At 38.2% G+C, this 60,948-nt stretch overlaps 3 protein-coding genes across 3 annotated transcripts in view; 1 reads left to right on the top strand and 2 right to left on the bottom strand.

The window, feature by feature from the left end:
• The first annotated feature begins 548 nt into the window (after positions 1-548).
• Positions 549-7,061, top strand: LOC100773640 (natural killer cells antigen CD94-like). Its single transcript, XM_035448881.1, has 6 exons — positions 549-901; positions 2,331-2,423; positions 2,568-2,630; positions 3,968-4,119; positions 5,095-5,198; positions 6,556-7,061. The coding sequence occupies exons 1-6, from the start codon at positions 895-897 to the stop codon at positions 6,674-6,676; spliced, it is 540 nt and encodes a 179-aa protein (XP_035304772.1). The 5' UTR covers positions 549-894; the 3' UTR covers positions 6,677-7,061.
• Positions 7,062-19,484: 12,423 nt separating this feature from the next.
• LOC100773926 (NKG2-D type II integral membrane protein) lies at positions 19,485-27,982 on the bottom strand. The gene is made up of 7 exons (XM_035448732.1): positions 27,877-27,982; positions 25,235-25,273; positions 23,781-23,873; positions 23,332-23,367; positions 22,508-22,659; positions 21,774-21,877; positions 19,485-19,614 (listed from the first exon to the last, which is right to left on the bottom strand). Exons 1-7 carry the CDS (start codon positions 27,980-27,982, stop codon positions 19,485-19,487), a joined length of 660 nt encoding a protein of 219 aa, XP_035304623.1.
• A 20,333-nt stretch (positions 27,983-48,315) lies between these two features.
• LOC100774220 overlaps positions 48,316-60,948 on the bottom strand; it is a 20,395-nt gene continuing 7,762 nt past the window's right edge. The window contains exons 7-13 of the mRNA XM_035448731.1: positions 55,066-55,161; positions 52,239-52,451; positions 51,812-51,913; positions 51,288-51,352; positions 50,602-50,763; positions 48,742-48,842; positions 48,316-48,433 (exon numbers count right to left, since the gene is read on the bottom strand). Of these exons, the coding sequence (XP_035304622.1) occupies positions 48,316-48,433; positions 48,742-48,842; positions 50,602-50,763; positions 51,288-51,352; positions 51,812-51,913; positions 52,239-52,451; positions 55,066-55,161 (857 nt within the window). The remainder of the gene's footprint in view (positions 48,434-48,741; positions 48,843-50,601; positions 50,764-51,287; positions 51,353-51,811; positions 51,914-52,238; positions 52,452-55,065; positions 55,162-60,948) is intronic.

Here is a 60,948-nt window from a genome sequence, read left to right as displayed (position 1 = left end):
CATTTGACCAGAGTTTATCAAATATCCAAGTGAGATAATTGTAGCAGATAAACTCTGTTTTGAGTGGAGATGAGTAGGAGGGACACCATTGTGTGAAAACAATTTAGTTATCTGTGTACAAAAAGGAAACAGATTCAAATAGAGTTTGTAGTTTAGAAAGAATGAAAGGGAAGGTTAAAAATGTGTGTCCAGGGAGGAAGAAAAGCAGGAGGGGAGGAGGTGGTAGGGTTAATACACCATCTATCAGAACCACAGAAGGAGACATGGATATTTCAACCAGTCTGTGCTAAAGAAGAGAAATGCCAACCTAGGAAGTGCAAATACATGCAGGGGCTTGGCTTGAAATAAATTCCTTGTACATCAAGCTCAAGGAGCCTTAGGCAAATTAGCACTTTTTGGTATCTTCTTTATTAAGCCATAAAAAGAAATATTTTGGCACAATGTGTGCTTTAAAATTTGTTTAACAGAAAGTAAATAAGTATTTGTTATAAGAAAGGTGGAAAATCTGTGTGGGATTTTATAATACTAAAGGAATTTATCTTTGATTTGTACATCTTACCCCTTTTTTTCTAACAGATTTTTAGAGACAGCTTTGATGTTCACACATTGAAAACAAGCTCTCTCCCATCTCCTTTTGCTCTATTGTTTTGTGACAAAGTTACAGAGAGAATTTCCTGTGCTGTGGTTCCAGGGTCATGTTAGAAACTTGAGGCACATTCCTACTGTGCATCTGTGTACCGCCAACGGATGACTCAAGAGCATCACTGCAACACACAATGCCCCTGACTCTTCTAATCCATGTTGTCTTCTTAGCTTCCTGCTCAGCTCTGGGATCTACATCATTCTTAGGCATAAACACATCTCCTCTGAATCATCCTTGGAGCATCACATCTCATGGCAGGTACGTGTGCCCCGTCATAGCAACGATAAAACAGTAACCAGAAATGATGTCTCATGGATTAAGTAACTTCAGGGCTTGGTTTAATACAAATAATACAGAAAGTACATAATCAGCATTGGATACTTTAGACTTTCCATGCTTTAATACTTTCTGCATTCATTGTTTTCTTGATTCCACATTTTGAAACTTGAACATGACATTATGAAGCTAAACCTCTTGTAAGCCTTTTCTAACAGAGTTAGGGAGTAGCTTTTGTTAAATTCAGAATGAAACTGAAACTAAATTGATTAACTCGTCAGCAACATGTCTCTAGCACGGAAATAGAGAACGCCAAATATTAAGGACACAACACTTTATAAATAGATTTGCTGTCTGTATTGTGGTCTTTTCACTGCTGCTTTGTACTGTTGTTGGTGGCAGCACTATATTTTGACAATATTCTAATGTTAAGAGAAAATCGTCTAGACTCTGATGACACCCTATGGAAGGCCTCACCCTCCAGGGGGAGCAGAAAGGATAAGTGATAGGTAGGGTTTTAGTTGGGTGGGGAGTGGTAGGGGAAGAGGGGAGGGAGAGGGAACTGGGATTGACATGTAAAATAATCTTGTTTCTAATTCAAATAAAAAAAATCTGAAAACAAAAAAAGAGAGAGATAATCGTCTACTATTAGAGTGTTTCATCCAATAAGCATGTGACTTTGCAAATGAGCTATGATAATATTGAGACAACAGAAAGTCAAAGGTTACTTTTGTGTCACAATTCAGGGTGCAGTGAACAGAACTCAGACCCTCAATCCATACATCAGTGTAGAACCTCCCACCACACCTGGTCTAGAAGGCTCCTCTCTCTCTTCCTGCAGACCTCTACAAGCTCCGTCTGCATTCAGACCTGGAGAGAACACATTCTGTGACGGTATTCTCCTGACAAAAAAGGAATATGATAAATGGCAGACTCTGGATCTTTTCACTATTCTATTGGATTTCTGTTAGGCATTCACTAGCTTTATAAGAAAATAATGTTGTGATTCATTTTTCATTTTTATCATTTCTCTAATGCAAATTTTTATTCATGATATTCTTGAAAGGAAAAAAAATGTCTATTTAGCAAGTCCACTGTGCACCATGGATGCTTGCTGGTCTGTTCTTACTGTAGAGATAAAGTTTAGTGGTAAAGGGTTCTAATGAGGATATATATATATATATATATATATATATATATAACCTCATCAAAGAAGAAGGCACACCACATCAAAAGATTGCTGTTGGGCAGAGATCTGCAGTTATGTTTTCATTCCCCAGTGTTTCACTGGAGAGACATCTGTGCCATCCCAGGAAAGGTTTGGGTTCTTTCTCTTCTTAAGAACTTCATCTTCTGTGTTCACACTTTAATCTGTTATTTATTAATCTCCATGCTTGCTATTTTTCTGTAGTTTCTAGGATCGCTCTGTGGAGGTTGATGTCTGTGATCTTTGGAATAAAATGTCTTCTGCTGATGGCTACTTTGGGATTTTTGATGAAAAACTGTAAGTGTTTCTAGGCAAACCTATAGAAAAAAAATCAACATCATGATCAACTAATTTATAATGAATATTTAATTTTTCTAATGTATAACATTTTATTTAATAAATATATGTCAAACTAAGCAAATATCTACTCATGTCTTACAGCATTTACTATATGGAGTATTCAACCAATACCTTCTCCAACTTCCATTGTAGAACTTCAGGAAGGTAAGTTCTACTTTTTTCACAAACTTTATGATTGATAGAGGATAGGACAGAGGAGTTCACTCTCGTGTGCTGTAACATGGTTGTACTAAGTAAGAGTCTCACTGTATTGTGCTGTAGTATAAGAAAAATAAAATTATACCGAATTGCGAGTGTTAGCCTACTTAAGAAGTAATTTAAACACTGCTTAAAGAAGATCTTCACTTTTTCCTTATCGTTTTAGAAGTTTTCGTCTGTGGTTGACTGGGCTCACCAGTCTTGTACCTATGCCAAGACAGTGTGTCACAGTGGAAGCATGTGTGGGTACACAGCTTCTCATGTCATGGCTAGAAACCAAAGAGAGGAAGAAGATGAATAGTAGGGTTTCCACTCCCCATTTGAAAGCCTACCCCAGTACCCTGAAAAAGAACTATTATATTCTATGTCTAAAGGGCTTCATGACTGCCAATTTTCGCATGTAAGGGCTTTTGAGAAGACTCCAGGTACAAAGTCTAGCAAAACATCATCTTAAATTTCAGGAAAAATGAAGATACCAGCCTGAAATGGCAGACACATGTTTCTTAAGGAGTGTTCATGAATCATTCATAAACAAAATTAAATGACAATAAACATTATAGACAAATCTTATTTTGTGATTTCCAAAAACCTATGCTTTCATATTCTTTCCTTTCAACTTTTTTGATTCAGAATTCAGTGTAGACATTTCTGTAATTAAAAACCTTATTTACTCTCAAGAGATAGTCCAAAACTCTATTTTAAAATTCTTTTTCAAATGCTCCTCAAGTTTATAACCTTCTGATCATACAGTTAATTTTCTCTTATTTCAACTTAGTGTCGTTTGTGTGATGAAGATTTGAGTGCCTACTATGTGTTTCAATGCTTATTACTAAGGAAGAGCGATTCTGAGGACACACTACCACCCATAAACTGTCCATCAATCTGGAAGCTATTTGGTTTATTTATCCTCATTTTTTGAACACATAAGAATTCTTTCAATGTACTGTATCCTTCTCTGACTTAGGCCTTTCCTTCGAGTTCCTTTCATCTAATTAGTCCTATGCTCATTATAATCCTCAGCTGTGTGTACATCCTCAAAGTCATCCTTCTGACTGCCACTCTCTCCTGTTCGATGCCACATGCTTCTCCACATTCCTTCTCATTTAATTATCACTAAACATAACAAAGGACAGAAAATGATTTCATTTCGAATCTATCTTTAGAAAACCCTTCCCATGGAGCAAAGTGTTTGTAGAAAGAAATGAATAATTAGCCAATAACTTTATGAATGTCAAGTAGCATCAAAGAAGACGAAATCTGTAACGATGTGTTTCATCTTTTAGTTTCCAAATGCTGCGCTTGCTTAGAAAAGTGGATTGGTTATCAGTGTCACTGTTACTTCATTTCCAAAGAAGGAAAGTCTTGGGAAGAAAGCAGAGATTTCTGTGCCTCTAAGAATTCCAGTCTTCTTCAGCTCAAAACCAAAAATGAAATGGCACGTACTTCCTTCTTGTTTCTTCCATTCTTACAGGTGCTCCGAAACTAAACTGACCACATTCATGCAGGTCTTTATTACCAGGTAGCCGAGGATGGTTGCTGAGTTCCTCAGTTTGCGCTACCTTGAAATATTCTTCTTTTTTTTTTGGCTAATGTTATTTTTTTGATTTTTTTAATTTTAATTTTATTTTATTAGTTCAAATTAGGAACAAGCTTGCTTCAGATGTCAATCCCTTCTCCCTCTCCCTCCCCTCCCCCCAACATCCCACCCTTGAAATATTCTTAAACAGTCTACAAAATCCTTCAAGTACATAAAATCACTTAGATTAGGATTGTTGTTATTGTGTGGTTCATATGGGGAATGAACCTAGGAACTGACACACACCAAGCAAACACTCTACCACTGTGCTATATTCTCAAGCATGTTTTAAAACGTTTTTTACTATGTGTTTTGAGACAGAAGGAGGTATCTGAGGCTTGCCTTTATACTCCCTCTGTAGCTCAGTGAGGCTGAACTGCTTCAGTCTCCTGAGTACCAGGGATTACAGGCCTGAACTACCAGGCTCTTCTTGGAAATCACTCAATTCTTATGAAGAAATTCTGAGGCTGTCTGTGTTCTGCTCAGCTTGAAGAGGTTACAGGTGTGAGTGTTATCCACCATGTTGCTGTCATCAGGGCCACCTTTGATCACTGATCTCATGAAGGAGATCAGTGTATCATGGAATCTCATTTTCTTTATGACAATTCTCACCTTTCAAGAAGCAAGATTTTGTAGTGTTTTTCCACATGAGTCAATGTGGCCTGGTAAAGGAGAAATTTAAGACATGTAATTATACCTCCCAGATCAGAAGTACAAAAAGATTTCAAGTTGAGAACCCACAATCTGAATCTTATTCTGAATGCCTTTTAAAATGTAAGTTGATTTCAGAGTACATTCAGAGTTGGTTATCTTGTTCTTTCTGCCTCTAATCAGAGTTTTATGAACTCCAGTCAAAGCCATTTCTGGATTGGAATGCGTTATAATGAGGAACGGCATGCCTGGCTGTGGGAGGATGGCACAGCCCCCTCAAAAGATCTGTAAGTGTCTGGCTATTGAGGATCTTTTTGGGGTGGACATACTTTTTATGAATTTATCCTTGCTACGAGTACTGAAAAATCACTGCCGGAGATTGAGTTCAAATATCTTGTGTGGAGCATGTGAATATATAAAATCCCAAAGGCAAACAGATTGCTCCACCCATAACGTTCAAGCTCATGTTCAAGTAACATCAAGGTGTGTACCTGAGACCAGAAGAGAATTCTCTTTACTGTCTTTCCTTACTGAAGGACAATAGAAAACACCAGATGTATCTATGCCTGCTCAGGTGGTCTCAGATACAGGAATGCCCAGAGAACACAGCAGGTCCATTTTTGTTGTTCTAATGGATTTCACTATTATATTTTTATCATCTTTAAATATTCAGCACTTATTTTCTGAATAAATGTTGTCCTTGGATCACATTCTCATTCATAAGCATTACTAGAGAGTAATACAGTGACAAAATTAATGCTCTTCCCCCCTAGCTAGGGTCAGCTCATAGATTTTTCTTTTATATAGTGTAATCTGATTGCAGTTTTCCTTCTCTCAACTCCTCCCAGATCCTAGATCTATGCCCCACTCAAAATCCTATACAAACCACACTTAAGGGCAGGCCCCATGCCTAGCAGTAACTGACCAACATAAAACAACAAAAAATGAACTCAATGGTAGAGAGTTTTTGTTGTTGTTTTTGTTTCTTTCATAACACTTTGTCAGGGCACTTTTTTCTAACTTTTCAGATATTTTGTTTATGGATTATGTTTTCCAACTTTGTTTTTATGGGTTTTCTGTGTGTGCTAATGTGTATGTCTCATTGTCCATATATTTTTCTTGTGCTTTTTCTTTGTTTCTATTTTCTTTTTTCAAACTCATACACCTTAACCACATAGAAGACCAATATACTATCAAAAACATTTCTGGCCAGGCATGGTGGTACACACCTTTAATTCCAACTAGACAGACTGAGGCAAGTATATGTCTTTGAGTTCAAGTCTGGCGTGGTCTGTGAGTTCTGGCTCAGCTAAAGCTACACACTGAGACATTGTCTCAAAAGACAAAAGATACAACCCAGTCATTTCTGATAGGAGCAAAGAGACAACAAAGAAACAAATAACAAAACCAGAGTCTATCCTCTGGTCTTAGTGCTAGTGTCCAGTGAGGAAGTAACTGAGTTTTATTGTACTTCAAAACTGTGAAAGTTTGCTGGAAGGCAACAAAACAAGACCAAATAAACAAAATCCCAAATCATTTGGTTCATATCTCACTCAAAAGTTATCAAAACACTTTAAGCTAATAAAAATAACTGTAAACATCCTTACTGTTTTTCAAATGTTAACACTTTCTTCTTCATTACAGAGTTCCGGTGTCCTCATATATCAAAACAAGTGGCTGCATTGCTTATAGTCCAAGCCTATTTGTTTCTACTGAATCCTGTGAAAATGAAAACCGTTTTATCTGTAAGCAACTGATTATTTAAATACTTCTTAAGGCAAAGAGTAGACAAGAGAGGTCCAGGGTTACATCAACAATACTTACGTCTCACAGTATTGCTACGTTTCCATGTTGAATTGGTAGACTGTTCCTGTGTGCTACCATTTTCATACGTTTGAACCCTAGTGTTTTATGCTTGATGAATTTTTCACATCTGTGCATGAAATAAGGATGCATAAAGGTAGAGAGTTTTTTATAATAAATATTTTGATTTAATGCATGCTTGATATGAAATATAATTATATTTACATATTCTTATAAAGCTTTCTTGGAAACATTAAATAAAATTTATTCCAGACCAAGTCATATATATTCCATGTGGTTTCAGTTTTTGTATCAGAAATGAATTTAACCTGGAGCTGAGTTTGTGAGATATAATCACTTCATGACAGTAATTCTGTTTCTAAGAATTACACATTATAGTTACCTGTGCTTCTTATGCCTAATGATGTTAGCCAGGTTCTATGTGTGCTCAGAGATGTGCCCAACATTGATATTTAATCTTCAAACACTTCCAAGACCTACAGAATATGGCATTTAAACGTTTTAATGATTTAGAACTCCATTGACATGAGACACAATTGCTCCTCACAGCACCGAGCTATTTCTGCGAGTGTGATGGGCACTGATGACACTCCATTTGGAGTTTGCTTTCTTCTTGGCTTACTGGCCTTTTGGGCAAAGAACTGACCCTACCTCCACTGCTGACTTTGGACGTGCTGTCCTAACTGGGCTAGCAGGAAATAAACTTAAAGCGACTACTGAAGCTTACCAAGTCAGGGTAGGATAGTTTTTCAGTTTTCCTGCTTATAATATAGTCTGTCAGATACTCTAGGCCTTAGCCAAAGTTGGTTGGCCTGACATTACTCATTACTGTGAGACCTTGGGTGACTGTACAGGTAGCCTGTTGTTTCTGTCATTGTTTGCACCTTTAGGAAGTCATACATTTGCAATTCCTGCTTACCCTAGTAATGTTATTTTCCTTCTCAGGCCTTTGATGAGGTTGAAGACTAGATAGTCTCAACTAATATACTTTCTTATTTTAGATAGAGCATATTAGGTACAACACTTATACTTTCCAAAATAGGTCAGCAATCAGAGTGATTTCTGTTATGCCATTACCCTGGGGCTGAGCATTTAGTATGTGTTTATTGCTTAATGTTGCTCTTGCTAGTTATAGGTCTAAATTTCTGTATGTTTTTTACATTTCCTTCTCCTGGACTACACTTGATATTTGTTATCCTTGTACATAGCTTTTGTATCAGGTTTAAAACCCTCTTATTTAGACAAAGGGGAATTGTAGTGTCATCTTGCTTTGCCAGTGAAATGGTGGTGGTGGCCAAACCTCTTGGGCATGGTTTCAGGTTCAGAGGTAACTCCTTATAAAGTAGAGGGGAGGCTGGCTCCTGCTCTCTTGGGTTTCAGTGAGAGCATTGGAAGGGCAGAGGCTGCATCTTCTGGAGCAGGAAGACCACAGTGATTATTTACTCTTTATCTGTGTAAGTGCTACCCTAATAAATACCTAATTATCATTCATCTTGGGTCTGATGGACTCATTTAAACCCCACCTTCTGAGACCCTTGTCCCCTCCCTAATTTTAGAGGAAATGATGTCAGTTTATCCCCACTTACTGTTATTTTGGCTGTAGGTTTGTCATGTATTAAGACATGTATTAAACCTAAGTGTGCTTCTGATATTTCTGATTTAAAAAGGTTTGTACTACAATGGGAAGTTGAAATTAGTCAAAAGGTCTTTTCTGCATCTATACAATTGATAAAAAATAACCAGTAAAAATTATAAACAGTTTGATTTTAGTATGTGTTTGCTGTGAAAGTTGAGCATGTATTATGACAACTTACAAGATCTGTATCAATGCTGCATTGAGAAATTTCCTTCTACATTACATCTGGGTTAATAACTATGGCCAAAGCAACTGAGCAATAAGGACAGTTTATCACTTCTGAGGCTAGACCAGTAGACAGCATTAGACCCTTTTCTCTCTATCTCTCCTCAGTGGATTTAGTTACATCACAGTTAGCAGCTTCTGTTGAGCAGATTGTGCAAGGAAGAGAGACTTAAGGGCTGTCTTCAAGGACTGACATCTGTTTTCATCATCTATGTAATGAGCAAGCCTTCTTTGCAAGAACTCTGTAGCCCAAGTCAAACTCTCAAATAACCATAGCCCAGTCAGAGTCTTGATGACAATTTCATGTCTTGGGCACTTCCAGTAGGGCCAGGAAAATGGTAGATATTAATTCCCTTCACACCTCATTAGAATGTTTCTGGTGATATCAGCAAAATATAACTTGGCTAGAAAAAGGCTATAAAGATAAAACTGAAAAATGAGAGTATCTGTATGTCATCAATCACATCTAACCATTTGGCTAAGCCAGTGATAAATCTAACCCCAACAATCATTGTTGGCATAATGCCTGAATGCCGAACCTTGTCAGCTGTCAGGATGCATTCACCAGATTCAGGAGAGTCAGCCCAGGGGCCTTATGGCGGTACATCACTATGTCATGTACTGTGGTGTGGCTACGCCATGCATTGTGTGGCCTGTGAAAGGTTCTGTATGCACGTGAAAAGGGTCCCCTTTAAAACAAGCTCTGCCTGTCTCTAGCTCTCTGAGGGGACCAGGCTCATTTCTGACAGGAGCCCAGGGTGTACATCACAGTATCAGGGTGATCCATCTCATTCCTCTTGGACATCCATGTCACATACTCGGTCCTAAGGGAATTTGGGGGACCTACCTCTCCTTGTTTCCTTCTTGTCAGGGTAGGGGAACAGCCTTACCTACCTCATCAGACCCCACCACTCAATTGCATTTTCAGGTGTATTCCTCTCACTCACTCATTTTTGGTTGTGCCAACTTGTCCTTGGTAAGGATCTTTTAGCCAAAGTAGGAGCTTTTGTTTCTTTTGCTCCTCCCATTCACCTGGCCCCAGATTCACCAGCAGCTCCTCTCCTATTCCTAGCCACCCACTCTACTGGTTCCAATATGTCATTTCCTCTGCTAGCCTCCCACGTAGACCCCCAATTCTGGGACACCCAAAACCCCTCTGTTGCTAGACACCATTCCCCCATTGTGGTTCAATTACAGAACCCTACCCAGTATTACCCAAGCCGAGTGCCCAATCCCATTCCAGAGGCTTAGGGGATTTAAATCAATTATCTCTGACCTCCTAATTAAAAAAAATCTACTTTGTCCTACATCCTCTCCTTTAATGCCCCTATACTTGTAGTTAAGAAACCTAACGGAACCTACTGCCTAGTTCAAAATCTCTCAAGCTCATTAATTCTTCAGTAGTCCCTCTCTATCTCATGGTGCCTAATCCCTACAACTTTATCTCAACTGTTCCTTTAGGGACCTCTCATTTCTCAGGTCTGGATCTCTTTCTCTATCCCTCACAGTTCTCAGTCTCAAAATATCTTTGCTTTCACCTGGACTGACCCTGACACTCATCTGTCCACACAGCTCACCTGGACTGTCCTACCCGAGGATTCTTGGATAGCCCACATCTATTTTTGCCAGGCACTAGCTTCTGACCTACTCTCCCCAAATCTATACTCATACAGTATGTGGATGATATTTTACTTTGTAGCCCATCTTTAGAAATTAGCCAAACTAACATCTCTGCTTTTCTAAATTTCTTATCCAGCCATGGCTGTAGAGTCTCACCTTCTAAAGTTCAACTGCCCACTCCTCAGGTCGCTTACTTGAGGCTAACCATTACCCAAGTCACAAAGCCATCACTTTAGATAGAAAACACCTAATCTGGTCTTTCACAGTCCCCTCTACTAAGGAAATTTTATCATTCTTAGAAATAGCTGGCTTCTTACGTTCCTTGATTCCCTCTTTTTCTCTCCCAGCTTGCCCCGTATATGAGGCAGTTCTTGGACCCACACATGAACCTCTCCACAATGCCATTACTCAGCCCTTTCAGAAGCTCCAATAGGCTCTCCTCCAGGCTCCAGATCTTCATCTCTGAGACCTAACTCATCCTTTTCCCCTCTATGTGACAGAAAAGAGGGATATGCCTTTGGCATATGTGCTTTAGTAGCTGCTGAGATACCCATTTGTAAATAAAAATAACCTTTGGGTCACCCACAACAATCTCCTACCACAACCTGTCCCATTTCTTAGCTTATAAAAGCTTACAAACTCTACCTCCTTCCCAGGTTCTTTCTGTCCAAGTGGCACTAGTACAAGATGCCATACTTGCTTTCCAATCTTGCCCACCCCTCAATATCTAAAATCTTCTTCCCTGGCCCAACACTGACAACTCCCCATCTCATTCTTTCATTGAACCCTAGAAGAATTACTGCCACATGCTTTATGCATACAGGAGGGCATATGCCTAAGGTCACCTACACCTTGTATACAGATGACAGTTCCTTTTAACACAAGGGAACCTGAAAAGCAGGCTATGTCATAGAGCTATATACTGGGGTGGTAGAAGTACAGGTACTACCTGCTCACACTACTAACCAACAGGCTGAATAAATAGTTCTCACCTGTGCCCTCCAATTGGCACAAGGACAGCCCCTAAACATTTATACAGACTCCAAATATTCTTTTCACATCCTTTTGGCCCATGTTGCTATCTGGAAAGAGTGCAGGCTACTTATAACAAAAGGAAGATCCAGAACTAACTCAGGTCAAATTATGGCATGCTAAAAGCTTCGCATCCCCCCAAAGCTATAGAAGCAGCACTTGGGAGAGTGGCCCCTACACCAAGCCTGGGCAGCACAGTGAAGCTGGCCCTGAAAGTGTAGCTGTGGTATAACTGACTCTGAGGACATGAAAGTGTCCTCTTGCTCAGCACTGCAAGGGGTGAACTTGTTACAAGTCTTTCCGCCAAAAGCCACCCGAATCCTACCACCACGTGGGCAGTCTTGCCAGCTGCCCAAGTTCTGCCCACCGCATGGATGGACAAAATAATACAGAGACATATTAGGTACAAATGCTGCTTGGCCAATGACTAGGATTTCTCATCTGTTAGCTCAGTCTTAATTATCATAAATCTATATATTTTATAAGACATCTTATAAAGTATGCTTTCCCCTGGCACCCTCTCTTGCTGGTGGCTCACATGGCGCCACTGGAGGAGACAAAGGGGAAAAGGGACACTTCCTGTTTCTCCTTGCTTAAATATGAGTCTCCTTGCTATGTCACTTCCTGCCTGGATCACCACTTGTCTACTACATTTCCCAGAATCCTCTTTGACTCCTAGACCTGTCTAACTTGCTGTCTCATTGGCCAAACAGTATTTTATTTATCATCCAGTAAGACAAACACATACACAAAAGCACTTCCCCCATCATGAACTAGCAGGAGAGCTTGCCTTGGTGGTGAGGACAAGGGAGAGCTGGTGGAATGACCAACTCTGCAACTACTCAAGCTCAGAACCAGGATTATGACTTGACCCACCCTAACATCTTCCTTGATGGAGAATATGAAGGGACCAGTCCTGAAGACACAAAGCTGCAGAATCTCCATGACACAGGGCAACAACAGGATATCCAAGAGGAGTTCCAGTGAGGACCCAGCCTTGACAGTGTAGCAGAAACTGGAGGCCTCAAAATAGACCAATGACTCTTTGCAATGAACACTTGCAAGTTAAGATTTAAGAATAAAAGGGTTTACTGAATGACTCACTGTGTCACATAAGATTCCATAAAATTGATTTTTCCATTTTTAATTTTTTCTCTTAAATTTATTTTATTTTGGTTTTTTTGCGGGGGGAGGTTGCAAGGGCAGAGGGTGGATCTGAAGGAAGAGTGAAATAAATGGAATTGAGATGCATGACCTGAAAGACACAAAGAATAAATAAAAAGAAAGTTAAAAAATAGCCACAGAGATTAAGCAGACTGAAAATGTACATCTATGACAAAGAACAGCATCTACTAAGTGTGCAGAGATGTCTGCAAATATTAAAATAGACAGACCAAAAGAAGAGGCTGAAAAGGATCCAAGTAGTCTGGACTTCAAATGCAACAAAGTTGCATAGACTGTGTACATAACTAAATAAAGAAACTTTAACATTGTTGGCTTTTCCAATCCATGAACATATGTTCTCAATCCTTTATTTATTTATGTTGTTAATTTCTCATCAATCACCTCTAGTTTTGGCAGAGATGACTTACTTTCATTAGACGCTTTCTTGTGCATTTGTCAGTTTTTGAGATAATGGGAAATAGACTTCATGTATTTTTATTCCCTAAATATTTGCCAATATGAAATTAAAGTGAGATTGCTAATACCACTTGATATTCATTGAAGCTTTTATTTAACAAAGTGAGAAATTTTTAATAATATGAATCTAAAATAGAATAAAACCAACAATGGTTTTGTGTGTGTGTGTGTGTGTTGTAATCGTTTCTAACAAATTACTATCTACATGATAGTTGTGGTAGTTTGAATGTAATTGGCCTGCATAAGCTCATAGGGAATGGTGCGTTTAGGAGGTGTGGCTTTGTTGAAGCAGGTATGGCCTTGTTGAAGGAAGTGTGTCAATGTGGAGGTGGGCTTTGAGGTCTCATATATGCTCAAGCCACTTCCAGTGAGACAGTCTACTTCCTGTTTCCTACTGATCAAAACGTAGGTAGCACCAGGTCCGCCTACATGCTTCCATGCTCCCGGCCATTACGATGATGGACTGAACCCCTGAAAGTGTAAGTGAGCCATCCCAATTAAATCTTTTCCTTTATAAGTGTTGCCATTCTCATGGTGTCTCACCACAGCAATAGAAACCCTAACAAGGACATGTTTACCATCAAATCGCTATACATGTTCATCTTCTTAGTTCTGCCAAGTAATCTTATCTTTATCACAGCAACTGCTTACTTGCTGGTCTTTCATTTTCTTAGACTCTTCAAAAAAAGTCTAATTGGTGCTTCACAATACTAACTTCATACAGTGCTCAGACAGCCTCAAAATTACGGAGATCCTCCAGCCGTAGTCTTCTGAAGTGCTAGCATTCCAGGCATAAGCCACATTGTCCAACTCTGAACAAGTATTTTTAAAAGTCTTACATAGCTGGTGCCACTACTTAGAGCAACAGCACATCACTGAGCCACTCATGTCTCTGCTTCTGTCCACACAGCCCAGCAGAGCTCTATCTTGTGTATGATATAAATTTTGGTTACATTGGATAGACAAAGGGAAATAGGAACCAATTTATAACTTTGTTTACCATCATAATTTCATAAGTGACTTAAACAAAACTAAGACTTGACATAAGACACATGGATGTCATTGAAATGAATACAAAGTGAGTTCAGGCATTGTTTCTAACCAAGCTTTTTCTGACAAGCAGGTTAACATGTTATTAGAAACTAAAGAATACAAGCTCAAGAAATTCAAGTTCAGGAGCCATCAATATGGCTCGGTTCATAAAAACTCTTGCTACCAAGCCTGGGTTCAGTCTCTGGAATCCATATGCTGCAAGGAAGTAATTGACTTCCACAGGTTGTCTCTGTCATTCACATGCTGGCTGTGGCATATGTGCCCCTGAGAACACAATAAATAAAGAGAAGGAGGAGGAGGAGGAGGAGAAGGAGGAGGAGGAGGAGGAGGAGGAGGAGGAGGAGAAGAAGAAGAAGAAGAAGAAGAAGAAGAAGAAGAAGAAGAAGAAGAAGAAGAAGAAGAAGATAGATACAAAAGGAGAGGTTATGTACTGTCAGGTTTTGGAGCAAATGCTTGTTGCCTGGTCTAATGATGAATTGCTAGTATCACCGAAGCTAGTCTTTTGTCTGCAGTATTGAATTTTGGAAAGAGTTCATGGAGCAAGTCATTCATCCATGCCTTTACTGTGTACATTTCTGTTTCATGCTTCTTATACATCTCACACATCTACCGGATTGTCTCTTCTGGTCATGCTGATTGTCACCCTTTCTGCTTCAGCCGTTAAAGCATTAATAGTTGCTTTTCAGTTCCTGGTGTAGAATGTATCTGGCTAATTTTCAACTGATTTTCAAGGCTTTTTATTTGGGGGCGATCTGAGTTAGTGGGTGTTGCCCATTCCTTGGGTGGGTAGGCTCCCTGCCCCCATCTCTGTGGTATCTGCCTGGTATCAGTGAGATCTCACATGTGAAGCAATTTCCTGTTTGCCAGCAGAGGTCTTCAACTTTGTACATTGTGGAGTCAGGTCACAAGGTGGTTTCCTGCTTCACTTCTAGAATCAAATGTCATTAACTATTTTCAGAGTGGAGCATGGGCAGCCAGGGATCCTGTCTTTTCCCCTGAGAGCAGCTGAGCTCCTCTTCCCATGCCTAGAACAAATGGGGTAGCTTGGGGTGCTAGGCCCCAAAATGGTGTAGAGTAGTCAGCATGTTTAAATACTTTGCTGCTGGCTGCTTGTCTTTACCTTGTTCCTAGAGTCAGGATAATACATGGGATTGTGTCTGGTCTCAAAGAGAAACAAAACTCCCTCATTTACTCAGGAAAATCTCAAAAGAGGAAAACACAGGAATTCTCAGACACTAACTGGCTAAATATGTTTTTCTTCTGATGACATCTTGTTTCTCTTTCTTGGTTCTAATCTCTCCTGGACTGCTGTTTGTTTTATAAAGCAGGGTCTCACTATGTATCCTTGGCTGGTCTTGAACTCACTATTTAACCAGGCTGGCCTCAAACTCATAGGAACTGCTTGCCGGGATTAAAGGCATACATCACCATGCCTGCCATCTCCTGGACTTTTTTTTCCCTACAATTACTTTGTATCTTAAGAACAACAGGCCTGATAGGTGAAATTTTAAGATGAAGAAGAGACACTAAGAAACAGACATTTTCTTTATTTGTCCCCTAGCACCACATGGAGGATTCTGGGATAAAGGCTCAAAGTATTATCAATAAAGCCAGATCAAGACAACCAGGATGGATACCACAGAACCCCACTGACCCTTACTTTGTTTCTCTTTCCTGCTGGTATAAGCACCCTGGAGAAAGAGGTTAACTCCCTAGACTTCTGTTTTCCTGAGTGTGCTAATGCTTCAATAAAGCCCTTTGCTGTGTTGCCACTACTGGTCTGACAGCCTTTCTAGAACCAGTGCTGGGCTCTGTCCATCAGAATGCTGGATCTAGGGCTTTTGCTGTCACTCTAGAAGCAGAGTGTCCTCTCTAGAGTCCTCCAGCATCCCCGGTTCTTGGCAGACCCCCACCCCTCTATGACAGACAGCGGACATGTCTGATCAGGGTCAACTCTGATTTTCCAATCTTTCCATGCAGCCGGTGGGAACTGAAGAGAAAGGAGTGTCAAGTGAATGCTGTCTTTCTGGATCTGGGGCCACAGGGAGCCTTGACATTTCAGGGCAGCTTCTGCACATAGCATTGGAAAGTGGGTTAAGTTTTAAACTGCTCTAATTATTGGGGAATATTCCTTTACACTGTGTGAAGATGTGTCATTGTGACTGGTTTAATAAAGAACTGAATGGCCATTAGCTAGGTAGGAAGATGTTAGGCAGGACTTCTGAGGACAGAGAAGTCTCTGGAAAGAGAAAGGCGGAGTTTCCAGCAAGACAGAGAGGAAGGAGGATGGGGTACGCAGAGTAATGGTAACTGTTAGGGTCCAAGAGATGTCCTTAAGAAAAGACTAGCAGCCAACTAAGCAATAAGCAAGGGCATATATATTGTTTCTAACAAGTTGGGGTAGCAAATAGTGACCCCCAAAGAATGTTACAGGCTCCTTTTAAGTGGAGTTAGAGGGATTCTGGGAGGAGGGATCAATCTGGGGATGTTGATAGAGGAAAAATTAATCTGGGGGCTGATTTGTGAAAGCTGATTGGTGGGAGGCCTAGTGGTTAGGGGTAGGGAAAGCTATCTTTAGCTAGCAAAAGGCTGGGGGCACCTGCTGATCCAGCAAAGGGGTTCTGAGCCAGGAGAAGGCTTATTGGTTGCCCCTCAGTTGTGATTTTCCTGAGAGCTGCTTGCTCCGCTCTGACCAGTTGCAGGGAACTGAAACTAAGGTCTGGTGTCTGTCAGGACTGCTAGGAGAGCCTGTCTTGACTGTAGTCTGCCCCACCCTGTCCTCTCAATAACCACATAAAAGAAGGTATATCAAAAAATATTCCTCAATTTAGTTATAAGAACTAGTTAGGAACAAGCCTAAGCTAAGCTTTCATAATTAATAGTAAGTCTCCAGGTCATTACTGGGAGCCAACGGTCCTTCTGAAAAAGACCGAGTACATCTAATGGCAACTGCTTTCATGCCTGTGAGTCACTTGTCTGGAGAGCTTATCTACTTAAACATAACCACAAGGTCTTAAGTTGGCTTTCCCCTAGCCACAGTAGAATCTGTTTACATTTCAAACAACTTCCTGACCAAGTATAATGTTCTTTGCATGAAACTGGAGATGGTCACTATAGAAATATCCAGTCATTTTCTGAGCACATCATGAAATATATTTAAATATGTTATACTTTGTTCTCATGTTTTCTTTATTAAAATGTCTTTAAAGAACCCTAGTTCTGGAAAAGTTACTGAAACTGCTATCAGAACATAATTTCCCTCCTCTGTAGCCTGTTGTATCAGCCTGCCTTGCATTGTAGTCTGGCTTTTATGTTTATGGCTGTCTAAACTGAGTATGGAAACAAGTGGCATTTTATTGACTGATTTTTGGATTTCCAAAGTAAATAAAGTGTGTGAAACAGGAATGGCCTTTATTTTTTCTCTCTTATGAGTTTTAAGATTATCTTTCTTTCATTATTCAATGAATTAAATACTACCCCTCACCTGGATTCCCTGGATACTAAAACACTGCTGTTAGCTAATAACTGCCCCTAGTCTTTAGTACCACTGTTTTGCAATTTCTGTTTTACTGTACAGGCTATGTGTGAAAAATCTTAAAGGGGTGAGTTGAAGTTATTTTCTTTAAAAAACAAGGTGTTGCTGGGTGGCTGTATTGCACAGCGGCTGCATGCTGGACTTATAAAATGAAGTGTTGCTTGTAGACTGTTAGCTACCTTGCACTTCAGACACCTTTTACCAAAAATACCGTTAGCCAGATATGGGGCTGTAAGCTTAAATGAAGGCTCTTTCATGGCTACAGATTCTTCATGGAGATTTGCCTCCCATTCCCCACCTCTCGTCTTCTTAGAGGTAAAGATAGCAAGGATCGTTGTTGCCACTTTCTAGAGTGTGGGTCTGATTTGTTTATTTCTTGCTTATAAGCATGTAACCTTTGGGGAAATCCCTTGTTCAGATGATCCCTAAGCTAAATCTCAGGTTTCTAATGAGGCACAATAACTTTCAAAACAGCAATCTAAGGCTTCCCATGTCTGCTATAACCTCTCAGATGGAAGCCAGGTTCTGTAGTTGCTTTTCTCTTGTGACTCCCTGTTTTATTTACATATGACATTCTACAGATCTTTCTACCTGCTTTGTTGATTCAGAATTTTTCTATATACGACAATATCATAAATCTTTTTTTTTTCAGATTTGTTTTTATTTTATGTGTGAGTGCTTGTCTTCATGCTTGCCTGTACCCCATGGGCACGCAGGTGCCTGCAGGAGCCAGAAGAGAGTGTTGGATCCTTCGGAACTGGAGGCAAGGTGGTGTGAACTGTCCTGAAGGGGCTGAGAATGAAGCCAGTGCTCTTCACCTCTGAGCCACCTGTCCAGCCTTCCTTATTAGATTTCAATGAGACCTACTATCTGGCTGCCTCGCCTTCTGGTCTCAGCTTATTTGTGATACTATTATAAAATACCCAGAAAAGTGGTAAATAGAAATCCATTTCTCAGAATAATGAAACCTGGGAACCTAAGACTGGAATAACAGCATCTGTTGGGTTGGGTGAGGGCATCTTGTAGGTTGTACTTCAGAAGTTTCCTGTATTCTCTTGTGGTCAAAAGAAGAGGAAGTAGTCTCTGCCGGTGTTGTCTTAAGAGACAATCCCACTCACAAAGGCTTCATGCTCATGACTTAAAACATTATGTTCCAACGATTGTCTCCTAGTATTAAAAATACCAGGAGTTGGGATTTCAAATATGAAGTTTAGACATGCACATAATATAACATTATACCCAATTCATTCGACCTTAACAACCTCAGAGCTTCCAACTCCATCCATCACCACCCTTCAAACTTCAAGTTCAAGGACTCAACTAAATTTGGCCCAAATCAGATGTGAATCAGATAGTCAAAACTCCTTTCTAGTTGTGACTTGTAAAAAGAAACAATTTTCAAAGTTCAGTGGTGGGACTGGCCTTCAAAAGCCATTGTCATCTCAAGAGCAAAACACAAGGAAAAGGGAGTGGTGGAGTCCCAAGACAGAGAAAAAGTCACAAGGCGAGCTTCACGGTATCTTCAAGTTCCAAAAGCAGTCCTGCTTGCCCTTGCTCAAAACATGCTCCCCCAGACAGAAGCTGGCTTTCTTGCACCACTGGGATGGCAACACTGCTGGGGCAGAGAGCTGACTACCCTGTGGTTCTCTACTGCAGCCCCACTCCATCTGCGTTTCTCTATAGTGCTGGAGCTTCAGCTGCCTGGGTGCTACAGGGCTGCCTTCGCCCACTCTCTAAGCTCTCCTAGTGTTGGTCCCATTTTGAAATTGAGGCTCCCCATTGCCTCCCTCCTTCCCCGCATCCTAGGCTGACCGGGGAATGATGTGAATGGCAGCCTTGATGATCTTTGAGTTAGCGTCCCTTGTTTATGGGGCTCAGAATGGTAAGCGAGTTCCGGGGCTTGTTTCTGGAAGACGGAGCTGTGCTGTTTTGTGTTCTGTCTCTTTTATTTTTGGCTTCAGTTTCTCCCAGGACAATCCTCTCTCCTGCCTTGGGTGCTGCCGATGGTTAATGAAGTCCCAAGACTGCCTTCTTCATGCAGATGTACGTGTTTAGAGCTGAACAGTCCTCTGTGTAGGCTTTAAAGCTCGAGCCATAGACAGCACAGGATCCGTTCTGCATTTCCACCAGTGTTAAGCTGGAACACAAAGAACCACATTTGACGTCCAATGTTCGATGGAGGATATAAACTTGGAATATTATTTATAGGATTTGTCGTGGGAATTTCAGATATATTTCACATCATTTTAGGACCAAGTTTAGCCCTCCTAACTTACACACATACAAAATAGAGCCCATTTAGATAATAAATAAAAAATAAAAATGTCTTCTTTTGGATTTTTGTTTTTGTTGTTTTTTTAAGAGCTGTTTTTTTATGTATTTTTTATTTGCATTAAGTGTTTTGCCTGGATGTATGTTTTGTGTGAGGGTGTCAGATCTTGGAGTTGCGGATAGTTTTTAGCTGCCATGTGGATGGGTGCTGGGAATTGGACCCAGGACCTCTGGAAGAGCAGTCAGTGCTCTTTACCTGAGTCATCTCTCCAGCCCTTGTTTTTGTTTTTGGAGACAGGGTTTCTCTGCTTAGCCCTGAATGTCCTGGAACTCTCTAAGTGGACCAGGCTGGCCTTGAGCTCAGAGATCCACCTGATTCTGCCTTCAGAGTGCTGGGATTAAAGGCATTCACCACTACTGCTCAGCTCTTGTGCTCATATCAGAAATTAATCACCTCAAAATTTTAAATTCTTTATAATGCTTCAAAACATTTATTTAATAGTAAATATTCTCTATAGTGCTTCAAAACATTTATTTAGTAGTAAATATTGAGGTTAGAAATGGATGTAGAACTAAACTTACAATTTCATTGCTGTAGTGTTTTGTGTAAAAATAAACAATTTTCCACAGGTAAACAGATTACCATTGTCACATACAATTGACTGCAGATAATAAATAAAATAAACAAAGCCTACGTCTATATTGAAGATGTCCTTTGTATCTTGTCTTGATTTCCTAAAGAATCAGTGTGAGAATTATTTGCATAATATTTAGATTCTACTTGGTATTGTATATAACATATAGTATATGTACAATTATTCAATATTGTGTTATTTAATACATACAATTATACAATATAAAATGATTTAAATTGTTGAGAATCGTCCATATTTCACAAGCAGATTCTACACCATTCTGAAAATAGATGATGATCATTCATGGAATTTAGTGTCTATGGAGAGAGTGAGACTTTGGACTCACTCACTCATGGCTACCAAGGGGTGACTGCATACACAATATACTTGATAAATAATCAAAAGTATTTGTAATATCCTCAACATACATCCATATGTGTGTTGTATATGCATGTGTGTATGTGTGTATGTGACGTGTGTGTGCACATGCATGGTATGTATGTGTGAGTGTGTGCACATGCATGTGTGATGTATGTGGTGTGTGTGTTAGTGTGGCATGTGTGTGCTCACACATGTGTGTATGCAAGTGAATGCGTGTGTTTTACTTTTGTCTTGGCATTTGGAATTCCATGGATTAATATACTAAATGAACTTTTTATTCCTCTAAGAAAAAGTCAGAAATAGAAGACTCAAGAAAGTGATAATGTCATTTTAGCATGAATTGAAAACTAAAAAGACAATGATCTGATATTAACCCAATTAACAGGAGGAGGTATGAAATATGATTGGTATAGGTACAAATAGCTGGTACCTGCAGGGAAATTTCTATTAGGTAATTTCTTTGTTGGTTTCAATCCAAGCACATTAACATATTCATTATTAATTTTTAAATTGTCACTATAATTGTATGCATTTGTGGGATATAACCTCATGATGGGATACATGTAAAGTCATGTATCAATCATAGAAAGGTATTTAACATATTTGGGGCCTCATGAATTTGCAATTTCTATTGTTCCATTATACAATAGAGTGGCTACAGTTGGCAATAAATCACTTTATATTTTAAAATACCCAAACAAAAAACCAGAAAGGAGGGCACTAGGGATGTATAGTTTTATCTTCATAATCTAGTCACAAATATAAGCTTCAGCCTTCTATCTATAAAATGGACATAATATAAGATTGATCTTTCTCAGTACTTAGCCCATAGCAATCAATTTATGCTTCTCTGCTACTCTCCCTAAGCTTTAAACTGAGGGTCTAATATTTTTCTAACTCTATTAGAATATGTTACTGCATCAGATTGTGAAAGTGAAACTGACAAACGAGTGCTCACAGGGACAGCTGAGCAGATACCCAGCTCAAAACCTGCTGGTCTGAGACTCACTGGTTGGGTGAGAGAGTGGAGCCATCTTCCCACTGCCAGGAGCCATTTGCTTGAGTCTGGAATAGTCCAATCCAGTGGTACGACTTCACCAACTTAAAGAAATCCTATTAGAAACCACAAGAAAAGTACAGAAGAAAGCTGCGCTTAGAGCATTAGAAACACAAAGTCACATCACTCACTTCCTGCTTGGGGAAGGATGCGTTGTTCAGTGCCCAACATAATTCTCATTTAACCATAGGTACTTACAAACTATCTTTGCTCCCTTATTTTTTCTGTCTTTGGGGGTGGTCTACAGTTGTGTAGTGTGTATGCTTATGAGTGTGCAGCAGAACATTCTGCACACAAAAGGTAGGACAAGACATCAGATATCTTCATTGCTCCTTGGCTTATTGCCTTGAAACATGATCCCTCACTGAAGCAAAAACTCACCTTTTTAGCTCAGCTGCCTGGCCAGGAGCTTTTGGGATCTACCTGTCTATGACCCTAGAGCTGGGGTTACGGACATGTGCAGCAATGCCTAATGGGTGGTGTTGTGTTCATATACAGTTCTCAAGTTTTGAGAACAAACACTTTAGCTCACCGAGCCCTCTTCCCAGCTCCTACCTCCTCAATTTTTATCAACATTGTCTGGAGTGGGTGTTAGAACATCTTCTTGTTTCTTATAAGCTCCAGGTTCATGCTCCAGTGAGTTTCCTACCTCATGTATTAGAATTAAATGGAGTTAAATACACAACCTGGTCCTCTTTGCTGTATATCTTCAGAAGGGTGGAATTTTGAGACAAACACGAAGCTTGGCTCTGTTTCCAGTTTTTGTTCTCATTAAAAAATTGGTAGCAGTTGTTTCTATAACATATCCAGTCATTAGGACATTGATCACAGTAACCTTCTAGAAAGAGAATAGATTAACTCTATGCAACCTGACTATTGAAGCAGAATTTATCTAGGCAAGTTAAACACATTTCCTGTTCCAATCTCAAATTTTAAATAATGAAACTACTATAATATAAAGGGAGGAAGATCCCCAAACTAAGGATTTTCTACTATTTATTTATTATTTTTCTTTTACTGAAAAATCTATATTTTTCTCATACAATATATCCTGATCACAGTTTCCCTTCCCCTACTCCTAATTCTTCCCACCTCTCCTCTCCTGAAGATCCCCTCCCTTTCTGTCTCTTATCAGAAAATAACAGGCTTCTAAGAGATAACAACCACATATGATAAAATAAAATGTAATAAGATGAAGCAAAAAATTTATTCATTTTTGTTTCCAGATAGGGCCTCATGTTACCCATTCTGGCTTTGCTGAGGTTGGCTGTGAACTCCTGATCCTCCTGCCCCAACGTGTGAAGTGATGGCATTAAGGAATGCAATACCATGACTTGCTCTTCCACCCATTCCATGGCCTCCACAGTTAAAAACAATAAAGTTTATAGTGAGCTATAGTCAAAACCCAGAAATTTCATTTTTTTTCTTTTGACTGCCTTTGAATATTTACTAGATCCTGGTACACACAGATGTTTGCAATTTGCATTTAATATTACAAAGATGTACTCACCTCTTGAAGAAATTGGAACCTCATTGTTGCATAACACTATCAAAATAATTATAATTTTAAAAAGTTAGTAACTTCTACTGTAAACAAAAGTGACTTTTACATTTGTGGAACAGCAACAGCATGGTAAAGAGACACTTTCACTATTGCTATTGTGTGTTTCTGTGCTTTTGTTTTAGCCTTTACTTTTTTTTTTTGATTTTTTGAGATAAAGGCGTGCGCTACCAAAGCCCAGCAGCCTTTACTTTTTAAAGTGTGTGTGTGTGTGTGTGTGTGTGTGTGTGTGTGTGTCCACATGGAATGGGTATGGAGGTCAGAGAACGACACTTTGGAGTCAGTTCTTCCTTCTAACTTTTTGAGGTATCTTTACCTGGCTGAGCCATCTCTCTGGTCCCCAGTGTGCTTCTGAAATCTAATCAAGGCAACACATTACACCCCATTGATTAACTTACAAGTTATGAAAACGGCAAACCATATCAGTGTAATAATGATGAAGCGTATTGCCATGGCTGCAGCAATGACTCGGCTAACGAACAATGGAGATACTATCAAAGAAAAGCAAGAAAGGTCAGAGCAAAAGAAAGGCTAATGGACAATGGTCTTCTGTTTAGTATAAATGCTGGTATTCACTTTTATGGAAAGGATGAGGAAGTACTTTTTCTTAGGGCAAGCAGCATAAATACTCTATATCTGCCTTAAATATAAGAATACAAAATGCAGTATCCACTCCCAAGAGACTTTGTAAGATTTTTAAAACTTTTTTCTTTTTCTTTTCTTTTTTCTTTTCTTTTTACAAATTATAATTTCACATGTCAATCCCTTCTCCCTCCCCCCTCCCCCAATCCCCCACCATCCCCTTCCCCCCTCCACTCCCCATAGAGGGTAGAGCCCTCCACGGGGGCTCCCCAAATTCCACAACATCATCCTGGGCCAGGCCTAGGCCCTCCCCCATGTGTCCCGGATGAGAGCATCCCTTCACGTGGGATGGGCTCTCAAAGTCCCTTCTTTTTTTTTTCATTCATTTATTTAGCTCATAAATAAAGTCATGCACAATTATGATACGCAATACAGTATGTTCACAATGGCATGGCTAAATTAAACCAACAAACATGTTATATCACACATATTCATCATTTTTGTTTTGAGAGCACTTAAAGTATACTATCTCACAACTTTTTAAATATAGCATATTGTTATCAACCATATTCATCATGCTCTCAGTAGACCTCAAGACTTCACAGAGTCCATGCCTCTTGTCCAACTGCAGTTTTATATTCATCCTTAGTAAGTAGTAAAGTTATATGCTTGCCAAAAAAAATAATAATAAGTGACACACTGGAAGACAAATGTCACACAATTTCAATTTTATGTGTAACCTAGAAATGATGAACTTATGGGAACAGAGAGCAGAACTGTGGCTATTAGGCTTCAATGTGGGTCTTTTAACAATGGGGAAACGATTGGTTTAAGGATATAAAACTTTTTTCTTTTTTAGACAAAGTCTATCATGTAGCCCCAGACTGTACACAAATTTTCAATCCTCCTGCTTCAGATCCAGAGTTGTGGGATTATAGATCATGCTAATATTTTATGCTCCTAGAATAAATCACATTTCTCAATTTTATTTTTTATGTAGGTGTAAGAGTTATTAAATATGAATACTCTTATATTCATTTTTTAAACATGCATTTCATGTATTAGTAAAATATCTGTATGTTTTTTGATTGGGCAGTATTCCAGGATTGTGTCATAGTTTAACATATCAAGAGGTCAAATTTCATAAATATTTGTATTTTCTGTCACTGATATTTGCACAAAGTTTATTAATAGACTTAATTTTCTCAGCGGACATTTCAATTATATATTAAGTTTCAGTGTTAGAAATGATACTATGTTTCATACTTACTTTTGAATTCTTCTGTAGGGGAGCTTCTTCTTATAATACCTAGTGGATAAAAGGGCATACCCATGTTACATTTTCTTTTATTTTTCTTTGTTTTTTTCCAGACAGGGTTTCTCTGTGTAGCTTTGGAGCCTATCCTGGCACTTGCTCTGGAGACCAGGCTGCCCTCGAACTCACAAAGATCTGCCTGCCTCTGCCTCCGGAGTGCTGGGATTAAAGGCATGCACCACCACCCCCGGCCCATGTTACATTTTCTAAAGACTGAAAATTCCAGTACACAATGCTTACACTAATTTTACAGTAGCACAAATAAATGAACTTCTCTGCTCAACTGCATTTTCCTCGGTAGTGAAAATTATTTACATGTTTTTACATAGAGACTTAGTAGGCAAAATTTTTCTGTTTTAATTTTTATTTCCTGTTATGAATGAATTGAGGAATTTTTACTTATGTTTTAATAATTTTTTATTTCTCTGAGGCTTTTCTTGTTTTTATTAAGACACTGACTTGTTCTATACTACTCACTTGATGGCTATAACACCATACTTTGTCATAATTTTGCACAGATGCTTCAGATAATATTTCTAGTTATGATACCTTCACAGGAATGGCCTATTTTTCCCAGGTTGATTTGTTCAAACTTCCCATTGTGGCTCACATTTTTAGTTATGAATAAAATGCATTTATATCAATGTTGCATAGTTACTGTTATTTGGCCCATTTAATTCTTGTGTGTGTGTGATATTTGCCAGAAATGAATTTATAGGAGATATTCTTTGGAGAATGCACACTGAATTTTTCTAGCACTACATATGGAATAAACCTGTGTCCTGTCATTTATATGAAGTACTTTCATTAGTATATTATGGCTCTACTCTATATCCATTATTCATGTTTGTGCTAATCACTCTGCCTGTTCTCTTCATGTACAACTTTCTTACCTTCATAAAATGCTTGAATGCTTCATAGTGTCTATCCTACAACAGCACATTTCCTTTTCAGTGTAGCAGGGGTTTTATAGCACTTTATTTGTGCCTTAAGACTTTAAATGAAGGGCTGGAAAGCTGTCTCATCAATTAAGAGTGATTACTACTCTTCCAGAAGCCCTGAGTCCTGTTCCCACCTCACAACAACCTGTGAGTCCAGCTCCTGGGCGCTTGACACCCTCTTCTGGCCTCCATAAGCACCTGCACTCACATGTGTGTACACACACACACACACACACACACACACACTAATCATTTTTAACAAAAACTTTAAAATGAGCTTTTTAAGAATGTGACACTTTTAAACTATGGTGTATTGACATCCCAATAGAATCATGTTAACTGTGTACACATATGAAGATTTTATTTGTAAGGTGCTATCTTTGTTTTTGAATAATTTTTATTTCCAGTTTGTATGTTGTATTCTTTGTTCATTAGCAATTTTAACTAAATAATAAAGTCATTTCTAGATTACATTTAATATAAAAGTTTTCTACCTTTTTCTTTTATCTTTGTTTTTTCCATTACCATTTGTTCATATTTTATTTAGAAAAGAAATTGATTTTTATTTGTTTCTTAATTTTTAGTAAGTCTAAATTCCATTTCTATTACTACTATTTTTAACATTTAGGGAGTATCCATTTGCAAGTTTTCAAATATTTTGATTTATATCTTTACCAATTATACTATTTTTGCTTTGAAATTCTGATGTGATCAATATCATAGTTTTACCTTTTCTTGAATAGTAATTTAGCAACCTTGAAACAATGTCCAACAATGGCAATAACTCTATTTTTGCATTTTAACAATTATATTTGAAGAATCCTCCTAACATTTAATAGTATAGGAAGGGATTTTGTGTATATTTTATGTGTTTATACACCCATAAACACTTACGTTTATAGAAATTTGAGGATCAAATTCTCATAAAATATGAACGTGTGCTGAATTTTAATCACTGCCTATTCAACATCTTGTACACAATTACATAAGCATTCGCCATTGGTTATTACATGTCACATGACTGAATTCCTAAAATTACTTCTTTTAAAGTAACTTTGGTTAGTAACTTATTTTTTAGTTTTTAATCTTTCTTTGTAAATTGCTTATTCTATCTTATTTTTTGTGAAGACATCTCGTGTAACCAAGCTGACCTTGAACTATTTACTGCTGAGGATAAACCTTGACTCCCAATTCTCTTGCCTCTACTTACCACGTCCTGGGTTAACAGGCATGTGCGACTACACCAGGCTCAGGTTTTCCCCTTCACGAATTCTAATATCAACGATACTCTGGCTTGAAAATAGTGTGAGTACAGGTTGTCTCCACTACATTCTCTGAAAGGTCTCTGAAAATTACTACAAATTATTGTTTCTATCATGTTTAAGAAGATAGTTGGATGTTTTTTAAATTTACTTTTCTATGGTCAATTTCTAGGTATTCTTCCTTAAAGTAGACCACCCCCAAAATTCTTGTTTCATTGGTGATATGACAAATTATCTCATCAGCTGTAACTTGATCTTACTTCTTAATATTATTTTAGAGCAAATACAACTCACTTCCCTGGGGAGGTAAGCACAAGCATTGCCCCTGATGATGGTGTGGTTTCTATGTTGATGTCAGCCCATCAGGAGGGGACAAATGGAACCTGAGACTTACCATGCTGTCTGGGTTGGAAGGTAAGCAGTGCAGATCTTTGTTTCTGCCACCCTTGAGAAGCATTCCTCTTTTTTGGCTTGGGTTTGTAATTATGGCATTTGTTCATCTCTAGAGAAAACAAATCAAGCTGGCACAAGTTCATGGTCTTTCTGTCATTTGAAGAATAAGTTTCTACCTTTCAATTTGTGTTTCATGGATATACATTCCATAGGCATCCTTTTAAGAGACAGCATGAGTTTCCTTTTGCTTTTTATTATCTTCTTATGATGCTTATGTTTCATAACACGTATGAAGCTCATTTCTTAGAGAATGAGTGTTAGCGAAATAGTATGTACTTTTGGAATAAATGAATTCACAATGAAAAATGAAATTTAATATAAAAGCAAGGTCTTATAATGGAGGGAAATAATAGAGGAAGGCAGACATATAATTATACCATTCACCCAGATGTAATAATGACAAGCAGAAGTAATTTAAAATCTCTATCAAGTTTCCTACATTACTGAAGAGAAAGAATATTCACATAATATCCTAGGGACATCATAACAATTAAATGAAATGTGATGAACAATAATGCCAACTGCATACAAACAGTAAATCTAATGTGTCAAATTTCTTGACAGTTAGGGACACACAAAGGCCTAAATAGTAGACCTCAAAGTCTCAGAATAAATATGACAGTCTTGCCTTTGAAGAAAGCAAGTTAAATAGAGCCATTTAACTGTTTTCTTTAAATTTCCATCATTAATTGGATAATTTTGTAAAAGAAAAGATGTTATCCATTCTCTTTTAGGCTTCAATATTTACCCTAAATATTGCTTACATGTAAAATCCTGTTACTACCCTGATGAAAATAGTACTAGTTATTGGACTGGGTGATAGATTTGACTGTAAGAGATATTAAGCATAACATTGTTCATTTAACACGGTATTAGCAACTATGAATAATTCACAACACTTTTAGAACAGGAAGAACTTTCAAAATCTGTATCCCATTCATTGCATAGTCTAGAATTACACTAAAGTAAACCCAGCAATCTTTATTTTTCTATTGGTAGAAAAAGAAATGAAAAGTCACAGAGACCATGAACTGCTCCAATTTAAAAACGGAAAGCTGGGAAAACTTGTTTAAAACCTAGCACTTCTGATTTCAAATCCTCATTTGCTTTCATTAATTCAAGCTATCCTGTTATAAATGATTTCATAATAGATAGATGGTGAAGTGAAGGGGAAAGTTCTTTTCACACCCACCAAAACTCAAATTTAGATACAAAATAAACATAATGTGGAATAAATGTGATGAGGATAGCAGCAAGTGGCTTTCCAGGCCTGATGCTGCTTTGAATAGATGCTGCACACGTTAGCATTACAGAGCAGTACACTTACACATTCACATGCACACTACATACCTGGACCGTGGTGAGATGTTTGACCGTGAACCGATGCCATCATGTGACAATTATGACACATTTACTTCAGGAACAGACTCGGGTTCTGGTTTTTGTTATTTAATTAATTAGCTGTTTGCTTTGAGACAGTGTGTCTCTATTAAGCCCTGGCTATCCTAGAACTCACAATACAGACGAGACCAGCCTCTGACTTACCAGAGACAGCCGGTCTCTGCCTCCTGAGTGCTGGAATTAAAGACATGTGCCACCACTTGTGGCTCTGATCTAATTTCTGTAATGCACAAAGAACTCTTAAAAAAATAAGGTGGAGTACACAGGATTTTTTTTTCTGATACCCTTGTACTGAGATGAAATATTTGTATTGGAGAATAAAAAATGCAGAAAAATTTCCCTTAAACATGAAATAGTGGAAACAACAGTTCACACAAGACAAGGGGAAACTGAGTAACATTTTTTTTATTATAAAATGAAGACCCATTTTTTCTAAATACTCATATAGTAAATATTTTAAATTCAGTTACACTGAGATATTTATTAAGAAATATTTGCCTTCCTGACATTGAGCATCAGCACATACAAATGTTTGTTTAGCATTTTTATTTGGTGATGAACATTTTTTTGTAAATAAATTCATGTCAGATACATTAATTTCTGTGATACATTTTTTCTTTATCTTTTGCTAAAACTTGTGTTCACCACCATCAATGAAATGCTAACATTTTCATCAATGATTTCACATATGTTTATATTGTAACGTTTTATATTGTCTATCAGTGTTCCTGGCAAGTAGCTACTTAATAATATTGCTTGGATTTTAAAGATGGACACTATTCATATTTGATTATGATAATTGGATGAAATGGATATAAATTGTCTCTTCTTGACTGTGAAGTTGTGTTATTTCAGAAGCAAAAGTACCTTCCATAAGACGTGAAACTTCAGATTCAAACATCAGCCTTCTAATCCTCAAAAGATATTTAGCTTAAGAGGTAGTAGGGCTTTTTAGCTCAACAACACAACTTTTACTCTTCTGTCGATCTGTCCTGATTATGGACAATGGATATCGTGAAAAAGAATATATTAATACCTCAGACAAGGAAAGTAATCTTTTCATCCAGTACTTCTACTCAAACACTTAAGCTAGAATTACCATACAGTGTAAACAGTTATAGAACTTTCCTAACTCAACACAAAACTCCTATTTCTTGGAAAACAGTTTTTTATAAACACATGCATAAGCATGTACACTCACAGTCCTGGGAAGAGAAGGGAGGTCCTGTGTCTCTTGAATCAAAGCCTTCTTTCTACTCAATTAGAAAGTGTGGCCTTGTTCTGTGCAATGATTTGCAACTGAAAGTAGAGAAGTCTGTATAATTTCTGTCTCTGAGACTTATAATGTTGAGGTTAGTCTCTTCTTCCTGTGAAGAAACACCACACAGCCACAGCACTTCTGTATTCCTGTGCACACAATTTGACTTATTTGGTGAATGAGGTTTGATCACAGTTTGTGAATACATGTCAGGTCCTCAGACCATTTTAGGGCTTGAAAATGGTGATTTTAATGGTAAGAAGTAGCATGGATGGCAAGAAAGGAGAAGCCTTGATAGAGGGACCCAGTACAGGTTTGGAGAGAGGTCTGTACAGGGGAAATGTCAGTTGATCCACATGGATGACCCCAACTAAGAATCTAGGCAGTGGTGGAAAGGCTGCCTTTGATGCCCTATCCTATAATGAGATTGACGACCACCTTGGTTGACATTCCTAGAGCCTTCATCCAGTAGCTGATCGAAGAAGAAACGGGCTAAGCACTGAGCCATACTCCTGGAATCCACTTGCCGAGAGGGAGGAGGGATGAGCAAAGGAGCCAAGATGGTGCTGGAGAAACCCGCAGAAACAGTTGACCTGACCTAGTGAGAGCATGCAGACCCTAGTTATAAATCTGGGGAACCAGCATGGGTCTGAACCAAGCCCTGTGAATGTGGGTGCCAGCTAGGAGGCCAGAGCAGTCTATGGGACCTGTAACAGAGCACAAATGGACTTTGGGAGCCCATTTCCTATGGAGGGATACTATTGCAGCCTAGATACGGGAAGGAGGGCCAGAGCCCTCCTCCAAATGATTTGATGGACTTTGGTGGTCCCAGGGCCTCACTATCCCTGGGGAATGGGCAGGGGAGGGGTTGGGGGGTCAGTGGGGAGCATGGGAGGATTGGAGGAGAGGGGATTGATATGTAAATAAGAGTGCTTCTAAAATTAAAAAGTATTTAAAAACAATAAAAAAAGAAGTAGCAAGGAGTTATTTAAGATGGGACTCAAAATTGAAAAATGTTTTTCAGTCTCTGTTTGAAATTAAACAGAGGGAGAATTTTTTAAATGCTTTACTCACCCTGTGCACAAACTTAGGTTTATTTGATTGCAATCAAGTCTGCTGCACTGTGTAAGTCAGAAGCATGGGAACTATCTTTCCTGACCATACATAGAAACATATATATATATGTATATATATATATATATATATATATATATATATATATATGTGTGTGTGTGTGTGTGTGTGTGTGTGTGTGTGTTATATGTTTTCTGGGGAACAATCTGTTTGTACACTGAATATTTGTACTCATTTGCTTAATATAAAGGGCCAATAGCTATGCAAGTAGAAATTAGGCATAACTTGTGGATAAAAGTATATCATGAGGAAGAAAAAGGGAGGAGTCATGAGCATTTATTATTAATAATAAATCTCTGTGTGGTTATTTGGGTGTCAACTGACAGGACAAAGCTGACCAGTGGCCCCAATGAGTAAACTCCTCCTACAAATGAAAATAGAAAATGCATACATAGTAATAACCTCATAAAGGGTGATAAGTTTATGTGCATATAAAATAAAGATAATTTGATGTTCATTTAATAGGAGTATTGTTAGCATACTAGTGTATCATTAATTACAAATGCTATTATATTGCTAAAGATGATTGACTAGCAGAAAAAAAATTTTCATAAATGTGCAGTTAAATTAACAGCAGAAGCACGGCAAAAACATTTGTGAGGAAACACTAAGCACACCTGTGTGGAACTTACCAGGTCATTATCCAGGAAACATTAGAAATAACAAAATAAAAATTTATAGTGCCTCTGAATATTCATAAATCTCTCAAGTATTTGTAGCATGTTTTAAATATTTGGTTCAATTCTAATTAATACTCCGGGTTTTGCTGTAGAAAAATCTCCAGTATGTATTAAGTACATAGCCAAGATCCAAGAGGCCACAACAGAAGAAACAAAAGTTGGTGACATCAATTTTATTATCTTTTTGTTTTGCTGGAGGGAGGGCTCAGCACTTTCTACTCCTTCAGAGGACTTTGGTTGGATTCCCATCACCCACATGGTGGAGTCCATAACTCCAGTTTTGGGAAACAGTCACTCTTTCTGGATTCTGCACACGTTAGACCCCTATATGGTGCACGTACCTGCAGGCAAAACACTTATACACATGGAATTTCTAAAAATTAGTGTTTAAAAAGTATTTCATTTTTTAAAATTTAAATTAAAATATAATGACATAATTCCTTTTTTCCCCTTTCTTTTCTACAAACCCTCCCATGTCTCCATATCCCCTTTGCTACCTTTCAAAGTCATGTTTTTTCTTTAACTGTGTTATCATCTATCTATCGACGATCGATCAATCGATCTATCTATCTACACACTCACAATACAATAAATAGGTAAGTTCAATCTTCTGACTCCATTTAGTGCTACTTGTATGTACTTGATTTCAGGGCTGACTGCTCGGTATTGGAAAACAAATTAGGCGACTCATCGCTGAGGAAGGCTATTTCCCCTCATTCTCCACATTCCTTACTTTCCTGTAGTTACTTGTGTATTGTTGTGGAATGTTAGTTGAAGGTGTGCTACAGTCTTGTATGCTGTGGAACTTTTGTTTAATGATGCAAAGATGTGTTGCGTTCTTTTATGCTACATTTATTTAACTCTGTGAAGCTGTGTTACTTTGACTGCCTACAACACCTGATTGGTCTAATAAAGAGCTCAACAGCCAATAACCAGGCAGGAGAAATGATAGGTTAGAAAGCAGAGATAATAAATAGGAGGAGATATCTGGAAAGAGATGCTCAAGGAGCAAGAGAAGGAGAGGAGGCTATCAGGGGGCCAGCCATCTAGCTACAAAGCAAGCCACAGAGTAAGAAGTAAAGAAAGGTAAAAGCCCAGAGGCAAAGGTACATAGGATAATTAAGTTAAGAAAATCTGGCTAAAAATAAGTCAAGCTATGGCCAGGCATTTATCTGAAATAACAAGACTCCCATATGTTTATTTGGGTGCTGTATGATAGGCCCCTAAAGAGGAAAAGAGGAAAAACAACCAACTACATTTTAGCATACCAATGTGAATCTCTGGAATATCCTGTGGCCTGAGAAATCTGCAAAAAAAAAAGAAAAGAAAAAGAAAAAGAAGAAGAAATAAGTAAAGAAAGAAAGATATCACCTCCCTTAAGAAACTCTGCCATATAGCACAGTACTGAAACAACTTTTTCACAATAAATAGAAGCAAAAAGCTACATAAAAACCTGCTACAGTGCAAACTTCGGCATTCTTGACCTCTGGGGGGTTGAATGCAGTTCTTGGTCAAATAGAAATTTGATGAGGCTGTGAGCTTTAGGCTTGGCTCCCACAACCCAAGAAGTGGGTAGAGCCAGCCTCAAGAGTAGTGCAGAGAAACAAGCTCTAGCTTAGCAGTGTAAAGTTTGCTAACATATGGAAGGCCTCACGATCCAGAGGGAGCAGAAAAGATATGTGACAGATAAGGTTTTAGTTGGGGGGGGGGTAGGGGAGGACAGGTGGGAGAAGGGAACTGGGATTGTCATGTAAAACAATCCTGTTTCTAATTCAAATAAAAAAAGTTGGAAAACAAAAGGCTAAAAGATAAGCAGTAAAAGAGGTTCAGCATTGGTGGTGCACACATTTAATCCCAGCACTCGGGAGGCAGAGGCAGGCAGATCTCTGTGAGTTCGAGGCCAGCCTGGTCTCCAGAGCGAGTGCCAGGATAGGCTCCAAAGCTACACAGAGAAACCCTGTCTCGGAAAAAAAAAAAGAGAGATCCAGATTGGGGGAAAAAAACCCCAAAAAACCTCTAAACAGGTTGTAGTGTGTTTAACAATGTGCATAGGCTTAAGAAAGAAAAGGTATATAGATAATTATAGAAAGAAATACATAGTTTAGTAATAATAAAGTATTTTAACAGAGATTAAAAGTAACATAAAAGAAAAGGCAACATAACAATGGAAAATGCACAATAGTCTGTATCCTGTGTAGTATTGTGTTGATTTTGAATTTTTGATTACTGATAAGCAAAAGACAACTGCTTAGAGACATGGTATTGGGAACAGGACTGCAAAATTGAACAAATCTAGCTACTTCAGGGCTACTGTAACTTTAAGAAAGAAGTCAAGTATGTATTTGTGAAATGGAATTCAAAACTACTTTTTTGAAGAGGCTTTGCTTTTGTTTCCACAGAAACTGAGAGTCCATGGATTTGCTACAGGTTAATATGGATCAGGTTTGATCAGGGAGGCCTCCTGAACCTTGACAGGTGATATCTATCAACAAAGATTACCACTGGTCTTCCCAATTATCTCAGTTTCTCAGGGATCCTTAATGATGCTTTCACCCACAGATATCAGAAAGCAGTCCCAAGAAAACAATGTCCATATTCCCAAGTGTTTGGATGTGGAAGACTTTTGGTTATTTTGTGGGTCATGGATATTTTTTATAATTTAGGGGAATGTAGGAATATAGTACAAAAAGACAACTATTAATTTCAGATATTTTGCATTGGCATGGATTTTGATAAACTGATAAAAATTTAAAGTTATTTTTTGTTACAGTGTACGTATGTCTCTATTCTTGTTTGGGAAATTGTGCTTATGTACCTCATTTAAAAATGCAATATATAGTGGCTGGAGAAATGGCTCAGCAGTTGAAAGCACTGTCTGTTCTTCCAGAGGCCCGGAGCTCAATTCCCAGCAACCACATGATAGCTCACAACCATCTGTAATGAGATCTGGCACCCTTTTCTGACCTTTAGGAGTATATGCAGACAGAACACTGTATACAAATTAAATAAATAAAGTTTAACAATATTAAAAAATGCAATATATAATTAAAAGGTTAGCAGTTAGCCTATAATAATCAAACTTGTAGCCATATTAGGTATGTTTTCAAGGTTAAATGGTTATATTTTAGACAAATAGATTATTTTCAAAGACATACAAAATATGGCATTTAAGCTATTTAGCAAACTAAGGTTTTTTCATGACAATGAGATACATCTGCTCCTTGCAGCAAATTTACTTCATAAAAGGATAATGGTCATTGAAGAAACTCTTTATGGAATTTGCTTTCAATGTGGCAAGGCTAGACATTTGCTTTGACTGTTTAAAGTATGCTCTACAAACTCACATGCAGGACCCACAGTAAAGTGACTGCTGAACTTTGCCAACTTAATGTAGGAAGATTCTTCAAGTTTCCTTCTTCACTGAAAAGTCAGCCAGATACTCTATAGGCTGAAGATGGATGCCCCCACATTGCAAAGGAAATTTGTGTGGCTGTCAAAGCAGTCAGATGTCTCTGTTAGGCAATATTATATCCTTCTGGGGTCTTTGATGGAGTTAAAGACTAAATAACTAGAGTTGAATGTTTTCTTAGTTATGATAGAAAGTAAATTAGCATTTACTTAGATAGGATAGATTTACTAAGATAGGATAGATAATGGAGTAATATTTTTTCTAAATTTGACAGACACAAATGGATTGAACATTGAAAATGTAATTTTTATTTGATTACTGTTTTTGTTGTATGTAGTTTTATTAGGTTAAAGCCAAAACCTAGTTTTATTCAGACAAAAGGGAAAAATGTTGTGGAATATAACTAAATATGTGTTACATTTTTGTATGCTGTGGAATATTTGTTTAATGATGCAAAGACATGTTGAATTCTTTTATGTTGCATTTGTTTAACTCCGTGAAACTGTGTTAATATGCCTGCCTAAAATACCTGATTGTTCTAATAAAGAACTGAATAGCCAGTAGCTTGGCAGGAGATGGATGACCAAGGATGTCAGGTAGAGAGAATAAACAGAAGAAGCAGGAGAGCAAAAGGTGAGCAAGAAAAGGAGGAGAGGTGGATGCAAGGGGCCAGCCACCCCGACACACACCAAGTCATGAAGAAAGAAGTAAAGAGTGGTATATAGAATAAAGATAAAACCAGAGGCAAAAGGTAGATAGGACAATTTAAGTTAAGAAAAGCTGGCTAGAAAATAAGCCAAGATAAGGCCAAGCATTCATAAGTAATAATAATCCTCTGTGGGTTTATTTGGGAGCTCAGTGCCAGGTCTCCAAAGAGTAAAGAGAAAAAAAATATCCAACAACAGTCTATGGTAGGGCACATGAGATTTTGCTCTTCCATGGTAACATTGTCTATAGATGTTGTACTAGCTAAGGTCCTGTGTAGACAGCTGTATTCTTGAGATGTCATGATTAAACCTACCTGTTGTTTTCCAGGAAATACAATCTCACAGCAGCTGTGCTGGGCCTCTAGCCCTTACAGTCTTCCTGCCCCCTCTTTCTCAATTTTCCTTGAACCTATGAAGTACAACAGTGACCAGGATGGCAAGATATCTTTAAGGGTGCAACAGTGGCACTCATCTTGGAAGTAACTGACAGCTGTAGCATTGAACTTAAGGCCCACTCAAAAGGAGGGAAAGTCATGCCTGGTCCTGGAAACACAGCCAGCTTACCTAAAGCTAGTGAGCTCATGGTTCTTAGAGGAGATCATGCTATTGCCATTTTCTATACCAGCATAATTCCTAACTTCATTCTAAATACCTATCCATACAAACACAGGTAGTTTGAGCTCTCAAGTCTCATTGAAGAACCTTCTCTCTCTTTCTTTTTTTTTTAACAATAAAGCTATTTTAAACAAGAAAAGGGATATGAGAGCAGAGATGGGCAGGTAAAAAGGGGGAACATAAAAAGGCAAGAGGAAGTTACATTGAATAGGTGAAAAATAGGAGGTCCCTTTGCACACACAGTGAGAAGTGAGAGAAAGTGGCTTCAGCAAGGGCAGTTGGATCAGATCTGCAATTGTGGTGAATGCCCCGGCTCACTGTGTGCCAAGCTCTCATCTTCAGTGCTTGGAACTGGCAGCAACTCCCACAGGAGGCAGTTCCTCAAAACCATGTCTGCCTATTTAAAACACCTTTTGTTTTCAGACCTTCTGTTAGGTGATTCTAAACCAGTGTTTCTTCAGGACTTCAGACAAGAACAGGATTTATCTACAGCAGGGATTGTTGCTGAGCTGTGGACAGTAACAGCCCGGGGCTTCTTTTTTTCATTTTTTAATTTGAATTAGAAACAAGATTGTTTTACATGTCAACCCCCCATTCCCTCTCCCTCCTCTCCTCCCCCACCACTCCCCCAACTAAAACCCTACCTATCACATACCCTTTCTGCTCCCCAGGGAGGGTGAGGCCTTCCATAGGGGCGTCTTCAGAGTCTGTCATATCCTTTGGGATAGGGCCTAGGCCCACCCCCCTTGTGTCTTGGCTCAGGGAGTATACCTCCATGTGGAATGGGCTCCCAAACTCCACACCTATGCTACGGATAAGTACTGATCTACTATAGAAGGCCCCATGATTTCCAAGGCCTCCTCACTGACACCCAGGTTCCTAGGGTCTGGATCAGTCCCATGCTGGTTTCCCAGCTCTCAGTCTGGTGACCAAGAGCTCCCAGTTGTTTAGGTCAGCTGTTTCTGTGGGTTTCACCAGACTTGTCTGGACCCCTTTGCTCTTCACTTGTCCTTCTCTTCAACTGATTTCTAATTCAGTACAGTGGTTAGTTGTGGGTGTCTGCTTCTACTTCCAACAGCTGCTGGATGAAGGCTCTAGGATGGCAAATAATTTAGTCATCAATCTCATTATCAGGGGAGGGCATTTAAGGTAGCCTCTCCTCTGTTGCTTAGATTGTTAGTTGGTGCCATCTCTCAGGATTTCCAGACATTTCCCTAGTGCCTGATTTCTCTTTACACTTAGTCTCCTTCTATTATGGTATCTCTTATCTTGCTCTCCTCTATTCTTCCCCTGACTCAACCTTCCTGCTCCCTCATGTCCTCCTCACCCCTCCTCATTCTCTTAGCTCCCTCTCCCTTCTCCCCAGGCTTCCAATTTGCTCAGGAGATCTTGTCCCTTTCCCCTTCTCTGGGGGACCATGTAGGTCTCTCTTGTTTCCTAGCTTCTCTGGAGGTGTGGATTGTAGGCTGGTAATCCTTTGTTCTATGTCTAAAATCCACATATGAGTGAGTACATACCCTGTTTGTCTTTTTGTGATTGGGTTACCTCGCTCAGAATGGTTTCTTCTAGTTCCATCCATTTGCCTGTGAATTTCAAGATTCTATTGTATTTTTTTTTTTCTGCTGAGTAGTACTCCATGTGTAAATGTACCACTTTGAGGGGCATCTAAGATGCTTCCAGGTTCTGGCTATTGCAAATAATACAGCCTGAGTTTTATGAATTTGAATAGACAGAAAGTGTTGTATAAGGGCTCCAAATCCAGGACCCCACAATGGGGTTCTACACAGAACCATGGCAGCTGTGAATCTTGCTGTCTCTTCAAGCATGCCACCATCAAATCTAGATGTATCACATACTAGCTGATGCTCTTAAAGTATTATTACTGTTTGCCAATTCTAGGGTATACCTGGATGTGCCCTATGGCTTGCCCTAGTGACTCTGATGGCTGTACTGCTTTTGTTACAGTGGCTTCAGGTTTCCCAGAGCATCAATCTAAGGAGTGTCAGCTGGCTTTCATCTTCAGGCCAGAGGGCATTTCATAGCACATCTTTTTAGGAGTCATGCATTTACTTCAAACAGTGATTTATATGCTGAGCAGTCAGTAAAATACCCTTATTTATAAAGAGAAATTCTTCAAAATAAATACCTCAGTGAAGCCGAGCACAGAGCCAATGGTGTTGTGTTACACATCCTAAACACAACTATGGGAAATATTTTTTCAACAGTTTTCTAGAGATTTTATTTATGTGTATAAGTATGAGTATACACAAGTTTGTGACTGTGTGCAGAGGGCAAATAGAGTATCAGATTCCTTAAAGTTGGAGTGCATTTTCCAGACCACCCAACTTGTACAAAATATAGATGCTAGTGTTTGAACTCCAATCATCAAATTCAATATACAGGAAGTAGTTAACTGCTGAGCTATCTTTTCAGGCCTGAAAATGAATCTTAAAGAGGAGCCAAGGAGATGGGTATGGTCAGTTAAAAATATTAGTCAAATGAAGAAACATGTTCAAGAAATTTCCATTTGTTTTTTACTATTGATTCTATAGCCATCATGTGGGAATCACCACTGAACATGTGGGCAGCATTATTCTTGGTTTGTGGACTTGCAAAAGGATGGGGCATAGCCTGCAGAAGACATCATTTCATATAAACTGAAAAAAACAAAAAGAATTCATGAATAATTAGTAACTTGACTGTCCAAGTTCATGTATGGGCATCGTATGGACATGATTTTCTGATCAAGGTGCTATGCTTTGTGAACAGCCTAGGTTCAAGTCATTTGAGAAAAACATAAAAAACTATAAATCTCTCCTATTAGTGGAAAATAACCACCAAACTCTAACTAATGGTTTCCTTGGTCTAACCTCCTAGCAACCAAGTTCTTCCTGTGAACAATACTGAAGGTACTGTGCCCTTTAGGGTGAGAAAGAGAGAGGCAGGCAGGATGCTTACCTCAAACTGTGAATCTAAAACTGGCTTATCAGAGGTAGTGACTGGACTCTTGCTCAGAAATGAAACTAACAGATGTGTGGTTAAGGCTAAGTGCAAATTCTCAACCTTTCTAGAACTGATGAAAGACAAGAAAAATTGACAGAGCAAATGAAGTACATAAAAAAGAAGAGGGAAATCAGAGGTGAAACTTTGGGTATGTGTGGCATATTGCAGTAGAAGCAAAATGGCACATGGCAGTTAAAAGAGAAGATTTGAAGAAACACGTATTTATTTTTCTCTCTGTGGCTAAGACTCCAAGCACTATGTTGAATAACAGTTGAAAGGACAATCTTGTCTCCCTTCTAATTTTTTATGTAATGATTTTAGTTTTTCACCATTTATTATTAATGTTGGCTATAAGCCTTTATTATGCTGATTATGATATCTATCTATCTGTCTGTCTGTCTGTCTGTCTGTCTGTCTGTCTGTCTGTCTGTCTGTCTCTTCAGGGCTATTATGGTTAAGGAATGTTGACCTTTGTTAAAAACTTTTGTGCATGTATTGGGACAGTCAAGAGATTTCTATCTTTAAGCCCATTTGTGTACTCTGTCACATTTATTGGTTTGTGCATACTTAATTGTCCTTGCATCACTGAAATAAAACAACACAATAAGTTTGTATAATCCCTTTAAAGTGTCATTAAATTCAGTTTTCAAATACTTTGTTGCTATTTTCACCTATATTAGGAAACTTTATTTTATTTTGTTTTGTTTGTTTGTGTCCTTATCTGGTTTTAGTATCAGGGTTCTGGTTTCATTTATGAGGTTTTTCATAGGTTTCATTTTGGTAGTTTTTTTTTTATTAATTCTTAGCATTTATTTTAATTTTTTGAGAATTTTGTACATGAGTATATGCCATTTTCTCCTCACATTCTCCCTACTCCTTCTTCTCCCTGCTCCCGAACACTCTCTCAATTCATGACCACTAATTATTACAGTTAAACACATATATACATGCACATATACATATCTTTATACAAATATATTCTAATGAGTCCATTTAGTGTTGCTCACATGCATATGTGTTTAGGAGAGACCACTTGGTGTTAACCTAGTAGGGGACTCATCCTGCAAGACTGATTCTACTTCCTTTAGGAGCCATTAGTTGCCTGTAGCTGTTCATCTAAAGGTGATGCATTCTGAGATTTCCCACGTCTTCTTTGGGAACAATATTGTTGAGAATTCATAGGTGAAAGTCACTGTTACATTGAGATGGCATGATCTCACAACAGACATCCTAGTCCTTTGGCTCATACAATCTCTAAGACAGTGTCGTGTTATTATCTTAATTTCTTTTCTTGTTCTTTTGCTAAAATAACCTGACAAAGGAAATTTACGAGGGTAAGAGCTTATTCTGGCTCCCAGTTCACAGGGAAGTCAAGACAGCAGGAACTGTATCCACAATCAGGAAGCAGATATCAATGAATGCATGCTGTTATTCAGTTCCCTTTCTCTATACACACAGCCCAGGATCCTAGTCTGGGGTCACCCATAGTGGATGGGGTCACCCAATTTCAATTACTGAAACCAAAGTAAGAAGCATGCCTAGAGGTGGACCTCTTGGGTTATTGTAGGTTTTGTAAAGCTAACAATTAACACTCACCATCAAACCCCACCCACCCCTTTGCAGCTTGACACCCAAACACATTAAACCACATCTTTCCACTTATTGTACACGTAAGTTCACAACTATGTTATAAAGTGTATTAGGTCTAACTTTAAAGTTCCCACAGTCTAACAATTCCAAAACATTAGAAGTTCAACATCTATGCTTCTATGGTCCATAGCTCAAGATGTCTCGGGTGTGGCTCACAGTTATGACCTCTACACAACTGTAATTCTCAGGTGTGCAAAATTCTAGAGTGCTTGGAGAATGGCTTTCCCCTCCTAAAATTCAAATGGTTCATCAGAGGGCCTGGAGTCCTGGTAGAAAATGACTTAAGGTAGCATTTACTGTTTAAGTTTCTTTTGTGAACCATGTGAGGAAGGCTACTTTCAAGGTCCTAGCAAAGCTGAAACACTGGTAGCTTGCAATACCTGCCTGGGGAATCTACTGATATCAGCTTTAAACTACACCCAAGAAAACTGATACAACAAAATCCCACGGACAATAATACCTGACATATTCATGACCTGTCTGGTAATGATGCACAGTCTCGGAGAACAGGAACATTAAGATTTTCTCCTTGTCACCGTTGCATACAGAAGTATTAAGATTTTCTCCTTGTCACCGTTGCATACAGAAGTGCATAGGCTACTTGATTTCACAGTTCACAGATGAAAGTTTGGACCTCAGAATTTTGAGTTAATATTGGAAAAAAGTTGGAACTACTTTGGCCTACTGGGGTGGAATTCAGTGTCTTGCCTTATGGAGAAAAACATGAATGTCAGGACAGGGATGAAATGCTATGGTTTTGATGTGTTTCTTCTTCAGAACTCATATTGAAATGTTATGTACAATGTAGCAGTAAGGAGAGGGGAATCTTTCAGAGAGTTCTTGCATCACTAGGCATCTACTGATATAAGAGAAACTAGAAATCATAAAATGGACACTCTAAAGGATGTACTAGGAAGTGTTAAGTCACACAAAGCAGCATTTAGCTGTATGACTAAGCACGGCCTCAACACAACCAGGCTTGTTAGAACAGTAGGAAAGAAAAGTTCAGACTGTAATTGAAGTTTGGGGTTGTTGAGAAAAACACTTCTGCTAATGTTTGTTCCCCCAAATTGGCCTCCAACTAGGCTCCATTCATAACACCAAAGGAGACAACCGTGACTAAGAACTAGCCATTAGATTCATCCCCATATCAAGGAACCTGTCTCTAAATGGCAGCTCAAGGGGGCAGCACAGGGTAGGGTCACAGCCATTATAATGACCTGGTCTGCAACTAATCTCTTGTGTTCTTACTGGAAAAAGTACAATTCTGTTATGTGGGCAATGTGAGTCTGGATAACAACCATTCAAAAGAACAGCAATGCCCTACAGGGCTTTTGCTTATATATTATGTTTTCTGATTTGGGGGTTTTAGGGGACTTCTGTGTGGGTCAATTTGTGTGTACTTATATCTATATGTGTTTCTTGTGATTGTTTTGGTAGGTGAGAAGATATGGAGGATCTTGGAGGAATTGGAAGATTGGGAACCATGATCAGAATGTATGAAAAAAAGCCAATTTTGAATAAAAATATTCCAAAGAAGGAAAAGGAGAAGAAGGAACACACTGGTGTACTTAAAAACAATCCTGACCGTATCTTTTCTGTGTGCATCTCATACCTGCTGTAATTTTAAAGAAGTAGCTTGAGAGAGAAAGATGCCATGAGACAGAGTTCCAGCAGAGGGGTCGGTTATTAAGGAAAGGAATCATAAAAAGGAGGAAGGAAGAGAGGGAGACCAGCCTCTAGGGACAGGAGCACACACACACACACACACACACACACACACACAAACACACACACACACACACACACACACACACACACAGAGAGAGAGAGAGAGAGAGAGAGAGAGAGAGAGAGAGAGTAGAAGATAGAAGGAAAGGTCTTTATCTTCCACAATAGTGATCATGTTTTTATCTGGACCCATATCAGAAGGGGCTTTAAAAGTTCTACTGCTAGATCATAGCCTTTGCAATCCACTTTTTAAAATACCATATAAGATTGGTTTTATGTATATGTGTGTGAAAGAGAACATGGGGAGAGGAGACTGAAGGTTTGAGCACTAACAATAAAAATGTTAATTCTTACAAATAAAATTCAATAGCTAAAACGATTACTGTCTATATATGAGAGACACTAAAATTTTAAAAGGACTTCTTTAGAATTCTCATATAGTTGATACAGAATGAATTAGTTCAACTAGATTAATTTTTATGCCTGAATTTTGTGAAATAATAAACATCTGTTGGGTTAAAAGAAGGAACTTCTTTCTAGGACTTGAGTCTTCTTAAAAATTAAATTTGTTGACTATTTGATGAATTTTAATCAAAGATCACAACTAGAAGAACTTCTATGGTGATGTTTTAAGTACCAAAGATTTAGTGAGTATGTATGGGCCAGAACATGTCTCTTAAGAGCTTTTACAAGTGTGCTTCAATAATCTTCAAGCAGCCCTATGGATAAGATGCCTTGTCTGTCACATTTTGGGGTCAGAACAGACACTTGACTGAGTTGCATAAGTAATAAAACTCAGTGAGGGTTAACAAATGACCTGGCTCCACTGGCAAGGTGCTTTATACTCCACTGCTGACTCTTCTGTCTTAGTTTCTTCCCCTGCTGCTGTGATTACAAACATCCTGACAAAATCAACTTAGCGGAGAAAAGATTTATTTTAACATGCTTCAGGCACAGTGCATTCTGTGGGGGCGTCAAGGCAGCAGGAGTGTGAGGGAGTTGGTCATGTAACACCCAGTGTCAAGGAGCAGGGAGTCCTAAATGCAGGAGAGTGCTCTTCTCCCACACTCTCACTTACTCAGTCCAAGATCCCAAGCAGGAAATGGGTACCCCTAACCCAGTGGCTTGGTCTTCCTTCCTCAATCAGCCTTTACAAGCTACATGTGTACATTGCTCAACAACCCTGGTCAAAATGTATGGTTTTTGAAATACATAATATGTAACAAAATAAAACAGATTTTTACGTTTCTCTCAGAGAGATATTAGTCTTTGTAAAGATTGTGTGCCAGGTTCTGAAGATAGATATACATATGATTTCAGCAGAATTTATAGGCTCCAGCCAAATGCATTCAAGCTGAGTCCTGATTCACCCTCAACAAAGGTGAGTGAGAAATAAATCTTTACATTTTAAATGTCACTACAATCTTGTGCTTTTTATTATACAATTTAACAATTGAGTTTGGACATAATTTATGTACTTTATGAAATTAATGTTGAATACATAGTTCCTATTTGGATGTCAAAATTAAAAAGACATTATAAGACATACTTCATTTAAAACCATACGAAACATTAAATTATTTTGTGAATAATCTTTCTCCCTATTTTAAATAAACTAAAGTTCCCTAATCATTATTCAATTAATGAAACAAATGCCCATCTTCTAAATAACAAGATGCTTGACTCAGGAAAATGGTTTTATCATTTTAATTCTTTTTTCTCCATTATTTAAAATATTATTTTTCTGATAAAACTATTTTCTCAGCACTATAGTCATGACAAGAAGGGAGAGACAGAGTTCAATTAAACAAGTCAACTCTCAAAGTATTCTAAATACATTGGTGGAAAGCACACAAATGTAAATTCTACCTAACAGTGAAAATATCTGGGGCTGAAGGGATGGTTCAAGAACACTTCATTGCTCTTGCATAGGACCTGGGCTCAGTTTGCAGCATCCATGTCATACAGCTAACAATACCCTGTAAGTCCAGCTCCAGGGGATCTAACATCCTCATGTTGCCTCTTTAAGATGTTTCTTTGATCTCTTCAATGCGAACTCTGGAATGAATAGACATTTACATGTATCTCCTGAGAGAAATTAATGCAACAAACTGTTGCACAAAGAGACCCAACAGAACACAAATGAGCGGTGGAACAGCCCATTGAATGGGTAATAAAACAGAGTTGAGGTTGTACTATCCAAGAGTGGAGTATCTGTGAAGACAATTCCAAAATGGTCATCTTTCTTTTCAGGGAATGGTATGATATGATTCCTTGCTGTAGTGGCCATTAGAAATGGAAACAGACATGCTCCTTAATGCTTCACATCACTGAAAAGCTGGTGTGACAAGGTTTTGGTTGATCTTGAGTTCCTAAGGACAAATTGGACAGAAAGCCTAATGTTATACTTGTGGACCTGATGAGTTTCAAAGCCTAACAACTGTTCCTTAAAGGACAATGAATGATACAGGTCCCAATGCAGCTATTGCTGTGAAGGAAGACATTGTTTTCTGGGAACCATCTTAGCCATTTCTATATTGGCATGGCCAAGGTGAGGACTGTGAGGGTACCCAGAGGCCCCAGGTTCAGTTGTGGATTTATTGGTCTTCTACAAAGATCATATCACTGTTCCAGGGTGGATGGTGGGTCCAGGTGTGCCTTGTATTCTGATAGGCCATTAGAGGCAATGGGCAGCAGTATGTAACTATGGTGACAGAATAGTTAAGAAGGAAATGTAGTTGTTTCCCCCACCCCCAGTATACTTTTTCTTTTTCCCAAGCAGGAAAATAAGTTGGTGGTGAAGATGTTGTCAAGAAGCATCCTGCATTGCACTTTTGGTAAATTTTGCCTGAGGGTATAAAATGAAGGTAGATAACTCAAGGAGAATGAGTGAGAACATTACAGGGAAATAAATACCATAACACCTCCATCCATGTTGCTATGCCCAACATTACATTTTTTAAAGATAAAATTTGGTGGACTTGGTGGAGCCCCGGTTGGGGGCCCTACCCTGCCTGGGGAGTGGTGGGTGGATGGGGTGGGGGGTAGGTTGGAGGTGGGGGAGAAGGAATGGGGGTAAGGGGAGGGAGAGGGAGAGGGAGAGGGGAATTACATGTGAAACAAGCCTGTTCCCTAACTTGAATTAATAATAATAAAAAGAGAGAAAAAAGATAAAAAAAATTGCTATAAGTGGTAGAATCTTTTCATGCTGAGTTGGGATTCTAGAAAGTTTTGTTTTGTGTTTGTATCTCCTTTCATTCTAAATCCTAAGCCCATTTGCTACTGCCTTGGAGTGGAGGTCCCTGACTGAGTACTTGAAAGATTTAGAGAAACATCTTAATGAAACTATGCACACACATTAGAGGATCAAGGGCAGAAAATCAATGTGCACAAGAACAAGGCCCAGGCAGTAGAAATTCTTGGGAGTCTCATGATTGGAACCAATTCAGATGATGCTTGACAAGATTGTTGAGACAAGTCATACAACAACCTAGGCCTGTTAAAATAAAATAACAGTTCATAAGATTAAACACAGGAGAGATGGTTCACAGGGATTGTTAGAAGCATTGAGTTGTGAAATGGTAATTCCAGTAAAGCTGAATTACCTCCCTTAACATTTTTGGTCAGGGAGACCCCTGAAGACTCATACATGTACAGGTTATTGCAACAGAGGGCTACATATTTCTGAAGACCCCACATACTGTAGTGGTGGGGCATATGGAAAACTAGCTGAGGTTCCTGGAAATTTCATCTTTTCTGGATAGCGTGCGGTGCTGGAAGGCAATACCCAGAGCATTGGGTAAAAGTCTCACCAGTGACCCTGTTAACTATGGAACCTCTGTGTTAATGTCATCATCACGACAGACAAGCTGTGCCCTTTACATCAATAGAGGAGAGGGTGATATAGATGTAACAAGCTATGTGTAAAATTTGTTTTAAGTTGCTCCCCAGGAGACAATCCATGTTTTGTACTGGAAGACAGTATAAAAACTGTGGCTGGGAAATAACAGATCCCAATGGGTTAGCTACTTGTATGGTTTGTTAAATGGGTGTGACTTGCTAATAAAATTGTTTCTCAATACTTTTGCTTATGATTATAGATTACTTCTTTGTCTACAGTGTTAGGAAAATTATTTGTATAGTTAGTGACAGAGATTCATAGTCAGTTATACTGCTGAGAATAAGTGTTTCTTACTGTCATTTATACTATGACTGTAGTACAGTGGCACAGGATTAAAAAAGTAGTCATGCATCTGTATTGTCTTCCAGGTGAAACAGATGCCACCTTCACCAGATTAGCTGTGTCTACTTTCATGAGTGTAAGAGTCTGATACAACTGGGCTTATAGTGTGTTAATATTCCCTCATAGAAAGAGAAGGGTTGAAGAGACTTATTTTTCCTCACCTGAGTTTCCTGTAATTTGTATGCAGTTATGTCCCAATTACTCATGGTCTTTAGTTTCAGGAGGTAATACAAGATGTAGGCTGTTGAAAGAGAGTTGTGCAGTGCCATAACTATGTAGCCATGAAGAAGCCATCATCCACAATGGGCAAAGACTTGGCAATGTGGCTGCTTTGGAGTCACTCACACTCTTGCCTAATAAAAGCATAGATTTCCCACGGTGGATTTTGAGGTGGAATTGCAATTTTTTGTGCCTACTATACTTCAGTAGTTGTTTCTGAAAGAAATTATTTATCATAACAGGTAATTCACTTTAAGATGTACACAATCATAAATCTATTTTGAGGTTATGAAATGTGACATTACCTGGCAGACTCCAAGTGCAGGTGCTTTAGTTGGTGAGCTTATGCTTACAAAGATAAGCATGTAAAGCTCTGCAGTTATCTGCTGTGAAGCCAGAAGATGACAGCACGACACAGTTGTGTTCATCCTGGGAAGGCTCTGTTATCCTGCAATGGAGGAAACACAAATTCAGGTATTCTTCATGCAGATAATCTACTAAATGAATGACTCCTGTAAGTGAGTGCAGAAGAAGGATCTCATGCAAGTCAGCAATGGCGTCTTCACTAACAGTGTGGTAAGGACTGATTATTGGGAAAGCCAAGTAACCCATTCTTCAGATTGACCTGGGCAGTTCACGAAGGTCAGAATCATTCTGCCTGTCCATAGTTCAACTTCATTTACTGACACCATCCTTCTGAGGGCTTCTTTGTGTGTTTTCTTTTTCTTGTCTATTGCATCATTCATGAAAACTTACCTTGGTTTGAAAGTTGAGTCTTTTTTCCAAATCCATAATTGATTTCTGTTCTCCCGAAAGACTCCAGTCCATGAAACCAGTGAGAACAATTTCAGAAATTCCTACCAGAGAAATAAGGAATCTTCATCAGTATGAAGGCTCTTATTATTTTTTAAATAAAGTGTATTCTTTCATAGTATGGTTACTGTCCAATGCAAATCAAGTTATTAAAGTAGAGAATACTTCTTACATTGCCCAAACATTCACATATGTGTTTAATTTTGATCTAGAATTAGCTTTTAAATGTTTATAGTTAGAAATTTTCTTCTTCTATTAATGTCGAATTTGGCAATTGATTTATATAACTCAATAGTCATCCATACTAACAACACAAAAGATATTATGAAAGAAATTCTCTGGAAGTTGTGTGCAAACTAATCTATTTTTCTGCTATTCCTCAGAATTTGGATTTAGAAGAAAATTTATTGGTTGTGATTAAAGAAATGTTACAAAACACATGGAAAATTTGTTTTCTGCATATTACATTATTGTTTAGCTAAGTCCCTACCTTTGTCAGCATTTTGATGGGCTGAAATGAGATTGTATTAATGTTTCTCTTGGGTACTGTGATTAAACAAGGATAAACCTGGAAAATAATAATTGGAGGCAAACAACAAATTGGGAATGCCAGAAAGAAAGCTGAAAGAGTTTGGCACCTGAAGATAAGGGATGATAGAGAGGCATGGCATCTCCTGTCCCAGATATGACAGAAGGAAATAACCTTACATGTTTTCTTTGAGCACCCACTCCACAATAGGTGGATCCTGTAAGTTCATGTCTCCTCTGTGTGGAAGAGAGTCTCACCCCAGCAACAATGGCCAAGACTAAAAATGATAGACTGTGTGATCTGTCATCATGTGCCAGTGTGACATCTCAGAAGAACTGGTAGGCATGGTTAGCCACAGGGAGTGAGTGTTTCTTCCTCACTAAAGGACACCAGGGTAGGGCTGCAGGTTAGAGTCCTGCGAATACATATAAATGTTCTGTGTGGGAAAACTGTATCGGAGAGCATGGCTCTCACTGCTTCCATCTAGGGACACTGGTTTCACATAGTATTCATATAATGTAGTGTAATATTCACATAATAAAGCAATGATAGCCAGAAACCTGCAGACATCAGTGCAGTGACATGGATGAACTGCCTCAAACACTACCAGAGAGGCAAATGTAGCAACACAGTAGTGCATTTCAGGCTGATTCCACCCATACACAGTTCAATGGCTAAGATAATTTATGAAAGCAGGAAAACCTCATGAGAGTGAGCACAGGGGAGGGAAGTGGAGGAAATGGGAAAGTCTTCATAGTCTGCCTAGTCCTTTGACTATAATTGTCTCTACCTAGTCAGTTTCTGATCGATCTGAACTATTATTATATGTATAGATTTCTACATTTACAGAAAAACTAAGTGGCAAAGTTTATTTCAAACTAAAAGCATTTGAACAAGAATGGCTTTCATAACATAAAATAACAAAATAACTGGAAATAAATATCTACCATCAATACACAATGCAAATAAAATATTGCAAAGCAACAAAATATTATACAGAGTTCTAATAAATTGAAACATGTATGAGAATAGGAAAGTGCAGGTTGGTGGTGGCCTGGACTTTAATCCAAGTATTCAAGAGTCAGAGGTAAGTGGATCTCTGGGAGTTTGAAGTTAGATTTGTCTACAGAATGAATACTAGAATAACCAAGGCTGCACAGAGAAACCCTGTCTGCAAAAAACAAGCAAACAAAACAAGAATATGAATGAGGTCCACAAACATCACATTGACAGGAAGAAAGGTTAAAAAGTGATTGACACAGGTCAGCTCTTACCTGCTCCTCTTCACTATCTATGTAGAGCAGACTAGAGTTTTTGGAAATGCAGGACACCAAACTGTCATTCCAAGTCTTTTTATCCACACCAATGTAATAACAACTGTGGGAATATGACACCCACTCCTTTGGCCAATGACCACAAGAGTGTGCTGAAGAAAGATTATGTTTTTTTTAAAAATTAATCTGGAAGAAATATGAACTTAATACTGAAAATTAGTTTGCATGTTTGCATAGTTTTGAGCATCCATGTAAAAAATGTAGACATGCACCCCAGATGCTGGTCCATAGAAAACAAGATGCACACTCAAACACACTCAAGCATAGCATCTACCCCTCATCCATAGTTTATGTCCATATAAAGCATGGAAGTCCAAAACAAATTCTCTCCCCACAAATTTCTTCAAAATCACAGAATATAACCTCTATTCTAAAAGTCTGAATTCATTTCTGACTCATCATATTTTGCCAGTAGGTAATTTAAGCCAATTATTAAAACTGCTGTATAGTTATTTTACATGGTTATTCTTCTCATTGCATAAAAAGGACACTATCATACCTTAATATTCATTTATGAGGGTGTGTGTTCATGTTTCTAGATAATTCTCTTCCTAGAAATGGATTATTATCTTTGCCTGGCTTATGTTGGAGACAAAGTATAATGTGTGCAAGCATCAGAACTTAGACAAGTAATGTGTACCTTTCTGACTTGTAAACAGGAAGGTTTGGATTTCCCCCTTTGGTTCAATATCTGCAGAAATAAAGTAATGCTTAGTAAATTTGACTTCTAAAATAACCATAACAACTTTTGTCCCTTAGTTTGAAAATTATGTACTATTTGAATTAGAATAATACAGAATTATAATTGCTAATATGAATAATTTGGTAAAAGCTTTGGAGAAAATTAGTTCAATGAAATCCTAAATTTTAACAACTTCACAGTACAACCAGTGGGGGGACAAAAACACTCTGAAAACTTAATTTGTACTTCTCAGTAAAGTATTCTAAAGAATGTTGTTGAATTATTAAGTCATAATTGGTATACTTAAAATCAAATGTATTGTAATCCCTGTTGTTTATAACTTTGACAAAATTAGATGAACTGTGTACTTGAAAATAAAATCTGTCTTCTTTACTAGGAAAGAGCACTGAAAGATGCTTCATCATTAAAGCGGAAAGCTCCTTTACGATCTCTCAAAAGCATGCTTACATGGAGAGACAATGCTGGTAGTTATCACCAAGGTGACCAGTAAGGCAAACCAGATGATGCCCAGGATCCCAGCGATGAGCTTCTCTGGAGGTGATAAAATATCTGTAGGGATAAATGGAAGTGATGAGAGAGAAGACAGACACAGATAGTCTCAGGATTTAAACAGAAGAGAACTCAGAGAATCAGAAGAATAAACACATCCCCCAGGCCCTCCTCCATGCTGTGACCGGTTTGTGTCTGTAGGCATTTTCAGGGAACAAAATGATCATACATTCTTGAAACAATGTCTGAATGAAAACTGCTCGTATCCTAAATTTTAGCAGCATGGGTCAAGTTAGAGGTCCTTTCCTTCCAGTTAGGAGCCTTTTCCTGCCTGCGTGCCAGCCAGCACCCCAGAGCAGTTACACAAGTCCATTCAAAGCCTTACTTCTGCAGTGCCAGTGCCTGTTGATCTCCAGGTGACTGTGGGAAGTGTTTTGAAGGCTGAACTCCATCAGCTGATTTCCTGCTGGGTTACTGAAATGGAGCTGTGAGTGCCCCTGCGTTTCCTTTGCTGCTCCCCTGGGTCCCGAGCCACCTTCAGTCCTGAGCAGATGAGTCACGCCTTGTCTACTGTCCGGTGGGAGGTGCTGTGCTGATTCTACTTAAGAAGCTACCATCCTGATGCAGTCACAGAGGAGGAGCCCGGAGACAGGAGCTTTTGTACAGTTGAAATGTCTAATGTTTCCTTGGGCCTTGAGCTCACGTGTTAGAGTTAAAAATAAAACTTTAAAAACACTATAACTTTAACAAATTATTATAAGTATGGAAGATGTAAAAACCAAATTACTTAGACAAAATGGTTCACAAGTAAAGAATAAAATTTATACATTAAATTCGGTTTTCATAGGAATAACACCACGAAATGTTTTAATGCCTTCATGGAAAGGCCCAATGCTGTAAAAAAAAATAAGCATCAATTTTATGATGTTTGAATTCAGTCAGGAATAGAAACTGAATGTTCTAGATCAGTGGCTAGGAACGTTGTTATATTCTAACTGCTTGCATTATCTTAGTTTTGGTCAGTAATTTATATGAATTTAATAAAATGAACCATGTGCTATTAAATTAGCATCAATTTGGAGTACTGGAAGAGTTCAGAGAAATTACAAAACAATTTACAGGTATTGCAAATATTGGAAAATGTTTCATGTCAAAATGAACATGTATAAATTAAACAATATTTGAAACACAACAATTATTTTTCTCGAAAGAGATTTTGATACTTATTTTATTTGGTGAGATAATGTGTAATCAATTTAAGGGTTAAATTTTGAATTTATAAAGTGGTAAAGTGAACACTTTACATTATAGAATATTGTTGGTTCATACGTACCCAGAGAACTTCTGATTGTTAAAACCTGCCATTTTATCTGATTTCTAATTCAGTTATAATAGAAGATTTGATATAGTAATTTTATCCTTGAGTCTTGGAATCAGTGAAGTCCAGAATCATTTCTGGCTTTGAGATGTGTAACACATGATGTTAAAAAATTATTAGTATTTGAAATCTAGTAACTCTGTTTATTCTTCTAAAATCTAAGTTTAAGTATATCCACTGTAATGCATGTAGTAAGGCAGTTCATACTCAGCTTGGTGTGTCAATCTGTGCCTTCTGTGGTAAATCCCTATGTTTTTATCTAAAGATCCACAGGGCACAAATTGTCTTAAAATCCACACTTCATCACCAGGCCTCCTGTGGCTGTAGGTTTAATTATGTTGATAAGGAAACACAAACACAATTGGGCTGGCTAAATCTCCTCAGACAATAAGCACAGAGCTTTGAGATAATCCTCCAGTGTGTTCCATGTGCTGGATTTTCCCGAGGTGTTTAAAGGCATCCGTGGTCTGGTGTGATTCCCTGCATTAGGACTGTGCCTTAATTGCTCCACATGTAGCTTTTGGAGTGTTCTTTGAACTGCCTGGGCAGGTGGAGACAAGGGGTCACCGACGGTGGGTGACAAGTTCCCTCTGTTGCCATAAAGCTAGGCCTCCTGCAGTGAGGTGTGGAGTTCACAGGAGGCCTGTGGGAGATGAGCACCCAAAGATGAAAGTCTGTCACAGAAATCTAGGACAACAGTGACAGGGAACTAAGCAGGTTGCCACCATGAGGCTCACAGTGAGTCGAGTGGGAAGGGCGATTTCTCACTAGTGTGCCACTGAAGGTTGAACAGGAAATTCTCATTCTCAGCTAATTTTGAAATCAGTTTTTCTCATCACACACCTTTACAATGTAGGTCACTTTGGGTTCTTGTTGAAAGGGCTCAGTGGTCAACTAAGTGTGCTGTGTCGTGTGTCACTTTCGTATTACAAGAATTGCTATGTCTTCTAGAAAGGTGAGAGGATTAATCACCAAGTTTCCTCTTACAGGAGATTCTTAGATGGGTTTTCTCCTTAACTGAAGAAGACTTTTTAATATAATATATTCTGATTACAGTTTTCTTCCCTCTACACCTTCCAGTTCCACCATGATAGGCCACACCCTATTTATCCTTCATTAGAAAACAAACAGGCAACTAAAGAGTAGTAATAAAGTAATATAATATAAATCAAAATCAGACAAATCATAATAGGAGAAAACAACTAAACAAGAAAAAGAGCCAAAGGAAAAGCACAAGAAATGCAGGTAGATGTGGAGACGCACACATTCGCACACACAGGGATCCTATAAAAAACCAAAACTGTAAGCCATAATATATTTGCAAAGAACCTGTAAGCTAAAACAACAACAACAAAAGCATCAAAACAAAAGAAAATGAAAACCTGACTTAAAATTAAGAGTCAAAGAATCTCCCAAGATGCTACTGAATTTGTTTTGTTTGGGCCATCAACAGCTAGGCACGGGGCCTATCCTTAAGAATGTTTGTTTCCTCCATGTGACTCCCTTGGAGAAATTAAGTTTTCATTTGCAAGTGGCCACCAATTGGAGGCAGTCTTTGGGTTAGGTAGGAAGACATGTGTCCACTTCCCCCATCAGTTCTAGGACTCTGTCTGATGCAGAGCCATGCAGGCCCTGTGCATGCTACACAGTCTCTGTGAGTTCACATGTGCGCAAGCCCTGCTGTGTCTGGAATGCCTTGATTCCTTCGTGTACTCCATCCCCTCTGGCTCTCACACTCTTTTTTGTCTCCTCTTCTATAGTTCCCTGAGTCATGAGGGGAGAGATTTGATGGAGACTTCCCTTTTAGGACTGCAAGTTCCGAGGTCTCTCATACTCTGCACAGTGTCCAGTTGTGGGTCTCTGTATTTGTTTTCATCTGATGCAAAGAGAAGATTCTCTGATGAAGACTGAGTGAAACACTGATCTATGACTATATCAGAATGCCATTTCGGAGTCATTTTGCTAATATTTCCCTTAGCAGAACACTAGTGTTTGGTTTTCCCCTAGGTCTCTGGCCTATGTACTCTCATGTTCTTGACCATCAAGCAGCATTGGGTATTGATTCCATCTCATGGAGTGAGCCTTACATCCAATCAAATATTGGTTGGTTATTTGCACAAGCTTTGTGCCTCTGTTGCACTAGCATATCTTTCAAGCAAGTCACTCTCATAGCTGGTTTGGTGCTTACTCTTCTCATTCAGTAGCAATTAGAGTATCTTCTAGTATCATGAACACTAGTCCATAGTGGTGAAGTCTCTAAATAGGCACCAGCTCAACTTGTCCATGTTCAATGAGTTGTGTAAGTGTTGTTTTCAGCAATAAGGCCTCACTGTTAGTTTGAATAGCCTTGGCAATGGCTTAGGTTGTTTGGATGTTTCCACGGGAGGATTCTTATATTTTATTTTAAGTCTCTGTCTCACATTTAGCTTGCTGGAGGCTGCCCACACCAAGTATAAATGATATTACATATTCTTTCCTTCTCATAGTCATACTGTGTCATGCATTTTGTGGAAAAATCATGAAAATATTATAAAACTCATAGAACATGATACTAAATGATGTTAGCGAAATTAATACATTTTAAAGTTCTAATGACTGGCACAAAAAATCATAAAAATGTCAATTCACATTTTTGTTAAAATTCTTGATTACATTTTATTTCATTTTCAGTAATAATTTTTGTTTAGAATTCCTTCATTGAAATAAATATGTTTGATGGGTAAAATATTATTGAATATAATCAATGTTAAATTTAATCAGTGATGACAGCAATTACAATATTAAATATGTACCTGTATTACTCAACTATTCATCCTTAATTGTAACTGTCGTCTATAAAGGAATGTTTAGATTTAAATGACAAAAATTCAAACATAACCATGTAGTAAATAAACTAAATTAAAAATTTTCATCTATGTGACATAAAAAGAATTATCTCAATATGTTAAGGTTTGCTTTGTAATGTTTGTTATGATCTTATTTGAAGATCTTATTTGAAGTCTGCCACTGAGAACAATCTTTCTCCTGTATCTGTAACTATTATATTACTAAAACTCTTCCCTATTCTTGTGTGTTTCTTTATTATTTACACATCTGTGAAATGTATATTTCCTTTTTTGAGTTCATAGAATTTCATTCATGTTTTTATATTACTCAGGTATATTTGACTATTTTCAGTTCACGAATGAAGGACTTCCTCTGCTTGTTTATGTCACAAAGGTAAGATAATAAATTGCTCTGCGTCTTCTCCATTGAGGCAGGTGCTCTGCTGACCCCAGAGCTCACTGATTTGGCTGCTGTAGCTGCCCAGTTTACTCTAATGATCTCCTATTTCTGCCTCCCACACTCTGGGATTACTTTCTGTGGCCACACCTGCCAAGAGTTTATATGGTTGCTGGGGATGCAAATGCTGATCTCAGTCTTGCATGTCAAGTATGCCGTTAATCTATCCCCCAGGCCTACAAAGCAGAGTTCTTATGGGGGCAGGAAATCAAACCCTCAATTCAAAGTTTCTTTCTAATGTGATAACGGATATTGTAAGATGTTAACTACTCCTTAGTATAGCATGGCAATAACATAACAAAGACTAAAAATTATCTCCTAGTAACAGCATTGATATTTACTATGACTCTGCATTTTGCACAGCTATAAACAGTCATGTACAAATTACAGCCATGTATTCTCATAGGCTGTTACAATAAAACAGCACACACACTAAAATACATATGCAGAGAACAGTGTCAGTCACACATCCCTAAATCTATCCCCATAAGGAAAACAAAGAAAAACTCAGATATGTCCCCAGAGTTACAACACAAAAATCACTCTTTTGAAACAGAACAATTATTTAAATCTTGTCATGTAAAAACAGTAGCAAATTTGAGGAACTTGATACCGAAAACATAGTGACTTCAAGAATTTCCTTTTAATATTGTACAAGTATAAATATTTTTCTAAAGTCTTTATTTGTGAAGATTCATCAACTACTTCTTATTGTTTATTTCTCCTGAAACTCATGATCGTTTGCATAGGCTGAGATCAAGACAAATAAAACCTGTGCAAATATTGGAACTTGGGAAATTATTGTGCATTTTCTGGGATTTATTGAGAAGGCAATGTTCTGTCCTTAATTACAATAGACACTCTTAAATAATTAATTTGTAGAAACTCATATTTCTACAAATATGAATGTTAATTTCTTAGTTTGAAATTATTTGATATCAAAATATAAGAATATACAATAAAATTTATTGAATGTGGAAATTATTATAGAAATGAACTTTTGGGAGGAAAATATTATTAAAACCTAAAGGTTCAAAACTGACCAAACTTTATAATAGGTAATGTAGTCACTTACAAATATTAATTAGCATCTTTATAAGGGTTTCTAGAAGCATGTCTTTGAGTTACAAAAGCACAACATATAGATACAAAAACACTTTGCAATAACTCTGTCATTGTACTTTCCATGAATTCAGAATAAATTTTTAACAGATATTTTAATTACATAAATATGAAAATATATTAAATGCATCCTCTGATGACTATGTGCAGAGAAATATATACAGAGACTTCCAGCTGTCAGAGGGCAAATGACCCTTCAATCATCAAAAAACATTTTTACAGGTAGTAACTGTGTTTGTTACCACAAAGTGGGATATTTAGAGAGGGCAGACGATCCTTTGGAATCCAGCCACAATTTCAGCTGAAGGGAGCAGGAGATCTGCAGGGGGAAATGGAAGCCATGAGAAAGATGGAGTTAGTCAGGTGCACAGGGAGTTGCATGGATGTGGAATAGAAAAGATACGCTCAGACCAAAATGCCACATGCACAAATCTAATTTTCTTTTGGATTGGACATTTGTATTTTCAATAAATATGGTACTCCATGAGTTCTTAGTAAAAAGCTAGAGATTTTAGCAACATGGGAGTTATATGCATATATCATATGATATATACATATGTATTTACCATACCCAACTTTGAGGTTGGATTATCACATGTGAACGTGCCTGTTTCTAATTTCAGCTCACCATCCAAGTGAACATCCTCGGATAGTTGCACAGAAAATTGAGTACATGTTTTATTTGAGCCATGGAAATTCTTGTCGTTTCCTGAAAGGTGCTGGGGAGTACTTTGAGGGTATAATTCCAGGTAGGCAGCTTCCTGTGCAGTGGTGGGTTATCTCCAACTGTCCTTCATTTCTTGCACTCATATTTGTGTTCCTTGGCCTGATTAAATTCATAGTAACCTCTCAGCTCTGTAGCAGGAGATGTCAGGAAGTAAGCTTTAGGTAAATGTGCTTTAGATATTAATATTGTACATTTTCATAAGCTTATATCATTTGGGAAGCTTGGGAGTGAACATTCCTTATCTTGCAGCTACATCCAAAAATCTAATTCAAATATCCACAGACCTTTGAATTGTACCTCACTGCACAAATAAGAAAGTGTCAAAAGATGTCTGGATTCAACATAAATTAATATTTTGGACCATGAAACACAATAGATTGGTAAAAATTAAAGGAACAAAAGCCTGGCATTCTGGTTGGATTTTTGTTGTTGTTGTTGTGATAAAACATTTGGATCAAAAGCAACTACATAAGGAAGGGATTTGTTTGAGAATATACTTTGAGGTCACATCCATCATTGAAGGAAACCAGGGCAGGAACTGAAGCAGAAGGCAGGGTGAAGCACTGCTTTCTGCTTCCATCTCTAGCTTTCTTGCACAGCCCAGCACTGTGTGTCTAGGGATGGTAATTTAGACAAAGGGCTGGTCCCTCCCACATCAGCCATCACTCAGGACAACCTCTCACAGTGGTTATCACAAGTCTAACCTGATCAAAGCAATTCCTCAGTTGAGATTCTCTCTTCCTAGGTTGTGTCAAGTTTACAATGAAAAGTAACCAGGACACCAGGTGTAGTGGCCTTAGCTTTAATCCAAGCTACTTGGGAAGCTGAGGCAGGAGTGTCTTAAACTCAATGACAGCCCAGTCTATAGAAATCCATGCTTGTTCTAAGAATAAAACTATGAAAGACCTGTCCCCAAAACAAAAAAAAAATGTAAATGAGTGATCTGGAGTAAAGCCTTTGTCTGGAATGAAACTTTCAGTATTAGAAAAGTGATCATAAGTTAAAATATTACTAATCTCAAGCGAGAACACATAAATGTCTTAATTAGAATGTCTAGAATATTATTGTATCTAATGATTAGAAGAGGTGTATTAATTTTTATTTTATTTTATAAATTATTCAATTTTTATGAAAATTTTGATATGTGATAATGGTCAAAGACTGGATGCTCTATGGGTACAGGGGTAGTATTTTTTTTCATGTATAGTAATTATTTCACTATAATGCTTCTATTTAGTGTCTACCATTACTCTTTAAAATGAGATGCTATTCTTTATTTTGAATGGCTCAATAGGTCTGAGAAACCTTTAAAATTTTAAGGAAATGAGTATTTTGTGTTTGAAAATATTAATTGACATTACACTTGCCCTTAAATACACAAGACCAATATCAAGCAAAGGAGAGTCTGCTATCTGTCACTTCAGGGATATTCACGCCCATGAAACCTCTGGAAGACTGAGCTCAAACAAATCTAAATTTTTATTTCCCAAAGTCTATAGAAATAAAATTTATTATAACCTGTATAATCATTGGCTGCCTGAAGACATTCTATGGCTAAGGTGTCTCAGGGGCAAGTGCTGACTTTCCCAGCATATGGAAGATTTCCCAGCAACACAACAAATAAACCAGACCAACAGCAATGAAGATATTCTGGTCAGTGATGAATCATTTGTAACTATTGTCCCACAATGTTACTTAGCTAAAGACACTGCAGCTTCTACAGTTTGCCTATTTTCTTTGGACTGTTTATGCAAATATGAGACCACAATGATACATTCCTATGAATGTCATTGTCATTGAGTCATGAATTGTGGGGTTCTCTGAGATCACCATAACCAGCAGGTTAATGATCAGAGGGAAAAAAAAAAAAAAGAAATACAGCCCAGCACGGCTCAGCATGACTCAGTAGCCAGTGTTTGTTCAAACTCAGAGAGTCTGACCTCTAATAGTTTATTCTAGGCATATTCAATTTCAGCAAAATTTGGGAAAAATGTTTCCTGATGATAATTAATTCAACCTCATGTGTACAACAAAACTTAAGACACCCTCCTACTGGGTTGCCATATCCAGCCTCTGTATGAGAGCTTTTGCCTTCTAGTGAATATTGATTTGTCCTTGTTTGTTCTGTTTTGTCTTGGATGCCTGCTCTTTTCTGAAGAGGAAAGGGGGTGTGTGGGAGAGAGGATGCTGGGGAGGAAAGCTAAGAGGAGACATGAATATATCTAAACTCTTTATATAAAGTACAAGTGACATGTGTCAATAAGAATAGGTTCAATAGATTAACTAAGAAAACAGGCTTAAGATAAGGATCTGGGGAGGATCCAGTATGGCTTTGGCCACATAGACATTGAAAAAGTCACCAGGCTATTTCCCATCCTTGCTCCCAGCCTTCTGGGTGGAAACACAGGTCATCACTCTGAAGGGAACACTCGGTGAGTTTAGCATTACTGGTTGTTCTAGTGCTTATCTGTAAGCACAAGGACCTGCATGCCTCCTACAATGAACTATTGATATTTCTATTAATTATACTTTATTTTTATAAACAGAATCTTATTTTTACGTGTTCCATATACGTACTCTACATGC

Source organism: Cricetulus griseus, chromosome 8 (assembly GCF_003668045.3).
Source record: "Cricetulus griseus strain 17A/GY chromosome 8, alternate assembly CriGri-PICRH-1.0, whole genome shotgun sequence".
Classification (NCBI taxonomy): domain Eukaryota; kingdom Metazoa; phylum Chordata; class Mammalia; order Rodentia; family Cricetidae; genus Cricetulus; species Cricetulus griseus.
This window is presented reverse-complemented; position numbering and strand designations above follow the sequence as displayed.

Bases quoted from the DNA above. Each gene is read 5' to 3' on its own strand.
- LOC100773640 (XM_035448881.1), top strand. The intron at 2,631-3,967 runs GTAAGTTCTACT...TTCATCTTTTAG, and splicing joins CATTGTAGAACTTCAGGAAG to TTTCCAAATGCTGCGCTTGC. The intron at 5,199-6,555 runs GTAAGTGTCTGG...TCTTCATTACAG, and splicing joins ACAGCCCCCTCAAAAGATCT to AGTTCCGGTGTCCTCATATA.
- LOC100773926 (XM_035448732.1), bottom strand. From the start codon at position 27,982: ATGAACAAATGCCATAATTACAAACCCAAGCCAAAAAAGAGGAATGCT. The intron at 23,874-25,234 runs GTAAGTATGAAA...TTTCTTTGATAG, and splicing joins CCCTACAGAAGAATTCAAAA to TATCTCCATTGTTCGTTAGC. The intron at 21,878-22,507 runs GTTGTGTATTTA...GGTTTCTAATAG, and splicing joins TATACAGCAAAGAGGACCAG to GATTTCTTTAAGTTGGTGAA.